The 72,089-nt window shown below is 44.3% G+C and overlaps 2 protein-coding genes across 3 annotated transcripts; one reads left to right on the top strand and one right to left on the bottom strand.

Annotated features, from left to right (window-relative positions):
• Window positions 1–1,111: 1,111 nt before the first annotated feature.
• On the top strand, window positions 1,112–2,059 carry LOC137522022 (olfactory receptor 5AR1-like). The gene has a single exon (XM_068242041.1). It carries the CDS (start codon window positions 1,112–1,114, stop codon window positions 2,057–2,059), a length of 948 nt encoding a protein of 315 aa, XP_068098142.1.
• Window positions 2,060–23,351: 21,292 nt separating this feature from the next.
• On the bottom strand, window positions 23,352–47,695 carry ZBTB45 (zinc finger and BTB domain containing 45). 2 transcript variants are annotated; one of them, XR_011022271.1, is made up of 4 exons: window positions 47,625–47,695; window positions 38,024–39,631; window positions 24,977–25,646; window positions 23,352–24,146 (listed from the first exon to the last, which is right to left on the bottom strand). XR_011022271.1 is itself a non-coding variant. In XM_068242393.1 (3 exons), exons 2-3 carry the CDS (start codon window positions 39,609–39,611, stop codon window positions 25,393–25,395), a joined length of 1,842 nt encoding a protein of 613 aa, XP_068098494.1. In that variant the 5' UTR covers window positions 39,612–39,631; window positions 47,625–47,695; the 3' UTR covers window positions 23,352–25,392. The 2 variants fall into 2 exon arrangements, 1 of the variants encoding a protein (XP_068098494.1); XM_068242393.1 differs by having other exon boundaries at window positions 23,352–25,646.
• Between the last annotated feature and the right edge of the window lie 24,394 nt (window positions 47,696–72,089).

Genomic DNA, 72,089 nt, shown 5'->3' with positions numbered 1-72,089 from the left:
AATAAGAGTTTACAGTTTTTTTTATCTATCCCACCTGGTCTGCAGATCCTTTTGCTTGTACATGTGGACCGGTTTGGCTGACCAGACAGAGGCGTAGCTATGGGTGGGCGAGGGGGAACACATGTCCCCAGGCGCAGCACTGTAAGGGGGCTCAGAGCAAGGCCACCACACCCTAAGTGAGTGAGAGGCAGCTTGCTGGCTGCGCGAAATGCCCCCTACTTCTCTCCCTCCCTCTGCAGGAGTGCAGAAGTGTTAACAGCAGCAGAACAAGGTGGGCACATCTGGCTATCTAAGGGTGGGGGGGGGGGGGGACATCTGCCTATCTAAACAGCATTTGTACATTTGGCTTCACCCGTGACCACACCCAATTTGTCTAGAGGGGGGGCACAAAAACTGTCTTTGTCCCCAGGTGCTGAAAAGCCTAGCTACGCCTCTGTGACCAAATCCTGCAACGGTGGGTGAGAACTGATGGGGGTTTCAGAGCGTTTTGGAATTTCTTTAACTACTTTGGACCGAGCTAATTGAAATCTACGCCCATTTTGGTGGGCTCCTGGCCGGCAGGGCGTAGATTTCAATTAGCCGTCGCTTCCCGCCAATCGCGCCGCTCAAACCCGACGGCTCTGCCTGTCTCTAAGATGGCAGAGCCCTGTGAGCGGATCAGGAGCCGATTTCAATGGCTCCTGGCCCTGTCTTTCAATGTAAGCCACTTACGTTGAAAGACACAGTCGTTAAGTTTGCATCCTTCACAATAAACCTTGTGTCCCTTTGGCGCTACTGCACGTGTGTCACGCGAGCAGCCGTTGGGACAGAAGGACAGGGCCAGAGGGGCGGGTGTGTGCATACGCGCTGACATGTGGTGGCGGCAGTGACAGGGGCGGTAGGTGAGGGGGGTTGTGAGGGAGGCGTAGAGCGGGCTTAGGCCTACTAGTTTTAAATAAAATGCCAGCAGAAAAGAAAAAAATGACTCCCAATTATTGACAATTAAAGTACAGCACCTTAGTATACGTTACATGCACTAAACTGACATTTTCTGAAATAGTAAACCACTTTTCCTAGTCCTTTGAAGTTTACTAAAATGAGATTCTACTGTATATCTATTTTAGCAGCTGAGATGATTAAAGAGAATGGGACATCTGATGAAGATTTTATTCTGCTGAGTTTTTCTTATCTTCCAAACCAAAGGATCTTATTTTTCTTAGTGTTTTTGGTTCTGTACATTCTTACAATCTTGGGTAATGCTACAACCATCTTGATCATTTGTTTGGATCTTCAACTTCACACCCCCATGTACTGGTTTCTCTGTGGCCTCTCCTTCTTGGACATCTGCAACACCTGTGTAACCATCCCTAAACTTCTTGTTAACTTGATAACCAGAGATGGATCCATTTCCTACCTCGGGTGTGTGGCCCAGGTGTTTATTTTTGACTCTCTGGCAGGCACTGAATGTGGGCTTTTAGCTGTCATGGCCTATGACCGATATTTGGCAATCTGTAACCCTCTACATTACATGAAAATTATGACAAACAGAGTCTGTTCCACTTTGATAGCTTTGCCATGGTTGTCGGGGTTCCTGCAATCTTCCATAAACACCCCCTTGACGTTTCAGCTCTCCTTCTGCCAATCCAAAATACTCAACAGCTTCTTTTGCGAGGTTCCATACCTGCTGAAGATCTCGTGTTCAGCGATTTACCTTAACCAGATTGTTCTTTTTGGTATTGGTGGTCTGTTGAGTCTAAGCCCCTTTATTCTGACATTTGTATCTTACAGCCTGATTATCAAGTCCATTCTGAAGATCCCATCTGCGAAGAGCAGAAGTAAGGCCTTCTCCACCTGCAGCTCTCATCTCACAGTTGTCAGCATGTTCTACGGTGCCGCCATGTTTGTCTATTTCCGCTCCGCATCCAGTTACTCTATGCCTTTTGACAGAATGATGTCTTTATTTTACACTCTGCTCACGCCTCTGCTCAATCCCATCATTTATACCTTGAAAAATAACAATGTGAAAAAAGCAATGCTGAAATTATTTCACAGAAAAGAAACACTTAAATATGATTTCTAAGACTACCCAGCAAAAAAAAAATAAAAAATTGTGATCGCTGAAATTTTGCCGCAGTTTTAATGTAAGTCAATAAAGACGTTATTTAACCACTACTGGACCAGTATAGTATAAAAACGTCCAGTTTTTCCGTTAATGGACGTTTTAAACCGTCCAATGCTTAAAATCGATTTTCTCAAAAACTATAAGGTCTTTTTGAAAAAAATGTTTTGCCCCCTTGTTCTCACGGTTCTACTTAACATATGCGGAAAATGTGGTGTTTATGTCATGTAAGGGGGGCTTTGCTATTAACTGCTAAAGTTGGCGTTTTGGGTGGTTTTTAATCCCGAATAATTTTATCATTTGAGATTTTAAAATCGATTTTCTCAAAAACTATAATGCTGGGAATGCACGGGTCGATCCAGCGGTTGATTAGCCGCCAGATCGGCCCCAGCCGCTTCCCTGCTCGTCTGAGCGGATCGATTACAGCTCGTCCCCGCCGGCGTTTCCTTATCAGCGCTCGATTCCCTGCCATTGTCCGCTGGCGGGGATCGAGCGGGCAGGGGTCGAGCGGCTTGATCGGGCCAGCTGAATATTATCAGCTGGCCGATACACGGTACAGAAACGTACCGTGTATCCCCAGCATAAGATCTTTTTGAAAAAAATGTTTCAACCCCTTGTTCTCACTGTTCTACTTAACATATGCTGAAAATTTGGTGTTTATATCATGTAAGGGAACTTTGCTATTAACCGCTAAGTTTGGCGGTTTTTAATCAGGAATACTTTTATCATGAGATTTTAAAATTGAATCCATTTAAGCACATCTGGGACATCATGTCTCGCTCCATCCACCACAGATGTCCAGGAGTTGGTGGATGCTTTAGTCCAGGTCTGGGAGGAGATCCCTCAGAAGACCATCTGCAACCTATTCAGGAGCATGCCCAGGCATTGTAGGGAGGTCACACAGGCACATTTTAAAGGACATTACATCAAAGTTGGATCAGCTTGTATTGTTTTTTTTCTTACTTTGATTTTGAGTGCGACTCAAAATCCAGACCACTGTGGGTTGATTTCCATTGATAATTTTTAAATGATTTTGTTGTCAGCACATTCAACTGAAATAGTATTTCCTTCATTCAGATCTAGGTAGTCTTTTTTTGTGTTCCCTTTATTTTCTTGAGCAGTGTATTACTTAAAGAGACTAACAAAATGTTCATTCTTATTTCTTCTGTCCTATAAGTTCCTATACCTGTTCTAATGTGCTCTGCCTAACTGCAGCCTTTCCTAGTTGCACAGTGGCTGTATTATCTCTGTTACATGATCTAATCTCTTCTTTCTGGCTCAGGCAGTCAGGCTGGAATGTGCTGTGCTGCTTGCGATTGGATAGAAGCTATACACACCCTCTCCAGGCCCCCTGCACACTCTGTATAACTCACACACTGAGCTACTCTCAGCCCATCACCTGCTATGTCTTTTGTTTATAAACACTGCATAAAAATGGCAATTACAAGCCAGGATTGCAGCAGGGAGTGGCAGAAACAGCACAGAGGGGCCCAGGAGAACATAATGAATAAAATGGTATGCTTTTTATTGTAAGACTTTTAGAGTACAGATTCTCTTTAAATACCCAACTTCAGTCCTTTTGTTTCTTTTCTTGCTTTTAACTGTCCAAAAACATAATTCACAAATAATTCAAGTTCACACATCCTATTTAAAGAAATCAAAGATTCCTTTTAGTCAGACTATACTAATCTAGGTTTATGCAAACTGTCACAAGCATCCAATTCCTTTACCTATTTTTTTTCAAACAGACAAGCATTTCAAACAAAATTAAATTTTATATGTGGCAGGTTTGGGAATTTTTAGTTTTATAAACGTTTATTATCAGGAAAGTGATGTAACCTGTGAGCATGACATATGGCCCCCAGTTTCAAATAGCAGATAGTTTGATTATGAGAAAATAGTTTTTATTAGGAAAAGTGCTATAATTACGATGTTTCCCGCCTATTTTCCACGCAACCTTTATGCATAAACATGGCTACACACACAACATAATAAAAAGGTTACATTTTACCAGTTTCTTAATCAAAATGGTTGTATAAAATAAAAATATAATTTTTTTATGCAGAAATGTGATCAAATTTCGCATTTTTTTTCCATATTTTTTAATCAGCTGGGATGGAAAATTCTGATCAATTTTTCACAAAACTGAAGGGATAGTTAATTTGTTGATTCATAGCCCAAAACAACTATTTTTTCAGGATTTTTTTTTCCATAATGGGGGAAAACTGAACTCATGATATGTTGATCTTAACTTTAAAATATCTAAACAAGCAAAAAAAAAAAAAAGTTTGAAATTCTCCATTTGAAATAAACAAATTCTATCTTGTCTTCACAGAGATGGTCAATGAGATAATAATAACTTTAGCATGTATGCCATTTTATTCCATATTTTATGCAGCTTGTATTGTCCACCAAAACCTGAAAGGAAGAGCATTTGATTGGGCGAATTCCAAACTGCATATCATTTTATAAAACTCATATATAATTTTATAATAAATTTAAAGGCAAGCTGGTATTATTAGCGTCTTATGGATCAGCTCTAGTTGATTGAATTTACTGTAATTGGTGTTACTGGACAATATAAAGAAAAACACACAAACTTTTAAGCAGACATTTTTATTCTGCCAACTTTTTTTTATTTTTAGTACAAATCATTTTACATGCAACACACACCAACGTTACTTTCAGGAAATGCTACATTATTTTTTTGTGTAAATAATTAAGTGCTTAAAGGTAACAAAGTGTTGTGAATACTGACTCAGATGTGTGAAATGCTATAGTCACCCTAAAAACATCCCATGTATACAGCTTAATAAAACAAGAATTTTCACCGCTGTGCCCATTGTACGATTTTGTATCAAAGCAAATTAATACTTTAAAATCTCCACAAAATAAAACCACCTTCGCATGCACGAATCAGCAGCAAGAAAGCCTGTCCACATTCAGTATGGTCAATTTACTCATGGGGATGGTCAAATTAACATATTTGCATCAGCTCAGAGTGTTCAATCCTCTACTGGGTCATAGTGGAATATAGCTAGGATTGCTGGAAGGTTAGCGAGAAGCAGTGTTTTATTATAGTCACATAGTAACAATCACAGCCAGTGGTTATAAAAATAAAAATCAAAGACAGACCGGTGCTCCCTGTAAGCACATGAATAAGTGTATAGCTAGTTTACTAACTTTCATAAACCCAGTATGTTCTAATATGACCCAAGGAGGGCAGCAAATTGGTTCTGTTCCCCACTTTTCTCCAAACTCAGTAACCCAACTTCATGGTCTTGCGCCCCAACCTGACAATGTGCCAACTACAGAAGTATAGCAAAATGTACTTGTTACTTACAATCATAACAAGTCCAATAGCTCTTGAATTCTGTCTACCTTAACGATTTATTACACAAGCCCCTCCATTCTGTAGACACAAAGTGGGATGAGAGGCGACCAGAGGGGTGTGACACAAAGTGGGATGAGAGGCAACCAGAGGGGTGTGACACAAAGGGGGATGAGAGGCGACCAGAGGGGTGTGACACAAAGTGGGATGAGAGGCGACCATTGGGGTGTGACACAAAGGGGGATAAGAGGCATACAGATGAAATCACCGCCGGGAGACTTGGGCACAGGATACAGCCGGTATTGCTTATCCTGCTCCTGTACAAGTCCCGGCGGCGGTAATTACTATCCTCCCCTCCAGGTCCATGTGGATAGTGGGGAATTATGTTATTAGGCATCCAGCTATTGCTGGCGGCTGAATTAGTGTTTTAAAAGTAACTTCAGCTCCGTCTTCTGACGGCGCCAAAGTTACTCACTGTGTGCCGCTAAAGCCGTAATTCTTATTACGGTCTATGGTGGCGCCGGCTGCGCCCAAGTCTTCTGCTCTCTAATCGACGTGTATGGATAAGAGGCGCACAGATGATAAAACTGCATTAAAAACAGTTAAAATAGAAGAGGTGAGGAGGCTTACCTCACTGACGACAAAGAACTTTAATATGCACTTGCCAAGTGCATATTAAAGTTCTTTGTCATTATCCGACCTTGTCGACATTGAGGCAAGCCACCTCACCCATTCTATTTTAACGGTTTTTAATGCAGTTTTATCATCATCATCTGGGCACCTCTGATCCCCTCTGTGTCACATGCCCCCTTCGGGAGGGGTAGTCTTTTTGGTTAGGGCTTTCTACCCCTACAACCATCTAGAGCTATTTTGTAACGAGAGAGCAGCCACGTCCAGTTGGACTAGATACCCGAGTGGAGTCGGGTTTGTGCATCTCCACCTGCCCCAAGTGGTTGGTTGCCCACTGTAAACACCCTTTGTGAGTACCCATTCTTCTCCCCAATTTGCTTTAATTGTTTGACATACTACACTATTGGGGCTCCCGGTGTCTGTTTTTTTTTTTGTTTTCACTCCAGGGTGCTCTCAGATCACCCTACCTACCCGCTCCCTTTAGTAGGGCTAAGACAAATACCTTACATATAATGGAAACCACAGGGAGTCACAAGAAGTCTCTGGTTGTTCCCCAAGGATAAGCAGGCTCTCACATGGAAAATACACATGATCGCCAAATCTCTCCGGCCCCCCCTCTCTTTCCCCAACAAACTTGCACGACCTCGCCCACAACCTGACTGGGAGATCTGGTGAGCAGCAACTAGAAGAGTGCAACCTTGGCTGTGTTTGGAACTGAAGACTGCACAAAGCAACAGTATTCCTATGACCACCATAGAGTTCCTAAAAATGTTAAACTATTGACACTGAATTTTATGTGACTGTAGAAAAGGGAATGGGGGGACGGGAGGAGTGAGTGAGCACTCTATGAAAGTGGACAGAGGCTTTAATTTTGCATCCAAAATGCTATCTAGATGCATGTCCAACTTTAATCTAACATGTACAGCAGGGTTTACAGTACGGAACAATTATAAGTTAACAGCCGACCTGCACTAACCAATCAAAAGTGTGAGAGAGCTGCAGAGAGGGAAATGGTGTGGTCATACAGCTGTGTAAGCGGACTGTGCCTTTAATGCAGGTAAAATTAAAAAAAAAAAAAAACAGAATATCGGGCAAAAGTCCATTTATTTTAGTAATTAAACTTAACCACTTCACAACTGAGGGGTTTTACCCCTTCAGCATCCGAGCAATTTTCTCCTTTCAGCGCTCCATCCATTCATTCGCCTATAACTTTATCTGTACTTATCACAATAAAATGAACTATATCTTGTTTTTTTCACCACCAATTAGGCTTTCTTTAGGTGGGACACTATGCCAAGAATTATTTTATTCTAAATGTGTTTTAATGGGAAAATAGGAAAACATTTGGAAAAAAAAAACTTTTCAGTTTTCCACCATTATATTTTTTAAATAATGCATGCTACTATAATTAAAATCCATGTAACTTATATGCCCATTTGTCCCAGTTATTACACCCTATCACAATATTTGGCGCCAATATTTTATTTGCAAATAAAGGTGCATTTTTTTCAGTTTTGTGTCTATCCCTAATTACAAGCCCATAATTTATAAAGTAACAGTGTTATACCCTCTTGATATAAATATTTAAAGATTCCAGTCCCTAAGGTAACTATTTAAGTTTTTTTTTTTTTTTTACTGTAATTTTTTTTATTTATTTTTATATTTCAAAAAAAAAAAAATATTGGTAACAATTGGGGAGTGTGGGAGTAAATTAGTTAAAATGAATAGTGAAAATAATGTATTTGTATATGAAAAAAATGTTTGGGTGTAGTATTACTTTTTGGCCACAAGATGGCCACATTTTTTTTTTTAGGCGTCCTGCAAGCGTCGGAAGGACGCTTGCAGGAAGGGAGGCTGGGAAACTGAGTTTTCTCACAATGATCGCGCTGCTTCTCGTAGAAGCATGCCGATCATTGCGGGGGCAGAGATCAACGAACGGGAATGGATTTTCCCGTTCATTGATCTCTGGGCGAGCGGGCAGCGGCGTGCACGATCGTGGGAGAGAGTGCACGTGCGAGCGGGAGCGCGGACAGCGGCGGTGGGTGCGTATATCTACTCTCTGGCGGGGAACTGAAGTCCAAATGAGCGTAGATATACTGTACCCGGGCGGCGAAGTGGTTAAAAGGTGAGACTAATATATGAAATAGGAGGTGTTTGGATGAATTAGCTGACTCTAGTCTGACACTTGGAGCCTCAAAGATTGAACATTGTCACAATATTTGAATAGTCGGAGATTGTTAATTTGGGGTTCTAAGCCAAAATCATCAACATTATAACAAAGGCTTAAAATATCTCGTTTTGCATGTAATGGGTCTATTTCATATATTAGTTTCACCTTTTAGGTTAAATCACCGAAATAAACAGACTTTTTGCGATATTTAAATTTTTGGGAAGTCTTTGCATTGTGTATTGTAATGATCTGCTCAGCTGTCTGCACGGCCAGACAGCTGTTTGACCATTCTTTAGGTCTGAATGCTACAGGTCTCTGGAAAAGAGACCTGTCTTTGCTTTGCAAGTTTCAGAGTTGCTCTGCTGAAGAATTTGCATACACTTGTCATGCAAATTGTCTAGCTGCCTCCTTTGATGGCTTGCAGTATAAATACCTTTTGCTCCCAGAATCCCTTGCTGGTCATGATGGTTTGTTCCTGCTAAACTCTCCTGGAGTGTCAGCCTTGCTATGGTTTGCTAAGATTATCTTAGAGTAATTCCTTGGGACTGCACTAGGCATCCCTTCTAGTGCAGTCAGGTTGTATTATCTGTATTGCCTTGTTCCGTCTCTGTCTTGTCACCAGCGGTGGTCGACAGGAAATCGTTCTGTCTGGGAGTGTAGGCCAGAGCTGCGGTTGCTACTGGCTGCTCCATCTATCTGGATTGCATTAGCCCTAGTGGTAGTGGGAGTGCTTGCTTCTGTATTCTGCCTTAGGGGTGCTAACCAGAGCAGCGGTTGCTACTGGTAGCCCGATCTGTCTGTCTTGTCCGCTTGCTGTAGGCTCGGTGAGGTAACCGTTTAGCAAGCGTTTGCGTTCTCTATTTCCAGTGTGTGTTTCATTGGTTAGGTAGGGTGACACGCTTATCACTGGGCGCCTAACGCGCGGTGATCGTGTTGTAAACGCGTTCGCTGTTGCGAATGAGTGCGGTGTTCGCGTTTAGTTAGCGTTTGTTATTTTCCTTGATGTTCTGATTGTTGTTGCTTGCTGTGCCTTTCTTGTTACACTCGTGCTCTGTCCTGCTCGGTCTTGTGTCACTGTTGGCAATCGCCTTTCTGGCGATTGCGTTCCCACTTAGTTTCCATTGTTGTGTATTCACAGTCGCTGGGTGGCGACTAGATTGGTGGACACACATACAGTCTGTCTCTGTGCTCTTTCTCTACACTTGTGCTCTGTCTATTCGGTCTTGTATCACTTTTGGCAATCGCCACTCTTGCAAATGCGTTCCTACTTCGGTTCTGTTGTTGTGTGTAAACCGTCGCAGGATGGCGACTAGATTGGTGGACACACATACATTCTGCCTCTATGATCTTTGATTCGGTCTTGTGTCACTTTTGGCAATCGCCACTCTTGCGATTGCGTTCCCACTTCGGTTCTGTTGTGTGTTCACCGTTGCTGGGTGGCGACTAGATTGGTGGACACACATACATTCTGTCCCTGTGTTCTCTCTCTTTAAGGGCTATCTTGCCCTGCATTGCTTCAACTCGTACAATTCCCATCTAACATCTGTGGCCGTGCAGAGGCTGTGCTCGTCTGCACTCCACAGCTCCATCTGCCGGTGGGAATCTCCCTCTACAGGTGCTTAGCACCTTAGCTGGGTTCTCTCAAATTACATGCTTGTGGAGGATTTCCGCAGGGTCAGCGCGCGTCCTGTGCGCTGACCACGGAAATAATTCGACAATCGTTACATGTATTTTGTGATTTTGGGCTTTTCATAAACTGTAAGCTATAATTATCAAAATTACAACAAAGGCTTAAAATATCTCGCTTTGCATGTATGGAGCATTTTATAAATCTGTTTCATCTTTTAAGTTGCGTTACAGAAATAAATGGACTTTAGCACGATATTCACATTTTTTGCATTTTTCCTGCATACCTGTATCATAACTTTACATTTAGCCATCTGCCTGCAGTTAAATTCACACAAGCTGACTACAAACGCATCCATTGCGTTACTGCTTACCATATAAGGACATACTTTTTTTTGTATGTGGGAAACCCCTCTATCAACTGGCCGAAGTTGTTTATACATATATGCACAACGTACACAGATGTAGATGAAAACCCCCAGAAATAATTTGCATATTGGCAGGGCCGTAGTAAACTAGGTAAAGCACCAATTTATAGCTCGTGTTTAACAATATAAGCCCTTATAATGGACTGCGATAATGGATGGCCAATATCGATCATATGACCACCGTACAAAATAGTGCAAGTTAAGCGGAAAGATATCCTTTAAAGACACAATGGTTACGGGGGTTTCACCCATCATCTATACATACGCTATGTGGTCAAACTCCTACCCCCTCCTCCAATTAGTAACATGGCAGGGTTCAGCTATGGTACTTGATACATTTACAGCGGACCTGAACTCTGAACTTCCTCTCTGCTCAAAAAGATAAGCAACATCAGAATAACCTTTAAAGAAGATTTCTTTGTTACAGTGGATACAAATCCTATAATAAATCCGCAGACTGTCTACTTCCTGCTGTCATGGAAGCAGACAAATGGTTAACATCCTGTGTTTACAAATGAGCTCTATGCCGTGGCAGAGGAGATTCCTGAGCTGACACGGCTGAGAGATCAAATTACAGTGGTGATCAGTCACATATAAGGGGGAATTAGACAGGTTAAACCCTCTAGAGACACACAGGGTCCATTTCTCTCTGTTTTCCTTTTGTCCTGTGCAAGAGTTCAGGTCCCCTTTAAGCTGTATCTGAATACTTTGATCCTTGTCTGTAAGCAGAAAGCCATCTCCTGGAAAGTACTCGTTTTTTGGCACTAGGAGACTCCAGTGGTGAGCTGGAGAGTACTAAAACTACCCAAAGAAGAGATAGTCGATAGGCAGCTTGCATGAATATTTAAAGCAAACTTTATTCAGCTTGAACTTTGGCCAATGAAATGCGCTTCCACATTTGGAACGGACCAATTTTAAGGTGCAGAGAATTTGCCTGCAAGACAATCAATACAGAAGCCTCCTATTCAGCTGTAGGTTTAGAAATTGAGTTTTGGTGCAATGTTTAGTTTGTTGAAAAAGCCGTATGGAAGGGTAAACTATACAGAGACATAAAACAGACATAATGGTTTATAGAAAGATCCTTAAAAAAAAATGTGTACATAAAAAAGCCATTGCCACGTGTAATGCATACTGCACTAGTTTTTTTTTCACTTCCACCAGATGGCAGCACAGTCTCCTATGTAGATAACAACATGCTCTATGGTCAATTGTACTTGACCTGGCAAATGACTAAGGCAATTATGTGTCAAGCTGCGGACAAGGGGACATGGGCAGACAACTAGGAAGTGACATCACCAATACTGCAAAGGGCCTGTGGAGAAGGGTACATGCTGGAGCCTAATGTATTGGCTTTTACCTGTATGTGCCCTGCCTTCCATTACAGGCAGGTATTATAAAGTCCGGGCCGGGCTATGTCTTCCAGATCTCAAACTTACTATTAAAGGACACCCGCGGTGAAAATAAACGAATGAAACAATTGTATCTATCCTCCGCCTCCTAAAAATAACTTCTTTAAATATAAAACTGTGGAATAAATATACTTTTTTCTTTTTTTAACGGTTGTATTGTTTTTGCTCAATGACATTTATTTAAGTGTGCCAGAGCTAAAATCTATGGACTACAGACCCTTTTTATCTCTTTCCTGCTCACAGAAGCCATTTTCTGCTAGGAAAGCATTTTATAGTTGTAATCAGGGAGGGTCACACTGTAGTCTGACCCAGTCCTGACTCTGACAGGAACTGCCACTTACATACCTGATGTTTAACTCTTTCAGGCAGAGAGAGAAAAAAAGGAACACAGCCTAGTTATTTGTGTGCTAGGCACTGTACATACACGTCTATCTCATGTCACGTCACCTCGGGTATCATTTAAAGAGAAGCCAAGCAAAGTTTCGGGTAAAAAAAAAAAAAACAGTTAGCGAAGAAGAGTAACGCCTCTGGTTACTGAAGAGGCTTCCTGTGTCCTACTCACCCTCCTCAAGATCCAGGCTGCACTTCTCTTCGTGCACGAGTGCAATCATGCTGCACCCACGTGAGCACAGCTGTGGGCACAATACGGCTGCACTCGTTCCTGAAGAGAAGCACGACCCTGATCTTCAATCTGACAAGCCCTTGTCAGAGGTCTTCAGTTGGTCAACGCTTGGCAACGCAGAGCGGAGGACCGCATGGGAAGCCTCTACAGGATGCAGAAGCTTCCTTCTTAGAAAAGTTTGTGTTTCTTAACTTTAATTTATTTACAAGTAGGGATGGTCAATGAAATAATAATTCTAAATTTTGTAAAGTTTGGAAATAAACCTAGCTGCTACATCCGGTTCCAAGCTGCATAAATGTTCATCAACTCAAAATTATGAACATCTCTTTTGACGAAACCCATTCCCAACTTGTAGATCAAAATAAACAAATTTCTATCCATTATGCCAGAGGCTGTTGGCCATGAATCGCCTTTGTGGAGGGGTTTTTGTCAACCATGACTAAGCACCGTTTTACTATGCCATTCCGTATCACAACCAACCGATGTATGGTCGATGCTGTGCCAACAAATCCATTAAGGGACAATGCGGTGAAGGTACACACCTGCTTAGAGTTTCAACCAAACAGGAATCGATCAACAGGCCTCAATAACCCAAGTGATACTTGTACAGCTGATGGAAATTTTCCAAGATGACTGGTGGATATACTTTTGATTCTACACTCAGCGCTGATCACTTCTGTTCAAAGAAATTCAAAAATGTAGAAATAATTTGGACTGCTCCATCAAATGGAAAATTGACTCCATATGGCCAACTTCAGTCAAGCTATGGCGCCAACTCTAGGCAGTTAATTGAAAATGTGATTAGATACGACCTTTAAAGTCATGGCAAAATAAATAAATAAATCTGAAAATGGCCAATATACTGGTTTTCACAAAGTTTTCTACTTACGGTGTTTTAGATCTATTTGTCAGTTGTTTCTGAAATCTAATGAAGTTTAATTACAAACATTTCATAAGTTTCACAGGCTTTTACTGACAAAGAAATCACTTTTACGCAGAGCCAATATTTGCAATGTTGGCCCTTCTTTTTCAAGACCTCTGCAATTCACCGTGGCATGCGGTCAATCAACTTCTGTGCCACAACCCTGATTGACTGATGGTGACCCATTCTTTCATAATCAATGCCTGGAGCTTGTCAGAATTTGAGGAATGACCACAAGTTCCCAACTAAATTAAGGTCTGTGGAGTTTCCTCACCATGGATCCAAAATGTAAATGTTTTGTTCCCCGAGCCACTTAGTTATCACTATAGCCTTATGGTACAGTGTTCCATCATGCTGGAAAAGGCATTGTTCTTCACCAAACTGTTCATGGATGGTTGGAAGTAATTGCTGTCGGAGAAAGTTCTGGTACCATTCTTTATTCATGGCTGTGTTCTTAGGCAACATTGTGAATAAGCCCACTCCCTTGGATGAGAGGCAGCCCCATACAAATTGTCTCAGGATGCTTTACTGTTGGTATGAGATATGACTGATGAGATTCTCCGAACAATCATTTTGCCACATTTTCCAAATATCCGGAAATAGGCTTCTTAAGAGAAAAGAACGTTACCCCAGTCCTCAGCAGTCCAATCCCTGTACTTTTTGCAGAATATTAGCCTGTCCCTGGTGCTTTTCTTGGAGAGAAGTGGATTCTTTGCTGCCCTTCTTGACACTAAGCCATCCAAAAGTCTTCACACCTCACTGTGCATGGAGATGCACTCACACCTGTCTGCTGCCATTCCTGAGCAAGCTCTTCGCTGGTGGAACCTCAATCTAAATCATCTTTAGGAGATGGTCATGGTGCTTCTTGGACTTTATTGAGCGCCTTGAAGTCTTCTTCATAGTTGAACCTCTCTTGAAGTTCTTGATGAGCCAATAAATGGCTGATTTAGGTGCAATCTTAGTATCAGCAACATCCTTGCCTGTGAAGGCCTTTTTATGTAACACAATGATGACTGCACGTGTTTCCTTGCAGGTAACCATGGTTAACAGAGGAACAACAATTATTTCAAGCATCCCTCTCATTTTAAGCATCCAGCCTGCTGTTCTAACTCAATCAGCATGACAGAATGATCTCCAGCCTTGTGCCAGTCAACACTGTCACCTGTGTTAATGAGAAGATTACTGAAATATCTCTGCAAGTCCTTTTGTGGCAAGGGAATTTTTTTTTGGTGGGGGATAAAGTTCATTTTCATAGCAAGATAGTACTTTGCAATTTGCCTGATCGCTCTTCATCACATTCTGGAGTTTATGCAAATTGCCATCATAAAAACAGAGGTGCCTGGCTCTTCTACTGACCACATATGCTATTGCTCTGTTGTTATTGCCTGATGAAGCGGGATCAAACCTGCGAAACGCGTTGCATATTTGGAGTTCATAACTAAAATATATTGACTGTCTTTACAGTCGTGTGTCTACTTGGAGGGGGTAGGTCTACCACTACCTCCTCTATTTACCAAGAATTTGTTTGTTTAAGCTCATTTAGCTTTCTTTTATCCTTTTGGCGCCTCTGTTCTCCTGCATAATATTGAGTCCCCCCTGGGTGGAGGGTTGAACCCTCTTTTTCTCATCTACAGAGAGCGACTTCCAATTCCTGAGTGGGGTCAGGAAAATCTCCCCACCTGCCTTTACAGTGGTTGCCTAATGGTAACCCTGGTTTGTGAGTATTAATATTTACTCTATCTAGTAACCATTTACCAGTACATGTTACACTATTGGGGCTCTTGGTGTGCCTTGTTTTTATCATAAAAACAGAAGCAGCAAACTAAGCAAACCAGTATTTGTACAACTCTCAACAATTTTGGCCATGACTGCAGATCGATTCTTCTGTGACTAGAATACTAATAGCACAAAAAAGAAAATATCTCCTATTCTTTGCTGAGCCCATAGTGTCCTGCACTATGCCTGTAGGCTGACTACATGTCTGTACAGCCAAGGCCCAGCAATGTGGATCGACGGATCGGGTTCCATTCAATGTTGGGCAACATCAATCTTGCGTATGAACGGGCTTTCACAGTCTACAAGTCTCTCTGCTCTGAGATAAACTTAACAGTAAAGCCGTCATAAAAAAAAAAAAAACACTGTAAAGCCACCTCCTCCAGTAAATACAGGTGTGTAACTCAGAGCAGGGACAAGGTCCTCCAGCACCCAAGGCTGAGACACCAAAGTGCGCCCCTCCATCCCTCCCACCCCAGCCGTCACACACTGATTGCTATTACACTAAGAGGCCCCTCCCCATCCATCCCACCCCAGCCGTCACACACTGATTGCTATTAGACTAAGAGGGCCACAGGGCCCACAACCTCCCCAACACCTTAATCTCCAGTTATCTGGCTTGCAGTCACTGCCATGTATCCCCTTTTCTTATTTCTTTCTGCTTCATACACAATTAGGAATGACAACTGAATGAATTGTGCGCCCCCTCCTACACTGCGCCCTGAGGCTGGAGCCTCTCCAGCCTATGCCTCGGCCCGGCCCTGGTGTAACTTTAACACTAGTACTAATAGCAGCTAGGCAACAACCAATATGGTTGCTATGGTCACATGACAGACTGTTACAAAGGGGATTTCACTGGAACAGCTGCATCAAGTAAGACCATTGTGTGCGGAATGGCATAGCTCCCTGTTTAGCTTTACTAACAATGAAAAACCCGAGGGGAGGGGGGACTCGGACTGTCCAAAATTATTTTACCCAAACCATCAGAAGTATTGCCAGGCAACTAGCGGTTTTTGGGAAGAGGTTAGTATATTTCTGGTATACTTTAGGATTGTTTTGCAGTACCATGCAACGACGGTCAGACACAATGACAAATGCACATGAATAGCAGTTTTTTAGTTTGAAATCTTAGAAGTGTCAGTATAGAAAATGCAGGGATTTTTTTTTAATTTTTTTTTTTAGTATTACTTGATACATAAACAGATAACGGTTTAAATTAAAAAAAAAAAAAAACCTTTCACACAACAGCACACTAAAAACATGCGTATATGGGACCAGAACTCTGACCTTGTGCCTATAAATACATATAAATGCCACTTAGTGACAGGATTATAAACAACAGGTAACAAGTTTATAACGCACTGCTGACGACAAGTTACACACAGTTTCATAAATACAAACATATTAGATATGATGGTTAAATAGGATATTTACAAACTGTAGGAGATTTAGCAAACACAAACAGCTAGTAAATAAAACAGATCACTGGTTGCCAATACTGCGGGGGGAGCGGCAGGCTGGACTACCACCAGTTCCCTCCATAAAACATAAGCCCGCCTAAGAGAGAAGGTTAAAGGACCAGCATCGAAAAAAAACTGAAAATACACGAAAAACACACAAAAGTGATTTTCTCCCAGAGTAAAATGAGCTATAAATTACTTTCCTCTATATTGCGGTCACTTTCAGTAGGTAGGAGAAATCTGACAAGTTGTGGACTAGACCATCTCCTCATGGGGGATCCTCAGGGTTTTCTATATTTTCAATAAGCACTTAGTGAACGTCATTTGCTCAGTTCAACTACCAGAATAGTGTGCAAACAGATAGCGGGGATGGCCTCCATCTATAAATGCTTTCCAGGGAGCACTTCCTTTGTAAAGAATAAAATTAAATACTGAGAATCCCCCATGGTGAGATGGACTAGTCAAAATCCTGTCAGATTTCTACTAACTACTGTAAGTGACGGTAACATAGGAGAAAAGTAATTTACAGCTCATTTTACTCTGGAAGAAGCAACTTTTTAACTGTGTGTGTCTACGTGTATTTTATATTTTTTGCGATACTGGTCCTTTAAGGAAAAATGGCAGGGCTAGTGCCGACTCAACGCTCTGCTTGTCTCAGCTGCCAGAGAGGTCATTATCCACAGTGTGGTGGATGGGCGGCCACCTCCCCTCCTCCAGACGCCCATCACTACAGATCTCTGAAAGCAGCTTATTTCACATTATGTATGCTACCACCACCTAGCGTTAGAATCAGGCGGGGAGCTCCAACTGGTCAGACGTGAAGGAGGAGCCACCAACAGACAAATGGGATTCATGGAGGGAGGAGTCTCTGGCAGGTATGACATGCAGAGCAGTGCAAAGCTCCACGCCACTAGCCCTGCTTTTTATCTTTTATGTTTAGCTTTCCATTAGGCTTTTAAAAACACAGGACCTCCAGCCAATTACTTCTTTAAGTGATACTAAGGCCAGCTAAAAAGAAAAAAAAAGTTACACTCACCTATGGAGAAGGAAGTTTCTGGATACTATAGAACCTTTCCTGGCCCTCTTTCCGTGTTTCGCGCTGCCACCCCCATTGAAGTTATTCAACCAACTGCCCAAATTAGCCCTTTCGGAAGATCTTGGGTCCCAAAGGGCTTCCAAAGACGGGCAGCTCCGTACTGCGCATGCACGCTTGCTTACTGCCGCCCATCTCTGTCGGTATTCTGAGACACAAGTGCTTGAGAAGCCTTCCGAGGACTCTTGGAGGCGGAAAATGTGAGCGTGGGACAGCGGGGGAACGAGGACACACAGAGAGGACAGGGAAGGTTCCATGAAACCCAGACGCGAGTATCATTTTTTTTTTTTGGGGGGGGGGGGGGGGGGGTGTTAGCTGGCTTCAGACTTGCTTTAAAGCAGAACTAAAGGTTTGTTTTTTCCCACAAGAGGTGAGAGCTGCAAATGGGCACTTTCTGCACAGTGCAAAATCCTTGATAAAATATTCCTGCTCGAAGGCCTGTTTACACTGGAAACAGAGCCGCAAGATCTTCAGTTTGTGTGAACAGGGCATGTGCGTCTAGTTGCTGCTAGGTGGACATTTTTTTTTTTTAAGGCACTGGATCACACTTTACCATAGCACCTCGATTCTAATGCAGACGTCCAACCTAGCTATTATTTGTTGAGAAAGAATACTGGCAGAAAGTCGTGTGAGGGTCAGATCAGAGCAGCGCCGGGGAAGCCATTTCCCTGGAGAGTTTGAAGTGCAGAAGTTGGGGGAAGATGACCTTAGAGACAGGCCAACTGGCAGCAAGGCGTCTTTGCTTTATGCCCATATTTGGACATTTATGGAAAGCAACCCCAACTGGATACCTTTTATAAAAATCTTGTAAGTTTTTTATTTTTGTTATATTTCATGACTTTAGTTCACAGGTGGCGACACACGATGCAAGATCCCATTTTACAGCAATTCAATAAAAACGATTGATTTCCTCCAAAAGATCGAAAGCTTTTTTTTTTTTTTTTTTTTTTTTAATTTGAGCTAGAAATCCGATCGAATTTCCCTTTTTTTTTTTTTCAATATAAAAGTTTAAAATCGGTAGTGGTGGATTTTTCTGATCAATTTTTATGAAAATTAAATGGTGTGTGGAAGATTGTCGATTTCTTAATATGTACACCCAAGCAATTTTCTCAGTTTTCAATCTTTATCGTAACTGGGGAAAAATTTAAAGTGTGTGTGGTTCATTGTTCAGATTTTTATAAAGGTTACCATCAATCCGAAAAATTGATTGTAATCCTTGAATTGAAAAGAAATGTAAAAAAAATTGTATAGTGTATGGCTACCTTTAAAGTTTCTGACAGATTGGGGAGGGCGATAACCTCAGGTGGGATTTTTCTTGCCATTTGTGACTTTTCTCCTTCACAATAATACAGGAAGTAAAACATTCTGACCGATGTGCCAACTCTTCCCTTAAAGTGGATCCGAGATAAACTTTTAGTCATTGCATAATTGTAATCCTTTCATATAGTGTATAGGGCATTCCTCGAGCCAAATACTTTTTTTTTTAATTCCCAATAAACTAAACAAGCCTCGCCCACAGCTTCTCCAATGCCTTGGGACTTTGAGACAGATGTAGCAAGGGTTTATGGGAGCTCAGTCTGGGCAGGAGGAGGTTACTAGCCAGAGATTTCAGAGGCAGAGGGGAGGAGTGAAGTTTTCACAGGCCGAGGGCTGGAGATGCTATTAGCTTGCCTGTGTGTAATGTGACAAACAGAACATGGCTGCCCTCAATGTATCACAGGAAGGAATAATCATAAACTGTTGAAGCTATCTTTAGATAAGATATATAGACAAGTTTCTTGTTATAGTTAGTTTTTCATCTCAGATCCGCTTTAAGGTAGCCACACACCATACAGTTTTTGTGATTTAGATTCGATTCGAGCATTGCAATCCAATTTTCCAATTGTTCAGAAGTTTCGATCAGAGTCTTTAAGGTACCACATATGTATTTTTAAGATTGCCGCAATTTCAGGATAAAAGATTGTAAACTCTGAAAAAATTGGTTAGAAAAAAAAAAAAAAAAAAAAAAAAAAGTGAATAAATAAGGATTGGTATCTACTGAATAGTTATATACATTTTTTTCTGGTTGAATACAATTTCACAGTCACACACACCATACAATTATTGATTAAATTGGTTTGAATTTTCCAACGTTTCCAATCTCAACAAAAAAAAAAAATTAAATAAAAAACAGGAAATTTCATCAGGTTTCTCGATTGACAACAAATAAAAGCTTTCGATTTTTCTGGACAACAGATCGTATTTATCAAATTGGTGTAAAAGTGGATATTTTTATTGTATGGTGTGTGGCCACCTTTACTCTGCCCAGAAGCAGAAATAACATTGCGGCTGGAGTCAGAAATTGAATGAACCCCGGCAGAAGATTTCCATGGAAATTGAAGTGGCGTAATAAAGTGAACCTGTCACCTGGGATGTCAGAATACAGTGCACACATTGCTCTATGACCTTGTCAATAGCTCCCCATTTACACTAAGGGCTCTCATTACAGATAGTCAATGAGTTGCTAATAATACGCCAATTTAATGTATGGTTACTGGCGATTGTGACTGGTCCAGTTCCAAGTTAAATACAATTTGCATTCAATTGACATGCAAACCACAATTATTAGCATCTAACTGACCAACTGTAGTCCTCAAGTCTGGTGACCCCCCAACAAAGACATGAAGTGGACCTGTCGCATGAGCCCATACGGTAAGGCAGAATTGTTAGGCAACCCCAACATCATCTGGGGGCCATTACTATCTAAATCCTGGTTCTAACAATACTCAGCGATTTCCTTACATCTGTTTTGCTCCGCCCCTCCTAGGTCATACTCTTTAGGTTAGGAGCAGATTTCATTGATTCCTGACCCTGTGATTACTGTGAGCCAATGCGATTGGCTCACAATGATCACAGGGTCAAGAGCCAATTAAATTTGCTCCAAACCGGCTCACAGAACTCTCCTGTCTTAGCGACAGCAGAGCGAATGGGCTGCAGCGGCAAGAGAGTGGCGAGATTGGCGGCAGCATGCAGTTTTGTAATTGAAATCTACGCCCTGGCAGTGACAACAGGCCCCAAATAGGGCATAGATTTCAATTACTGTGGTCCTGAAGCAGTTACTGTACTGTGCAGCATGATAAGTTGGGGCTATATAAAGGATGAAACTACCAACGTTTATTCTGACCTACCTACACCTGCTGGGCACTAATCTACTTTAGGGGACCCAGTAAGAAACCTCATAGGTAAATTCCACTAACATGATTGGGTGGATGGCACTCTCTCAAGCTTTTAGGTTTCAAATAGTTTATAGTAAACTACACCCACATGGTGCTGTGATTGAGGAACTGTTCCCTATGATGTTTCCTGCTCGGTCCCCTAAACTAGACTAGCGCTGACTGCTGTGTGCTTGGCTGGTTGTTGCTGGATATCGCAAATAGTACCAAATTACTTTTTTCCCACTTGATCAAATAAACTACTTCCTTGCAAGTTCAAGACACCCTTTTAACATAATCGCATAGAAAAAAAACATTTACATGATCTTGCCACCAGGGCAGTGGAGTCGGAGTTGGATAAATTTTGGGTACTTGGACTCGGAGTCTGAGTCGGTGGTTTCATAAACTGAGGAGTCAGAGTCTGAAGATTTTTGTACCAAATCCAAAGCCCTGGTAAGTATTAAAGTCAGAGTCTGTAGTCAGAGTTGGTAGTTTTATAAACTGAGGAGTCGGATGATTTTTCTACTGACTCCACAGCCCTGCTTGTCACTAATATAAAACAAGCATAAAAATACACCAGGAAGTGCCTACATTATATGGCCATGCTGCATCTACCCTGTGGAACTCCTCACCACACGTAATCAGGACAGCTCCATCCTTGGAAGTGTTTGAGTATAGGCTGAAAGGTTACCTGCAAGATGGTTTACATCACAGAGGGGAAAAAAAAAAAAAAAAAAGCTACATTTTCATAAATACCCGATTAAACAGGTGGACCTTTTATGGTTGGTTCACACTGCAAGAGCTATTTAAGTGCTTGTGATGTGAAAAGCTCTTGCTAATGTAATGCTATGTGTGTGTTCTCACTTAAGCAATGTTATTTTATAAAAATCACCCATCGCATTACATTAGCAAGAGCTTTTCACATCACAAGCGCTTAAAAAGCTTTCTCAGGCCTCTTGCACACTACATGCAATTTCGATTTTTTACATGATCCAATTTTTGAATCCAATTAAAAAAACGTAGCAGCATGCAATACTTTTTTTTTTTAATCTGAATCAAAAATTGGATCGTAAAACAACAACAACAAAAAAAAGATGGAATCGCATGTAGTGTGCAAGAGGCCTAAAGCTACGTACACACATGCGACAACGATCGTTCGTTATCAACGACGAACAAACTTTTAATTGACGAAAGAACGATCTAAGTAAAGTTACTTTTAAAAGGTGTGTAACGATCTGATCGTTAGAACGAACGTTACATCACGTAAAGCAACTATTGCGCCTGCGCATAAAAATGAAAAGTTCCATGGAGAAATAGTGAAATGCGCATGTCAAGCCTAGTACGAACGACCGTTTCCAACGATGTACTACTTTTGCAAACAATCGTCGTTGGGAAAAATCCGCCAAGCTAGATCGTTCGTTTTTAACGATCTAGCTCGTCCATCGTTAGACTTCATGGTCGTTGGCTGCTTTTTTTTTAAATGATCGTCGTTTGAAATGGTCAGGCAACGATCGTTTCAAACGACTATACTACTGTGTGTACGCACCTTTAGTGTGAACCAGGAATTAAACTGGATTTATACGCTACCAGGGATGTAGCGGTCTTGGTGGAGTGTGGTAAGGAATTCCATGTGAATTAGGCCAAGTAAAAAAAACAAACAGTACAAGTAGTACCCAGTTAAAGAGACTCTGAAGTGTTAAAAAATATCTCTTTTTCAGAATCCTGTTCAGCAGTGTCAGCAAAGATGGTCTATATCCCCCCCCCCCCCCCCCCCAAATCCCGGGGCAAAATTCAACAACTTTCAAAGTCATAGATTTTGCTGCCCAGGGGAGGCAGAGCTTTGTGCTGTAGCTCTGCCTCCAGTACATTTAATCACTGCTGATCGCCGCCTCTCCCCGCCCCTCTTAGTGAAAGAAGACTGAGAGGGGCGGGGAGAGGCGGCGATCAGCATTGATTGAATGGACTGGAGGCAGAGCTACATCGCAAAGCTCTGCCTCCTCCAGGAACTACTGGAGGATTTAGCCCCGGGCAACTCGGAGGGGATAAAGACCTCGGACGGCCGCAGGGATGCGGCGAATAATCTTTACTGATACTGCTGAACAGGCTTCTAAAATAAAAAGGAGGTATTTTTTAACACTTCAGACTCTCTTTAACCTCCTTGGCGGTAATGACGAGCTCAGCTCATCCACTACTGCCGGAGGGCGCTGCTCATCCCCTTTCATAATTTTTTTTTAAAAACACGCAGCTAGCACTTTGCTAGCTGCGTGTCTAACCTGATCGCCGCCGCCGATGCGCCGTGTTAGAGGGCCCCCCGAGACCCCGTGCGCAGCCTGGCCAATCAGTGGCAGGCAGCGTTGAGGGGTGGATGGGGACTCCCGATGAAGTCATCACGATCGCTGCCATGCCGACGGGGGAAGCCCTAAAGGAAATCCCGTTCAGAACAGGATTTCCTGATGGGAATACGCGCCGGCGGCGATCGGAAGGGTGGGAGGGATGCGGAACGGAGGGGGGGAATCATGTAGCTAGCGCTAGGCTAACTACATGATAGAAAAAAAATTATAATTCAAAAAAAAAATAAAAAAAAAAAATAGTGCTGCGCATCCACCCTGGCGCATTTAATAGAACGCCAGGGTGGTTAATGAACAAGATAGGGACTATAGGTTACTTCTTAACTTAAAACTGTCCACAAGTTGAAACTGTGCCATCTCTGTCCCCTGCACCTCCTCTATGCCCCCCTATGTCTCCAGTGTCCTTCTCTGTGTCACCTTTGTTCCCTCGTGCCTTCAGTGTCCCATCTGTCCCCTTGTGTCCTCAGTGTACCCCAATAAAAAAAATGGATTCTCAAAAACTGCAATGCAGTCAATAAATCACTGTATTGTCTATCAATTTGAATGACCTTATTAAAAAACAAACAAAACAAATAAAAACCTGTTTGCTAAAAACTGCACGGCTGACGGGCACATTTAGGCAAAGGGAATGTGCAACAGTTAAGATTTTTCTAAAAATAATTAAAAATTTTTTTTTAAATGAATACAGCAATTGTGTGATTTTCATCGAGGCGTGGCCTAGGCATTGACAACAGCTAGATCAACATCGGTGACAGGTTCACTTTAAAAACACCAAGTTAAATGACTAAGAAACAGAGCACAAGCTGAACTTTGAAGCCTCTTTTACACTGGACCTTATTGTAGTTATTTTTCCAACCAGAGTCTCCCAGCTCACTGCGGGAGAATGAGAGGAAGAATCTTATTCGCTGTTATGAATTAATGAATTATACGGTTTCAGAAACCTTGAAAAACAAAAGCACGATTCTTAAAAAAAATCTTACCATTAGTTTAACCAGGAGAAAATGTACCACTGGATTTTCTTGTACTTACAGGGTGCGTAACTTTTCTAAAAAAAAAAAAAAAAATGTAAGCGGAAGGGCTGATACAAGCCTGTAGTGCAAATACGATCCAAGTCTCAGACGTTATCCTGCTGGACCAATGTCCAATTGCGCACTTCAATGCCCTCGAACTCCGGATCCTCAGCCCGGGTATCGGTGATTTCCCACCGGCATCTGTGGGCGTGGCATTTATCTCAGGCAGAAGGCCCAGATCCAACCACAACTTAGTTACAGACAACGCGGAAGAAGGTTTAGAGCTTGATTTGGTTTTTCTGCTGCTGGTTGTGCCCATTCAGGAGACATCTCCACACTTCTAATTCTCACTAGAACTGGAGTGAGTCTCCCAAACAGGAAGAGACAGCAAACAAAAGAAACAAAACAACTTCACCGTCAAATGGGGAGGAGCTAAAAAACCTCTGTCAGGGAATTCTAACTGTCGGCCATGTCCTTTTAACACAGGCATCACAACAGAACTCAGATGTCAGCAAGACAAGAAGTGAAAATTTCACCCAACGTGAAAAAAAAGACAGCAGTAACAACCTGACCCTGAGGCCCAAACCCTTCCCCACTAGCATAACAGTTCTGGTTGGAGCTGGGCTTGAAGGATGAGACTCAACGTCAACAAACACAGCTTTAACAGTGGCTCAAGACGCTTAATTGAGCCACCTGCACAGACAATGTACTCCTCCCAATGCCATTTCAGCCAGTGGAACATTGATATAAATAAAAGAAGATGGAACTCTGGGTCCCCATCGGACATTAAAAGACAAAAAAAACAAAACAAAAAACAGAAACACGAATCTGTTCCACCAGGGAACACAATCTTTGCTCTGCTTACTTATCGTAGATAAGTAGATTTCTTAAACACTGGTCTCTAGAACAGTGTGGATCCAACCACCAAAGAGGAGCCTCTGGACTGGACAAAGTCAAACACAATCTGTCCTGGTGCATGCATGGTTATAGTGCTAGCACGCCAAGTGCCCAAGGTACTTGGCCTTAAGTGCAAAAAGAATGAAGTCACAGATTCTAGGTCTTCTCATATCTCTTTCCATTCTTGATCATATCGCCTTTGGGATTTCAATGAATAAGTGCTCAATAACAAACGCGTTGAGAAGCTCAACACTAGAAGTCTCGAGGGCCAAACACGACAACAACAAAAACGCAGAAAGTTGCAGCTGTCTAAATATCACTGGAAGTCCAGCATAAAAAGTTGGCCCGTGCACAATTGGTGTTCAAGATCTCCCAAGAACGTATTTAGGCAGTGTGCGTAGCAATATGTCTCTCCAGAAGAGTGCGGTGAGAAAAGTACTTATTGCAGAAGCAGCATTGGAAGCGTTCTGGTCGGTGGGTGCGCATGTGGACGTTCAGAGAGCTCTTCTGGGTGAAGCGTTTGCAGCAGATGGAGCACTGGAAAGCGCGGACGCCAGTGTGGGTCACCATGTGCTTGAGAAGATAATCCCGCAATGAGAACGAGCGCCAGCAGATGCTACACTGGTGTGGTTTCTCACCTGGGGAAAAAAAAAATCAAAAACATCATTACATTATTGACAAACACTAAGGGATTGCACCAAATTTTTTTTTACATTTTTTTTAGATTTTATAGTTAACGTGAAGATAGCGTCTGCTTTTGTGAACTAGGAAGTGGAAACATATTAAAGAGGATCTGTATCTAAAAAATAAAAAAAAAATAAAAAAAAAAATGTCCCTCGACGGTACTCACCTCGGTAGGGGGGAAGCCTCCGGATCCTATTGAGGCTTCCCCCGTCCTCCTCAGTCCCACGGCGGCAGAGAAAGCTCCCCGAACAGCGGGGGTGGAAATATTTACCTTCCCGGCTCCAGCGCAGGTGCAGTATCCGCTCTTCCCACGGAGATAGGCGGAAATAGGCAATCTCTGCCAGGCCGCTCTACTGCACAGGCGCAAGTCTCCTGCGCCTGCGCAGTAGAGCGGACCTGACTGGGATCGGCTATTTCCACCTATTTCCGAGCCGAGAGCCGCAATAGCACCCCCGCTGGAACAGGGAAAGGTTGTGCATTCAGGGGGCTGCAGCGAGACCGCCGTGGGACACAGGAGGATGGGGGAAGCCTCAATAGGGTCCAGAAGCTTCCCCCAACAGAGGTGAGTACCACCCAGGGGAACTTTTTCAATACAGATTCTCTTTAAGGTGGCCACTAACAGTCCAATTTCTAGTAAAAAAACATTCAAGGGATCAGATGATTCTGATTGGATTGGTTGTAAATAATCTCTGTTGATGGGCACAATCGATTACAAACGATTATAAAACTAGTTGTCTAACTGAGTTTTCATCTAACCAAAATTAGAATTTTCTTGTTGGTTGTGATAGATAGGAAGTGAAGATTAACTCATTGTTGGTGTAGTGATTGATTTATTCCAATATTTCACTTCCGATCAGAATTATCTGATTGCTCAAACAATTTTTTGCTAGAAATTGGCTTGTTAGTGGCCACCTTTAGTCATCCAAGCCAGTCACTACCAACATTATCCCGCTATTGTGGCCGGGAACGCGAAGAATCACTCGCGTTCCCGGCCTGTCGGCTCCTGTCACCGAAACCAGAAGTGGCTGCCGGCGGGGCTTGGGGCTGCTGGAAGCCCCGGGTGAGTAAAACTCATTTTTTCCCACAGACTTAAAAAGACTCTGAAGCGAGAATAAATCTCGCTTCAGAGCTCATAGATAGCAGGGGCATGTGTGCCCCTGCTAAACCGCCGCTATCCCGCGGCTAAACGGGGGTCCCTTCACCCCCAAACCCCCCCCCTGCAAAATCAACGACCAGCTTGGTTGTAAATTTTGCTCTTCCTGGAGGCAGGGCTAACGGCTGCAGCCCTGCCTCTCAGCGCGTCTATCAGACGTGCATCGCCGGCTCTCCCCCTCCCCTCTCAGTGAAGGAAGACAGAGGGGCGGGGAAGAGGCGGGGGTACGCATCTGATAGACGCGCAGGAGGCAGGGCTGCGGCGTTTAGCCCTGCCCCAATGCGGAAGCGCTCCCCCGTTGCATGGTGGGGATTTGGGGGTGAAGGGACCCCCGGTAAGCCGCGGGATAGCGGCGTTTTAGCAGGTGCACACATGCTATCTATGAGGTCTGAAGCGAGATTTATTCTCGCTTCAGACTCTCTTTAAGTGTCCCTTTAAAATATTAGAGGCAGAGGACTAGCAGGACAGCTAGGCAACTGGTATTGCTTAAAAAGGAAATAAATATGGCAGCCTCCATATACCTCTCAATTCAGTTATCCTTTAAAGCAGGTATGTTAAACCGGTCCTACGAGGGCCGAGATCCTCACACATTTTTGATACAGCTCAAATGAATTGATGGGTCTGAATCAGGAAAGGTGCGGTCCATCAGGTAGAACACATTCCTTTTTCTCAGGTAATCCTAAACACTGGCCTGGATCTGGCCCTCCAGGCCTGGAGTTCGACACATGTGCTTTAAAAGGGATCTAAGACTGCATGCTGTCCTCCATTTCCCTGTTCTGCGGCCCAGGATGCCACAATGCATGCTGGGACATGTAGCCAGTCTATGTGACTATATCTCCCAGCATGCATTATAATACATACATAGCAAACAGGTGCTTACAATACACACACTACAGCATTTACACGACATACATTGAAGCCTAGTGTTTACTATACATACATTGCCACCAATTGTTTACTATACCTACATTGCAGTCAGGTGTTTACAATATATATATACAGTATAAAGGTGCTTATTCTGATCATCCATTTGTTTACTGTCCCTTTAAAATATTAGAGGCAGAGGACTAGCAGGACAGCTAGGCAACTGGTATTGCTTAAAAAGGAAATAAATATGGCAGCCTCCATATACCTCTCAATTCAGTTATCCTTTAAAGCAGGTATGTTAAACCGGTCCTACGAGGGCCGAGATCCTCACACATTTTTGATACAGCTCAAATGAATTGATGGGTCTGAATCAGGAAAGGTGCGGTCCATCAGGTAGAACACATTCCTTTTTCTCAGGTAATCCTAAACACTGGCCTGGATCTGGCCCTCCAGGCCTGGAGTTCGACACATGTGCTTTAAAAGGGATCTAAGACTGCATGCTGTCCTCCATTTCCCTGTTCTGCGGCCCAGGATGCCACAATGCATGCTGGGACATGTAGCCAGTCTATGTGACTATATCTCCCAGCATGCATTATAATACATACATAGCAAACAGGTGCTTACAATACACACACTACAGCATTTACACGACATACATTGAAGCCTAGTGTTTACTATACATACATTGCCACCAATTGTTTACTATACCTACATTGCAGTCAGGTGTTTACAATATATATATACAGTATAAAGGTGCTTATTCTGATCATCCATTTGTTTACTGAAAACAGATGTAGTGAAGTTACACCAGGTAATCTCCTGCATTACTTATGCTGGGTACACACTGAGATTTCCGAGCATATTCCAATTGATTTCCGTTCACATTTAATAGGAAGTCGATCTGAAAATGCTCTGAAATCGATCTGACAGTAAATTGGCCAGAAAATCTCAGTGTGTACCCAGCATAAAATGACTCCTATACTTCCTGATCCTAATGTTATAATTCTGCTCTGAAGATTGAGTCCATTGGGTAATCACCTACAGCCTACGTTTCTCTGCTCACTCAAGCCCGCTGCTTCTGCTCACACACATCATCCAAAAAAATCATTCAAAAACATTATCACTCTGCAGAAAGTGCTTTACTGTGAAACTAGCGATTTGATCTCCCTTTCTGTCCTTTGGCACTGAGATAAACAGTGAATGTGTGAAATTCTCCTCACTGGATGCTCAAAGTGGCAATAAAGCCCTGTCTTTGTTCTATCCAAAACACAGACAAAAAAAAAAGTTTTTAAAGGGCAACTGAAGTGAGAGGGATATGGTGTCTGCCATGTTTATTTCCCTTTAAATAATACCAGTTGCCTGGCAGCCCTGCTGGTCTAATTTTTGCCTGCGGTAGTGTCTGAATCACACCAGAAACAAACATGCAGCTAATCTTGTCAGATCTGACAATAATGTCAGAAACATTTGATCTGCTGCATGCTTGTTCAGGGTCTATGGCTAAATGTATTACAGGCAGAGGATCAGCAGGATAGCCAGGGAACTGGTATTGCTTAAAGAACAAGCAACACCCATGCTAACCTAGAAATAAAAAACACATAAGTAGAAGTAGTATCTATCTACTTACATAACAGATGTATTGTGCTATTCACGTAATGATTCCTGAGAATTCTATAAATGAAAAGCAGAAAATCCTATTTTAGGCAGTGGCCATTTTGCCAAGCTAATGCTGACATCATATCCTCCCTGACTCTTGTTTTCCCCCCTCCCTTCTCTTGCTCATTGTGTATTCATTAGCTGCCCTCCTCCCAGAGTCTTCAGACACTCCCACCGAGGTGTATACTAGGAACTGCACTGTCTTTTTATTTACACATCCAATCACTGAGTCACCTCAGCCTTGCTTGTAAACACAAGTGAGCAGATGTGTCTCAGATAAGAAAGCTAGGCAGGGAAATAAAAAGAACCCCCAGCATTCAACTGTTTGGCACTGACTACTAAAGGGCCAGTGCTCCTAAAGTATGTGATAACTCCAAAGCATAACAGCAGAAAAAGTTTTGCAAGTTTTTAATGCAGGATTAGCATCTTTATCACTTAATACACTCAAATCAGATGCTGTTGAAATTTGATTTTTATGGTGAAAATACCGCTTTAAAAGGAAAAAAATATGGCAGCCTCCATACCCCTCTCACTTCAGTTGTCCTTTAATTAAGCTATAGAGTCCATACATCCTTGTGTTCTGAATCTCTGCTGCAGAACAGCTTCCAACAGCCACCTCACTGCTTTCCAGACCTCCCCGTTCACCATAGACTGGGCTGGTTTATAAAACAATGCAGAAGTTTATTTAAACTGTTGAGGGGCCTGTTTTTTCCTCCCAAACAGATTGAGCAAGACAGAGACAAGCCAGCTTCATTACACAGAACAGGCTACGGTGTGTTCTTTGCAGGATGAGACTGTGATGCTTAGGAATAAAAACACACATCCTGCCCATTTATAACAGAAAAACAAATCCACTACATCTATATTCAGGCTAGGGCCCACTAGAAATCACAATCACCAGCTGGTGATTTTAAAAACGCTGTTGAATTTTAATGCTTGCAATTTGTACTGGCACTGAAATTCCTTTTTATTTTTTTCAGGTAGTCAAATAACTGCAAAATTTGATACATATAAGACGCAGGGACTATTTTTTCCCCATTTTTGGAGAGAAAAAGTGCGTCTTCTATGCCAAAAAATACGGTACAGGTAGTCCCCGGTTAATGATCGAGATAGGGACTGTAGTTTCGTTCTTAACCTGAATCTGTTCTTAAGTCGGGAACATTGTGCCATCTCTGTCCCCTGTACCTCCTCTGTGCCCTCAGTGTCACCTCTGCCCTCTGTACCTCCTCTGTGCCTCCAGTGTCCCCCTCTGTGTCACCTCTGCCCTCTGTACCTGCTTATACAAGTTTAACCTCCCTGGTGGTAAGCCCGTGCTGAGCACGGCCTATGCCGCCGGGAGGCACTGCTCAGGCCCCGCTGGGCCGATTTGCATATTTTTTTTCTGCTGCACGCAGCTAGCACTTTGCTAGCCGCGTGCAGTGCACGATCGCCGCCACTACCCGCCGATCCGCCGCTATACGCGTCGCCGCAGCCGCCCCCCCCAGACCCCGTGCGCTGCCTGGCCAATCAGTGCCAGGCAGCGCTGTGGGGTGGATCGGAGTCCCCTTTGACGTCACGACGTCGATGACATCGGTGACGTCATCCCGCCCCGTCGCCATGGCGACGGGGGAAGCCCTCCAGGAGATCCCGTTCTTTGAACGGAGGGGCTGGGGGGATGCCGCTGAGCAGCAGCTATCATGTAGCGAGACCTCGTCTCGCTACATGAAGAACATTTTTTTTTAAAAAGAAAACGTATTTGCTGCCCCCTGGCGGATTTTGACAAACCGCCAGGAGGGTTAAGAGACATTTTTTCTTTGATTTTTTTTAAAAATCGATTTTCTCAAAAACTACAAGTCCAATTTGAAAAAAAAACATTTCACTTGTTCCCATGGAAATACAGAATCCATGTCATTCGTATCGGCGGGTCGTTCGTGAGTCAGGCGTTCGTAAGTTGGGGACTACCTGTACTTGCCTAGGAAGAAGGGAGCCTCTGGATCCTAGAGGCTGCCCATGCTGTCCTCTGGACCACCATTGCCACTCATGGACCCCCAAAAGAAATCCGACACAAGTTTGTCCGATTTCTGATTGCAACCGCAGGCCACTTCATGCATACCGTATTTTTCGGACTATAAGACGCACCGGACTATAAGACGCACCTAGGTTTAGAGGACAAAAATTAAGGGAAAAAAATTATATTGAACCTGGTGCATCCATAGTGCCGTTGTGTCTTATATACCTTCCCTCCCACAATGATTGTTCCTCTTGTGCCTTTTTGATACCTCTTGTGTCCCCCTGTGTCCTCCTTTATTCTCTGTCCTGTGTCCTTTGTCCCCCTGTGTCCTTTGTCCTCCTGTGTGCTCTATGCCCATGTGTCCTCATGTCCTCTTTGCCTCTATGTAGCCCTGTGTCCTCTGTCCCCATGTCTCTTATCCTCCTGTGTCCTCTATAACCCTGTGTCATCCTGCCCTCCAGTATCCCTGTGTCTTGTGGAGTGCCTGTCCCCCTGTTCCCTCTAGTGTCAGCTGTGCCACCTCAGTCTTCTGCAGTGTTGATACCCCTGCACCCTCAGCCCTCTCCAATGTCGCTGTTCCCGCCCCTCTAGAGAGTGGCCACCATCCTGTCCCCTCCGGCGTCCATTACATGCCTGAGATGACGGCTGCAAACGGTTTCTTCAGGCTACGTCCCCTCCGGTGTCCATTAAATATCGGAAGTAAAAGCTGCCAAAGTATTCTTCAGGATATGTCCCCTCCAGCCATTACATACGGACATGACCGCTGCCCGGTTACCGAGAAGTGGTTACGGAACTAGCAGCCTCACAACTTTGAAAAAGATCGGCGAATCAGGCGGAGGGGCGCTGCCCCAGACCGCCAATCACAGCTCTCGCTGCTCTCTCCTCCTTGCTGATAGGAGCCGCGGTCTTTCGGGCGGGACAAGTCTCGTCATTGGGGCCAATCACTGCACTCCGTGCACGGAGTGCAGTGATTGGCCCCAATGACAGACTTGTCCCGCCCGAAAGACCGCGGCTCCTATCAGCAAAGAGGAGAGAGCAGCGAGAGCTGTAATTGGCGGTCTGGGGCAGCGCCCCTCCGCCTGATTCGCCGATCTTTTTTAAAGTTGTGAGGCTGCTAGTTCCGTAACCACTTCTCGGTAACCGGGCAGCGGTCATGTCCGTATGTAATGGCTGGAGGGGACATATCCTGAAGAATACTTTGGCAGCTTTCACCTCCGATATTTAATGGACGCCGGAGGAGACGTAGCCTGAAGAAAACTCTTGCAGCCGTCATCTCAGGCATGTAATGGACGCCGGAGGGGACAGGATGGTGGCCACTCTCTAGAGGGGCGGGGAACAGCGACATTGGAGAGGGCTGAGGGTGCGGGGGTATCAACACTGCAGAGGACTAAATAGATGGCACAGCGGACAGCAGAGAGAACAGGGGGGGCCAAAGGACGGGACATACACGGGACAAGGGAAGTAAAAAAAAAAAAAAAGTAGTATTCGGAGTATAAGACGCACCAACTTTTTCACCCCACTTTTGGGGGAGAAAAAGTGCGTCTTATAGTCCGAAAAATACGGTAAGTGCGTCCATACTGTGCACCTCAGTGTTCTCCCCAGGCTCTTTTAGCTGGGTGCTCCACCCGGCTAGTTTTGGTGAGCACCCGGCTGTCATCGGCTCACCTCCTCCTATGCTGTAAGCAGAGTTGTGCACAGAACCATCGGCCCTGCATGCTCTCATCTCGTTCCACCCTGCTACTATTTCATGCGGCCCGGCTGGAAACAGATTCTGGGGAGAACACTGCACCTACGCAGCAAGCCAGAGCCACTCGCGCCCAGATCTTCCAGAGGGTCTCGGGCAGCGGCTCTGGTCAGGAGGTCGACGTGGGAAGCTTCTGAAGGATCGAGAGACTTCTTTCTTCCTAGATAAGTATCTGTTCTTTGACCTGAAGTTCAGCTCAGGTTCACTATAAAGTGGTCACCTCTTGTAAAGCTGGTAATTAAAACAGGTCTTGAATGATTTAGTGAGCTAGGTTTGGCAGTAATGGAATGCAGAGAACACCTTCGTATGATTCTTGGACTATATCCTTTTTGTCTTCTGTTTAGCTTTAACCCCTTTTTTAGAGAGTTTAGAAAAGAAAGTTGGTTGCATCTGATTTGATATAGTGTTTTGAAAGCTACAAATTTCCACCAGGCTGCAGATATTTAATTTGTTAGCACTGGCTCTCTGTATAGTTATACTAGGCTTAGGTAGAACACACTGTACAGTTCTGAGGCTTCTTTCACATCTGAAAACGTCGTCGAGATGTTGTAGTGCGATGCAATCAGCGACGGTAGTTATTCATTAACCCGATGGGAGAACGCCAGCTCCAGACGATTAAACGCTCCCGGGTGCATCGAACCGAAACGCACCGAAACGCAGCGTCGGGTGTAAAAGGTAAAATGAAAGTCTATGGACTTTCATTTTACCTTGGTTAACGCAAAGTATTGACTTTGCGTTCTAACGCAGAAAACAGGCTCAGATGTGAAAGAGCCCTGAGTGGAATATGTATGTTATGGAGGCATCTAAACCATGTTTCTCTGAAGGACAATATATTTTCCTAGAAGTCATGGCTTAGAGGTTGAACTTGGTAGACGTGTGTGTTTGTTCTCTACCTAGATAGCTATGTAACTAAGTCAACATGAACACATACTTTCTTATCCACAAAAGTTCACAACAAACAGATACCTGTCTGTAAATGTTTTTAGATAAAACCACAGATTACTTTTACTTGCAAATTATATCACAACTATAGATTCTATAAACAGCAAGAAGAAATTACATCCAAGACACCGAGCCCTGCAGTTCCTTCTCTCATGAGCTGGACTAGGTGAATGGAGTGGGGGTCGAATTCAAGGAGTCGGAGCAATTTTTGGGTACCTGGAGTCGGAGGTTTCATAAACTGAGGAGTCGGATGATTTTTGCACCAACTCAACAGCCCTGGACGGCTAATCCGGTCACCAATTATCACATAACTAGAGATGCCGTCATTGGCCAATGGGTGTGAAGCTAGCAGACATGGAGCAATCATACCCTCACCAGAGGGATGCAGAGCCTGAGGACAGGAAGGTGAATGGCTGCCAGCGTCTGGATCACGGGGGAGGAGAGTTAGAAATGCCCGCTGTGCATAGCACTCTGCACAGACCTTTCCGGTGGCTACTGCTCCTGGCTGCTTTTTTTCACCCAGAGCCTGACTCGGGGATACAGCCAGGAAGGTTAACATAGGATGCATTTACTCTCTATTTTGGCATTGAATTGCATTCCAGTAACCACAGAATTTTTCTCTTTAGTGTGGATGGGCCTTTAGAAATGTTGTGACGTCCCAACTCTTTCCATCATGCATGGAAACAGGCTTAAGGTGGCACAGATAATTAAATAAAAAAAAAACAAAAAAAAAAACACTTCTACACAAAAATACTTTTTTACTGGAGGCAAAAAAAACCAAACAAACTCATGAACAAATCTAATAGGACACATCTTTCTAAATAGCCAGACGCATCAGCTTACGCAGCAACTGGAAACGTGCGCACACTCCACCGCCAGATTTATTTTGAGTAATAGCCAAGCTGTCGTACCCCTCCCATCCCCTGACACAACGGCACACAGTCTCTGGAGTAAAGTGCTCGTGGAACAACTTAAGGCCAGTAATAGTACCCCTTGCTGTCACTCTATAACTGGCCAACAGGCTTTTCAGCTATTTTGGGTTCAACACGGAATTTAAATCATCCTCTAAACAAGGAGGCCTAAAACAGAGTTAAAGTCAGACGAGCCCAGCCGTCAAAGTTGTGAGTTAGCAGTATAAAACGACTGTCAGTCTGAGCAGATCCTGCAGCACAAAAAACAGGAAGTGGTGCAAAACATGGTTAGGAAAGTGACAGGAAATGCTGGCTGCCTCTTTCAGAGGTCACCTCATTTTATTTACTTCAGATTCTTCTCAACGAAGCCTTGAAGTGAGCGAAACATGGAGGGTTACCATGAGTGGTTACCATGGAGGTTACCACCAAGTGAGAGCAATATGGAGGCTGCCATCTTTATTCTCTAATAATGAATGCTAGTTGCCTGACTTCTGTGCTGATGTTCTGCCTCTAATACTATAAAGCTGGACATACACTTATAGATTGCCACCACTCTGAAAAGGATAGATTCAGGAAGGAACAACAGAATAACCAAGCAACTCAGCTTGGTTACTCTGTTGTAGTGGTCCAAGCCCTATTCCATAGAGCCATATCAATCCCTGCCATGTACTGATGAGGACCAAAAGTCTGAAACAGGCTGTCTGCATGTGGGGTTGATGTGGCTGTGTAAAATTTAAAGCTATAAGCTTGCTACACACCAGCGGTTCTGGATGCTAGCCTGGCTTCAGAGGCATAAAGAGTTAATTTGCATGTTCAGTAGAGGTGCACTGTGGGTGTTACTTTAAAGCGGATCCGAGATGAAAAAAATAACTAAAGCAAGAAACTTGTCTATATATCTTATCTAAAGTTTAGATGGTTTTCACAGTAAATCCAGCTGCAAACAGCTTCAACAGTAAATTAATATTTCTTCCTGTGATACAATGAGTGCAGCCATGTTTTGCTTGTCATCACACACACACACACAGGCAAAGCTGCTCTGTATCTCCACCCCTCAGCCTGTGAACTCCACTCCCCTCTCCACCTCCTTGCTTCTGAAATCACTGTAGCATAGCTAGCATAGGTGCCCCCCAGTATAGATTGTTTAGTTGGCCCCATTCAGTATAGCGAGTATAGTTGCCCTCCAGTATCGATAGTATAGCTGGCCCCAGTATAGTATCCGTAGTCGGTATAACTAGTATAGTTTCCCCGGTAAAGCTACAATAGTTGTCCCCCGTGTCTTTCACCAACCCCCCCCCCCCCCCCCAGTGGGCCGCCAATCGTCTCATTTTCGGCGGTTGCTTTCCCTGTAACTGTCTCCCTCTTCCTCCCCCGCTACTCAGACCGCATGTCAGAGCGACCAGCTGCGCCGCTATGACAGGACAGCGGGTCACCTATCAGCGCGCATACAGGCAGTCTTCCTGTACACTCCCTGATTGGCAACCCGCTGTCCTGTCATAGCGGCGCAGCAGGTCGCTCTGACATGCAATCTGAGTAGCGGCGGAGGAAGAGGGAGACAGTTACCGGGGAATCGGCCGCCCGCCTAGCTGCCAGTGAACGCTGCCCATGGCCCCCCTCTCTCGCAGACAGAGGCTTCCTGCCTCCGCTCCAGCCCCACTGTGCACCTCCACCAATCAGTGCGCAATGGGGCAGGCAAATTAAAATAAGACGTGCCTCCTCATCAGGCTCAGCACCCATGATTATTGCAGCATGGGACTGAGCACCGAGGCGTTGGAGGAATTGGGGGCGGAGCTCCTATAGTTTATTATTAAACAATTATTATATTAAAATAAGCATGGGGGGGGGGAAGAATGCCCCAGAAACAATATGTAAAGGGCACAAAAATGAAACCGGCAAATGTTTGTCTTGCATCCACTTTAAGCTGAATTATTGCAGGAAGGAATTGATTCCTACCACACAATTATTTTCAATAGATTGCAGAAGGAAATCTACAGGGAAAAAAAAAAAAAAAAAAAAAAACACCAATCGAACCGCAGCGTTGCTTTGTTCGATGCAGTGCACGGCTCCTACCCAGCCCGTATCAATTTTTTGGGTCAATATTGTCCAAAAGGCAAATTGGACATTTTGGGGAATACATTCCATTCAAATCAATCGAATCTGCTGGGAACAAACAAGAAAATCGATAAGTGTATGGACCCCTTAAAGAGACTCTGAAGCCTAATAAAATCCAAGTTTTTACCTTCTAGTTATGTTTAGCAATATAAGGAGTCCTGAAACGCTGCATTCCCGCGGCTGAACGAGGGCTTTATACCCCCTAAATCCCGGGGGAAACATCCACGACTTTCAAAGTCGTTGATTTTGCTGCCCGGGGAGGTAGAGCTGAATGCTGTAGCTCTGCCTCTACAGTAGTCAATCTACGCGGATCTCCGCCTCTCCCCTGCCCCCTCAGTGAAAGAAGATGATGATGAGAGGGGCGGGGAGAGGCGGCGATCAGCGCAAATTAACTCTAGTAGAGGCAGAGCTACAGCACAAAGCTCTGCCTCTACCAGGAAGCGCTCCCCCATTTTTGCCCCGGGGATTTCGGGGTATGAAGCCCTCTTTCAGCCGCGGGAATACAGCGTTTCAGGACTCTTAATATTGCTAAACATAACTAGAAGGTAAAAACGTGGATTTTATTACACTTCAGTCTCTCTTTAAGTCACTCGCCCAGACTAAGCATGCAGATCAGATGCTGTGACTCAGATGTGGCTCCAATGGCTGCATGCTTGATGCAGGTGTCTGACTCAAATGCAACTAAAGCCTAAAGCTCAGCATCACAGCCAGGCAACGGCATTGTTTATAAGGGAATGAAGATGGCAGCCTCCGTATTCCTCTCACTTCAGGTTCCTTTTAAAGCTTATATCGATTATATTTTTTTTAGTAATTGGTTAGCCAACAGAGCTAGAATTAACATACACGGCTTTGTCTATAAAAGGTCCTAAATATCAGACATTGGTCCTAACAAGGTGTCTCATATACGTCAACTTTAGGTTCAGCTGGACACCATACAACAATAATCAGCATGCAAGCCTTACCCGAATGGATGAACATGTGTTTGGTGTAGTTCTTCCTGGAACTAAAGGTTTTCTGACAGTGACTGCATACGTAGGACGGTTCGGGGTTACGTGAAGGCCCAGGCCGCTGCGTCTGGTCATTCTGCAAATTTCCCGGGACAATGTTGGAATTCATTTGTACAACGTTGCTGCCTCCTTCTTGCTGGACACTGAAAAAGCCCTGCGTGACTCCAGGTTGGTTTTGGCTTGGGTGCGTCAAATGGAACTGGAAGATGCTAGAAGAACTGGTGGCCACAGCGGCTGTAACGGAGTTCTTCAGATCCCGGGGAAGGACCGAAGCCACGAAGGGCAGTGCTCTGGATTCTCCAACTCTGGAGTTAAACGGTGGGCTTGCCTTAAAGTCCGAGCTGGCCACCACAGCCAAGTTTCTAAGGCTCGAGTTCTCTAAACTGCAGTCTGGTCTGAATTTGTCTGCGTTCTCCATCGAGCTGTCCCTGTTGGCTTCTGACAGGTTCTCTTCATTTTGCCAAGGAGGTATAAACGTCTCTGAAAACACATCCTGGTTGGAAAAGAAGTCCTGCCCATCCGTGGAAAATTCCATCTGGCCAGTGGTGGAGTCTTTCCGCCCATTGCCCGCATTCCGGACTTTGTCGTCCGGACTTCTAACCTTCTCACTTTCACTGCAGCTCGTGAAACCTCCACTACACTCAGTGAACACAGCCCCCTTGTCATCTTCAATGTCTTCTTTCCCATTCCCATCATCATTGTTGTCATCTTCCTCCTCCTCATCTTTAATTATTACGGGTACAGAATCCGAAACTTGCAAGCGCACCGGTTGACGTTGTTTTCGGCTGTGGCAGCTCTGTGGAGCTTCTGTTTGTGCCAAGAAGGCCGTTGACAGGCCATCGGCATCAGGAACATGCTCGACGTCGGAGACAGCAATATCCCGGACCTCAGACAGCTGTCTTTGCTGTGAGGACAGCATGTCCCTCAATTTATAGCGTACTTCTGAGGCACAAAGTAACTTTGGCGCTTCACTAACGGTCCCCATCTGTGACATGATTTCCATGTCGTTGGAACGTAAGGAAGGTGGCAAAGAGCAACTGGTGTCTCGAAGGGCCATGGCTGCCGAACAGTCAGGATCTTTGACGGTCTGCTCTTGGATTTTGTTCATGGAAGACCTGCTCTGAGACCCACAGGGTGCCATGGCCGCTGCAATGGCCACAGGCTTGTTTGCCCTGCTCTGGGATATGATTTGTGTGCACTCATCGATGACGGTTTTAATCTGAAGGATGCTGGCTGCTGTCAAGATCTGCAGTGCCTCCGACTGGGCCACGACCAGAGACCCGCTATACATGAACTCTACTAACTGCTGTACCACCTGAGTGGGTACTACTGGTGGAACCTCGATCTCCGAGTAACCCAGGAGTAGCTTGTCATGAAAGAAGGGGCTCCCAGCAGCTAAGACGCAGCGATGAGCCCGCAGGGTGGCATCGTGGATGTGCACCGTCACATCACAGAAGTGCCCGCCCAGGCGCTGAGCATTCAGGGTCTCCAGAAGACTCTTGCTGAAGTTCTGCAGGTGGATGTAGTGAACAGCATCAGCCATCTTTGAAGACAAGTAGTTTGCTGAAAAAGAAGAATACATGATCAGCTATGTCGATAACACATGAAAAAGCCTAAAACCCCAGTTTAGTTGGTCCTTTTATAATCATCATTGTTCTCCCCAGAAATGTTTTTCAGCCGGTGGTGTGAAAAAGTAGCCAGGTGGGGCGCGAGGGGGAAATGCCGGGCCGGCGCAGCTCTGCTTAAAGCATAGGAGGAGGATGAGGAGATAAGCCGACGTCAGCTAGGTGCTTACCAAAATTACACACACAATATTACAGCGCTATCAACCACTTTCAACCCGAGGTGGTGCGCTCTATATAGTTACCCAAACTATCAATCACTACGCTTACGCTAGTGCCCAGGTAAGGGGGCGGGGAAACCACCACCGTCTATCCACACACTCCCCTCCGCTCCCAATGCTACCCTGCTCACCGTTAGGCTGCAGTATAGAAGAGTATAAACGTTCCTGCCAATCGTGTAAAATCTCACTTTAATCTTCATAAAAACTATAAGTATTGCGTGTACATGTAAAAAAACACCATAAAAGCATGTCACAAGTTTATACCGATCCCCTGGTCACGGGCCACGGCATTCCTCGTCTCCCGCCGTCAACTGCGTTCAGCGTCCTCCTTGCTTGTTCCTTGGCCACGCCCTACCGGTTTCGTCACTATTGAGATTTTACACATGAGAGGCATTTGTGCTTGTATTTGAGGTAACGTTACAGCCGGCCTGAGGGGCCCTTACGCAAGTGGTAACGCCAGAGCAAGCTCGAAGGAGCTAATGGGTGCAGGAAACTGTGTATAAGAGGAAATGACACTACAGTGATTGGCAGGAACGTTTATACTCTTCTATACTGCAGCCTGATGGTGGGTAGGGTAGCTTCGGGAGCGGAGGGGAGTGTGTGGATAGACGGTGGTGGTTTCACTGCCCCCTTACCTGGGCACTAGCGTAAGCCTGTGCATGCTTACCAAAATTAGCCCGGTGGAGTACCCGGCTAAAAGAGCCTGGGGAGAACACTGATGAAATTTCATAAAAAGTATAAAAATCCAAAAAATTGTGATTTCATAATCTAATGTTCAAGCTGCATTTTGTCAGTGGTAGTCTGGTCTGTACTGCCGACTGTCTGCTACTCCCTCATACTTGCCCTCTCCCGTTTCCTGCAGTTGGTTGGCTCACCTGCCTGCCACTGGCAGGCTTCAACCAGACTCAGCTTTTTAAACAGAAGAAATATATAAAAAAAAACAAAAAAAAAACAACAGTATTTACAGGAGGGACTTTGCGGTGTTAGAAGAGATCTAAGTAACAAGTGTAAATAGCGTGCATCAGTGGGCAATATAAAAGCTTGGTGAATAAGCTTTTTTACCTAGACTTGTGCAAAGGACTAAGGGACAGGATCTGAGCATGGAGGAAAAAAAAGTTTTAGCCATTTATTTAGGAAAGGGTTCTTTACAATAAGAGTGATTAAAATGTGGAATATATCACTACAGGAAGTAGTTATGGCAAATTCTACATCTGCGTTTAAGGGGGGGCTTACGATGCTCTCCTTGCATTGAAAGATATCCAATGTCGGCGAGCGGCGGATAATCGGCGCGGAGCGGCGGCGATCGAAATGCACATGCAGCTAGCAAAGTGCTGGTTGCGTGTAGCAAAAAAAAAAAAGTGGATGCAAATCGGCCCAGCAGGGCCTTAGAAAGCCTCCTGTGCGGCGTAGACCGAGCTCAGCTGGGGCTTACCGCCAGGAAGGTTAAATTGGAACGGTCGCTAAAATCTTAAAATTTAAAACAAACATAAGTACATTTCTCCCAGAGTAAAATGAGCCATAAATTACTTTTCTCCTATGTTGCTGTCACTTGCAGTAGGTAGTAGAAATTTGAAATTACCGACAGGTTTTGGACTAGTCCATCTTCTTATAGGGGGAGGGTTCTCAGGGTTTTCTTTATTTTTAAAAGCACTTAGTGAATGGCAGTTTCTCCGTCCAACTGCCAAAATAGTGTGCAGCGAGCAGGGAGGCTGGCCGGTATCTTTGTATTAATCATTGTCAGGGAATGTCTTTATAAAGAATAAAGGCCATGCTGAGAATCCCCTATAGCAGTGTTCCCCAACCCTGTCCTCAAGGCCCACCAACAGTGCATGTTTTGTGGAAATCCACAGAGGTAGTTAATCAGCTCTGCTGAGATGCTAATTACCTCACCTGTGCATGTTTGTGGTTTTCTGCAAAACATGTACTGTTGGTGGGCCTTGAGGACAGGGTTGGGGAACTCTGCCCTATAGTGAGATGAACTAGCCCAAAATCTGTCGATAATATCAGATTTCTACTACCTACTGTGACAGCAACATAGGAGTAAAGTAGTTAATGGCTCATTTTACTCTGGGAGAAATGTTCTTATTTGTATGCGGTTTAAATTTTAAGATTTTTGCGACCATTCCGCTTTAACCATTTCAGCCCGTGGCGATTTTTCACCTTATGCATCAGAGCAATTTTTACCTCCAATTCATTTGCTAATAACTTTATCACTACTTATCACAATGTATTGATCTATATTTTGTTTTTTCCGCCACTAATTAGGCTTTCTTTGGGTGGTACATTTTGCTAAGAATTATTTTTTTATAAATGCATTTTAACAGGATTAATAAGAAAAAAAAATGGAAAAAATTATTTCTCAGTTTTCTGCCATTATAGCTTTAAAATAATACATGCTACCATAATTAAAACCTATGTATTTTATTTGCCCGTTTGTCTCGGTTATTACACCATTTAAATATTTTATTTGGAAATAAAGGTGCAATTTTTCCTGTTTTGCGTCCATCACTATTTACAAGCTTATAATTTAAAAAATGTTAGTAGTATACCCCCTTCAAATGCATATTTAAAAAGTTCAGACCCTTAGGTAACTATGTATATTTTTTTTATTGTAATTTTTTTTTTTATACCATTAAAAATTTTATTTGGGTAATATGTTGGTGTGGGAAATAAACAGTTAATTTTAATGTTGTTATATGTGTAAATTGTAATGTAAAAAAATATGTAGATGTAGTTTTACTATTTGGCCACAAGATGGCCACCTTGAGGGGTTTTTTTTCCGCCTTGCGCTTCTCGCTAAGCGGAAGCACAAGGGGGATGCAGAAAATTTTACGTGCAGAAAGACTGAAGCCTCTTGTAAGAGCGCTTTGTTTTTTCTGCTGGGAACACGGATCGGTCATCGGGAACCATGTTCCCGTTCACTGATCCCAGGGCTACCGGGGGAAAGCCAGGGGGGCGCGCCGAAGCGCGGCACCGCAGCAGAGCAGCCGCCCGGACGTGAGCTTCACGTCCGGGCGGCAGAAATGGTGGTTGAATACGCCTTTCGCGACAGTTCCTCTTTAAATACACGCAATGAGGTTGACAGTGCTGGAAATCTGATACTTACCAATGGACAGGGTGTCTCATTCAGATCTAAAGCATTCCCTATCCATAGGTAAGTGTCAGATTCTTCCTTTATCCTCACTTCAGTTTTACTTTAATGCTACTTACACACCAGGACGTTGCGTTTAGGGGACGTTATTGGGCGTAACGTGTCCCTAATGCAACGCCTGGTGGTGTTGGAGCAGGACGCTGCCAAAAGCCGCGTTACAAGCAGCTCTTGGTGTGCCTGCTCTGTCGGAGGCGCTGCGGAGACCACGTGAGCGGAGCTCTCCGCATCACGTGGTCCCGCCAGCCAATCCGCGGCCGCTCCAGGATGTAAACACTGCAAGTGCAGCGAATAATAAGTAGCCATGTGCCTGGCTACGTAGCGGCCTCTCCCCGCCTCCTCTCCGCCCATAAAATGAAAAAAACAAAACAAAAAACACCCTACTTAGCATGTACAAACTGTCTAACACAGCTTAGCCGCATGCAGTACGTTATGTAGACGTGCTGCGTTACACTGTAACGCAACGTGGGCACTGTGAACAGCCCATTGCTTTTACATTACTGTGCGGTGGGCTGCGTTACAGGCTGCTCTAACCTGCGCCTGTAACGTCCCACTGTGAAAGCAGCCTAAAGGACAACTGAGGTGAGAAGAATATAAAGGCTGCCATATTTATTTCCTTTTAAAGGGAGTCAGAAGCCTAAAAAAAAAAAAAAAAAAACACAACCCTTAAAATCAGATACTCGCCTAGGGCGCTTGCGCAGTATGGAGCAGCGCAACTTCGGGTGCACTGCGGCTCCCAAAGACCGCCAAAGCCTTCCGCAGTAGGAGGGAGCAGTCTCTGACATATCGGTCGGAGACTGCTAATGGGGGAGCCAGCACTCCAATGGGGACCGTGAGAGCAACGGGAAGGCTCTATAGGACCCAGAGCCCTCCCTCTCCACTTCAAAATAAAAGTGGAAAAGGAAATAAAATATGGCAGCCTCCACATAACTCTCATCTCGGGTTTACTTTAAGGCCCGTACACACTCTTGACTCAAGGTCAGCTGAGACAACAGATAATGACCGCCTCAGCCGATCATTAGGCATGTGTACGGAGGCGTCCGATTCTCAACGCACGATTGATTTGCCCGGTGGATCAACTCTACCCCAGCGACAGCCAACGTCATTGTTCACACCCCCCCCCCCCCCATGACGCCGTGCACACGCCGCTCCGTCTTCCCTCTGCCAAACACACACACACACAGCAATACAGCATGTCGTAGAGCCGAGCCCAGCAATGTCGCCCAAGGAATTGAGTTCTGATACCGGCGACATCAGTAGTTTGGTGTGTACGCACCTAAAGGTGGCCATACACTCGTCAGATTAGCAGCAGATAGATCATCAGATAGATTTCTTATCTATCTGATGTGTTTGGGAACATTTTTTACTAGGATTATAATTCCAATAGATTTCAGTTTAAAATATATTGAAAATCGATCTGATAGCATTTTTTTGCCATCAGATTTCCATTAGGGCCAATGCAAAATAAGCAACCTCAACAGATCGACCTAGATTTTCCACCCTGCCAGATCGATTGAAATCAATCGAAATCGGCCGCCAATCGGTCAACCGATTTGCAATCGACCAATCGATCTTGATCGATTGGACAGAAAATCGGTTGAGTGTATGGGCCCCTTTACAGCTGCACCGAACTTTTTCCAACAGACAATAAGCTCTTTTAGCTACTGTGTGGGGGGAGGGGGGGGGGGGGGGGGGGGGGAGGGAGAGATAGCAGCAGATCCAGCTAAATGAAGATCCTTGTCCCCCTTGTCCCACGTTCCCTTTAAGAGCTTACAGGGTGGTCATGTAAGATATTGACGGAGGTGTTGGTAAAGCCCCATCTACACGATGAGATTATTTGTACGATTTGATTACGATTTTATTTACGATTCGATTAAATCCAACATGTCCGATCATGATTCTATTTGATTCAATTCAATTTGCCATTGCAAAACAATGGCAAATCGAATTGTGTCTAATTGAATCCCGATCGGACATGTCGGATTTAATCGGATCGTAAATAGAATCGTAATCGAATTGCACAAAGAATCGTATCGTGTAGATGGGGCTTAAGATGTAAACCAGACAGAACAGTGCGATTCCTGCATGGGATTTGGAAGCAGAAATAGTAAGGGTCCATACTTACGCCGATCGCAGGGACACTCTAGAATCACAGTGGGCCATTATCCTCAGTGCAATGCATATTGCCTGCTTCACTTGTTCAGCAATTCTGATCCCACCAAATATCATACAGAAAACGTTGATTCTCAGTGAAAACTAGCCCAAACTAAAATGCCTAATAACAGGGGACTTGGCAAGGTGGGGGCAAAAAAGATTGGCATGATGATCTTTTCGGTTTTAACCACTTTACCTCCCGCGGTACGAATCCGTACCTTCCGCGCTACCGCCGCTGCGCGCGCTCCCGCACGCCGCCACCCGCTCGCCTGGAGATCAATGAACAGGAAAATCCATTCCCGTTCGTTGATCTAAGCCCCCGCAATGATCTGCTGCTTCTTTGAGAAACAGCGCTATCATTGTGATTTTCCCAGCCTCGTACTGCTTCTTGTAAGCGTCCTTCCGGACGCTTACAGGTCGCATGTAAACAAACTCACTATAGTAAAACTACACCCTAAAGCATTTTACATATACAAATACATTCGTTTTACACAATAAATTAACTCATTACCTCCCACACTCCCCAATTTATTTAAAAAAAAACAAAAACAAAAACAAAAAAAAAACACATAAATAAATAGTTACCTTAGGGACTGAACTTTTTTAAATATTTATGTCAAGAGGGTATAACACTGTTACTTTATAAACTACGGGCTTGTAACTAGGGATGGATGCAAAACTGAAAAAAATGCACCTTTTATTTCCAAATAAAATATTGGCGACAAACATTGTGATAGGGTCATCATTTAAACGGTTTTATAACCGGGAGTTTTAATTACAGTAGCATGCATTATTTAAAAACTATAATGGCCGAAAACTGAAAAATAATTTTTTCCCACATTTTTTCCTATTTTCCCATTAAAACACATTTAGAATAAAAGAATTCTTGGCATAATGTCCCACCTAAAGAAAGCCTAATTGGTGGCGGAAAAAACAAGATATAGTTCATTTCATTATGATAAGTAATGATAAAGTTATAGACTAATAATTGGAAGGAGCGCTGAAATGTGAAAATTGCTCTGGTGTTCAAGGGGTAAAACCCCTCAGTGGTGAAGTGGTTAAAGACTAAAAATGCCTGGAGAAGAGGACAGCTTTACATGCGAAGGGTAAAATACACTAACTGTATTTGCCAAACCTCATGAAATGGCTTGCAGGCAATGTGCTGGGAGCAAAGGTTCGTACACTCGTGTTGTCAGCCAAGGCCTGATCTGCCAAAATCCAGCATGTTGCGTCACCAAATAAAATTTGGAGTTCTGGATCGACAACGATACATACATAAACATATGACTATAGTAGGGACTAGATTGTGAGCTCCTCCTTAGTGACAAGACAATATACTCTGTACAGCGCTGCGGAAGATGTCGGCGCTATATAAATACTAAATAACAATAATAATAATAGTCTCTGCCAAGTGCACTGCTCCCGTCCATCAGAAGCTGCTATGTCTACATTGTGCCATCGTCACTCCACTATAGCAACAGGATGCATCGGGAGGCTGTAGCCTGGCAACGGAGTCTGTACAGCTTGCTGTAGTCTGGTGACGGCGTACGTACGTATGCGAGTTGGGTGCTGATACAAAATAAACGTTTTATACATACCTGGGGCCAGCAATATGGAAGACTGAGGACAGCCGCATGGGAGCGATCTGTGCGCATGGGGCTGGAGGAAGCCCCAGGTATGTGTAAAAAAAAAACTTTTCTAATATGGTCTCTGGTACACTTTAAGCCATCCTGTCATGGCTATTAAGGTCCCCAGCTCAAATGTGCTTCATTTAAATAAAAAAAAAAAAAACAGAGAAAAAGCCATAAAATATTTATAATACAATAATAATGTGTAATTATTATTATTAATGTATAAAGCGCCAACATATTCCGTGTTGATGTACAAAGTAACAAACATGGGGTACAAAATAATACAGACAATAATCTATTCTACACTAATACACAAAATACAGAATGGATACAAAACAGAATCAGTACAAAGTGCAGAATCAGTAATAACAGTGACAGATTTATTATGAATAAATATGTGAATACATAATCCAACACACAAAAGGTTGAGAGAGCCCTGCCCTTGTGAGCTTACAATCTAATGGATGAGCCCGCCTGGGATTCCCAATATACCCCAATATCCCACAACAACAACCACCTCCCATGATAAGGTTCTACTTTAGCAGTGCTAAAGGTATTTGGGGTCCTGGATTGGATGATGGGGGGGGGGGGTGATGGCCAAAGGGGGGGGGGGGGGTATCTGAAAGGTGGGCAGAAGGTGATGACTCGGGGGGGTGATTGTTAGAAATGGGGGGCATGGCTGGCATCCACATGATGACACTGGTGAGAATACACAAATATATAGTCACACATATTTTACACACTCCCCCTCCCCACATAGGAACCCCCCCTCAGACTCACCAGCTCTTCCAGGGGCGCGCACACGCGCGCTCCCGCCGCCAGGCGCAATCACGGCGTTCGCGTTCCCGCTCCGGTCCCCACCGACGTTCGGTGGCCGGATGGAGGGAGCCCAAGCCGCAGCCGCCAGTCTCTCCCGTGTAGCCGCCGGACGGAGAAAGCCAGACCCGGCCAGACCAGACAGACAGCAGCGGAGACAAGTCTGGGCTGCCGCGCATGCGCTCTGTCCTCAGCACTCTGCACTGCGCAGGCGCCGCCGCCGAGCCAGCCAGACACAGAATAACTTTATTGACAAGGGCAGACGGGGGCAGCTGAGGCTCCGCGTCTGTAATGCTGAGGAGGGGGGATGGGGAAGGCTGGTGCTGCTGCTGGGCACACTGCCTGGGCACAGTATGGCGGCTGCTGCTGAGTGTCACAGCTGCCTGGTGGTGACACAAAGCTATACAGATAGCTGTTATCTCTGCCTATAGCCCCTCCCACCTCCCCCTGTGTGTCCTTATCACACACAGCAGCCTGCTCCATACACTGCACAGTGCTGGGAGGACACCCTGGAGGCCAAACTGTCACCTCCACTAGCCAAATATCCAATGCTGGGTATAAAGTGTAAGCTCACATGGGCAGGGCTCTCTCACCCTTTTGTGTCTTGGAATGTTATTCATGTGATAGCTTGCTCTCTGTTATACATTTTATTCATCATGTTACATCTGCTATTCTAATCACCAGTTCTGTATTTGGTACCAGTTTCCATATTTTATTATGATTATTTAGTATTTATATAGCGCTGACATCTTCCACAGCGCTGTACAGACTATATCATCTTGTCACTGACTGTCCCTCAGAGGGGCTCACAATCTACTCCCTATCCTAGTCATATGTCTATGTATGTATTGTGTAGTGTAGGGATGATCGGAAAGTGCAATTTCAGATTCCGCAGAATTCCGTCAGCGCTATATTCCGTAACTGTTGCATTCCGTCGGAATTTTGCGGAATTCCGACGGTATAACAAAAGCCACGGGACCTAGCGGTGGTTCCACGGCGGTCAATATAAGTTTGGTTTGGAGCAGCAGGAGTTGTCTCGTAGGCTATGGGACCTAGAGGTGGTTCCACGGCGGTCATTATAAGTTTGGTTTGGAGCAGCAGGAGTTGTCGCGTAAGCCATGGGACCTAGAGGTGGTTCCACGGCGGTCATTATAAGTTTAGTTTGGAGCAGCAGGAGTTGTCACGTAAGCCATGGGACCTAGAGGTGGTTCCACAGCGGTCATTATAAGTTTGGTTTGGAACAGCAGGAGTTGTCGCGTAAGCCATGGGACCTAGCGGTGGTTCCACGGCGGTCATTATAAGTTTGGTTTGGAGCAGCAGGAGTTGTCGCGTAAGCCATGGGACCTAGAGGTGGTTCCATGGCGGTCATTATAAGTTTGGTTTGGAGCAGCAGGAGTTGTTGCGTAAGCCATGGGACCTAGAGGTGCTTCCACGGCGGTCATTATAAGTTTGGTTTGGAACAGCAGGAGTTGTCGCGTAGGCTATGGGACCTAGAGGTGGTTCCACGGCGGTCATTATAAGTTTGGTTTGGAGCAGCAGGAGTTGTCGCGTAAGCCATGGGACCTAGAGGTGGTTCCACGGCGGTCATTATAAGTTTGGTTTGGAGCAGCAGGAGTTGTCACGTAAGCCATGGGACCTAGAGGTGGTTCCACGGCGGTCATTATAAGTTTGGTTTGGAACAGCAGGAGTTGTCGCGTAAGCCATGGGACCTAGCGGTGGTTCCACGGCGGTCATTATAAGTTTGGTTTGGAGCAGCAGGAGTTGTCGCGTAAGCCATGGGACCTAGAGGTGGTTCCATGGCGGTCATTATAAGTTTGGTTTGGAGCAGCAGGAGTTGTCACGTAAGCCATGGGACCTAGAGGTAGTTCCATGGCGGTCATTATAAGTTTGGTTTGGAGCAGCAGGAGTTGTCACGTAAGCCATGGGACCTAGAGGTGGTTCCATGTCGGTCATTATAAGTTTGGTTTGGAGCAGCAGGAGTTGTCGCGTAAGCCATGGGACCTAGAGGTGGTTCCACGGCGGTCATTATAAGTTTGGTTTGGAGCAGCAGGAGTTGTCGCGTAAGCCATGGGACCTAGAGGTGGTTCCACGGCGGTCATTATAAGTTTGGTTTGGAGCAGCAGGAGTTGTCACGTAAGCCATGGGACCTAGCGGTGGTTCCACGGCAGTCATTATACGTTTGGTTTGGAGCAGCAGGAGTTGTCGCGTAAGCCATGGGACCTAGAGGTGGTTCCACGGCGGTCATTATAAGTTTGGTTTGGAGCAGCAGGAGTTGTCGCGTAGGCCATGGGACCTGGAGGTGGTTCCACGGCGGTCATTATAAGTTTGGTTTGGAGCAGCAGGAGTTGTCGCGTAAGCCATGGGACCTAGAGGTGGTTCCACGGCAGTCATTATACGTTTGGTTTGGAGCAGCAGGAGTTGTCGCGTAAGCCATGGGACCTAGAGGTGGTTCCACGGCGGTCATTATAAGTTTGGTTTGGAGCAGCAGGAGTTGTCACGTAAGCCATGGGACCTAGAGGTGGTTCCATGTCGGTCATTATACGTTTGGTTTGGAGCAGCAAGAGTTGTCACGTAAGCCATGGGACCTAGAGGTGGTTCCACGGCGGTCATTATAAGTTTGGTTTGGAGCAGCAGGAGTTGTCACGTAGGCTATGGGACCTAGAGGTGGTTCCACGGCGGTCATTATAATTTCGGTTTGGAGCAGCAGGAGTTGTCGCGTAGGCCATGGGACCTAGAGGTGGTTCCACGGCGGTCATTATAATTTCGGTTTGGAGCAGCAGGAGTTGTCGCGTAGGTTATGGGACCTAGAGGTGGTTCCACGGCGGTCATTATAAGTTTGGTTTGCAGCAGCAGGAGTTGTCGCGTAGGCCATGGGACCTAGTGGTGGTTCCACGGCGGTCATTACAATTACAATTGGTGCTGAAATAATTCCGATTTTCATGCAGAAATCCTGTTGGTTGGTTTTTGTTAAGCCTCTAATTGGTGCTGAAATTCCGATTTTCATGCAGAAATCTTGTTATTTTCACTTTTGTGATTGGCTTCAAAAAATCCGCATTCCGACAGAATTACGCATAGGAATTCCGGAAGTCCGTCGGAGCGCTATAGCAATTCCGTTCCGATGCGACGGAACGGAATCGCCAATTCCCGACCGGAAAACGGAATTCCGCGGAATGCGGTAAGCATTCCTAGTGTAATGTATGTATTGTAGTCTAGGGCCAATTTTTCGGGGGAAGTCAATTATCTTATCTGTATGTTTTTGGAACGTGGGAGGAAACCGGAGTGCCCGGAGGAAACCCACGCAGACATGGGGGAACAGGAACAAATAAACTCCTTGCAGATGTTGACTGGCTGGGACCCAGTGCTGGGTACAATCCGGCGGGAAGTTGTAATGTGTATACATGTCCAAACTGCTCACGATCGATTATGGGATCAGGTTTCCCATGATACCTTTGCAAGATTGATGCTGTTACCAAATGGGACCACATCGGACATGATGAAAATAATCATCTGGTTCCCGTTAATTGGACAGGAAATTGCATTGTGTATAGTTAGCATTAAGGTGCCCATTAACCAGGGCTGTGGAGTCGGAGTCAGGGCAATTTTTGGGTGCCTGGAGTCGGGAGAAAATACTTCGACTCCTAATGAATTTAAACTGTAATTAAAATAGAAAATATGATAAAAGGTTCTATTTCTCAGATAATAGTCATCATAAATAATGTATATATATACAGTAATAGCTGTGCTTAGTCCACAAAAATGAAATAAACCAATCAAAAAATAGTTACTTGTGCTGCTTCAATAAAGCAGTCCCTGTATTTTAACCATTTCCGCCCACAGGGACTTTTCACCTTATGTATCAGAGCAATTTTCACCTCCCATTCATTTGCTAATAACTTTATCACTACTTATCAGAATTTATTGATCTATATCTTGTTTTTTCCGCCACTAATTAGGCTTTCTTTGGGTGGTACATTTTGCTAAAAATAGCGTCAGCCTCCGCGTCCCAGCCGGCGGTTCCCGTAACTCACACGGAGCCGCCGGCGCAGAGCAGGACAGGCGCCGCCGCGGCTGACAGGGTGGCGGCGGGTTCCGCTGCTCAGCCGGCGGCCTTCCGTGTGCGGGCGGACATGGAGCAAGGACCTGGCCTCTCAAGGAGGCCGAGCGTCCTGCGCACGCACGCGAGACGGCAGAAGCTTTATTCCTTAAGGAGGCAGGTCAGCTGATCCGACGACCAGCTGACCTATGCAGCCAATCACTTGCTAACCTTAGCTCCAGCCCCCTGGGCGGGCTGGCAGAGCTGGGCTACAGCATTTAAGCCCACAGTGTTTTATTATTCACTGTCTGCTGTCGTGAATACACTTGTTGTGTTAGCGCTCAGACCTTAGTTCAGTGCCCTGGTGTTGATACTAAGGATTTCACACCTTAGCTTAGGAATTATTGTATATTGATCTGTGTTTTGACTCTGGCTATCCCTGACTACTCTATCTCTTGCTGATCTTGTACCTTTGCCTATCTGATCCTTGTTGCCGACCTCTGCCTGTCTAACGATTACTCTTCTGTCTTCCGCTCCTGTACTGCCGCCGTTATCTCTGTTGCCGAACCTCTGCCTGTCTGACCTTTCTCCCTTCAGTGGAACGTCTCCCACTGGAGGGTTATCTCTGAGGCTTGCCTCTCTGAGACGCCTGCCCCAAGCAGACGATTACTGCCAGGGGTCGAGATTCCTCACTCTGCCTGGTTAGAGGATCTCACTCACGGGATTCCCATTCAGAGGTAACCACACCTCTGAGGAATTACCGTGAGGTGGATATTTCCACACATCTGTGATATATTACTGTCTTTACTGTACTTCTTGTGCTGGGTGTCCAGAGATTAGCAATATATCTGTATTATCGGTGATTCTGCAGATCATCAATAATCAGGTATATATCTGCATTCTTGGTGATACTGCAGATCGCCAATAATCAGATTCTCTCTGCGTGCTGACACCGATCATGACAAATTCATTATTTCTCAGTTTTCGGCCATTATAGCTTAAAAATAATCCACGCTACCATAATTAAAACCTACTGTATGTATTTTATTTGCCCATTTGTCTCGGTTATGACACCATTTACATTATGTCCCTATCACAATGTATGGCGCCAATATTTTATTTGGAAATAAAGGTGCATTGTTTCCGTTTTGCGTCCATCACTATTTACAAGCTTATAATTTAAAAAAATGTTTGTAGTATACCCCCTTCAAATGCATATTTAAAAAGTTCAGACCCCCTTAGGTAACTATTTATGTCTTTTTTTTTTTTAATTGTAATTTTATTTTTTTTTCCATTAAAAATTTTATTTGGGTAATATTTTGGTGTGGGACATAAACAGTTAATTTTTTATGTTGTTATATGTGTAAATTGTAATGTAAAAAATATGTAGATGTAGTTTTACTATTTGGCCATAAGATGGCCACCTTCATTCTTGTTTTCCCTCCTTGTGCTTCTCGCTAAGCGGACGTACAAGGGGCAGAGGCGTATCTAGAGGGGTGCAGGCATGGCTCGTGCCACGGGCGCCACAGCACCAAGGACGCCATGCATGCCCCTGTGCTGCACCGCCATGCTTGCCCCTGTGCTGCACTGCCATGCCCCCCATCACTCAGACCTCAGATTAGATGAATTCTGTTATCTGGAGAACATGGCTACTTAACTTAGGTATGTAGGGTGCACTAGGCCTAGTGTTAGAAACGAGTACAGAGAGGGAACAAGAGATAGTTCCAAAGAAGTAACTTCAGCAATATCCCCAGCCAGAAAACACAGACAACCATAACACATGCCTGCGAGAAAGGATGCTGTTTTTTCAGAGGGAAAGGGGGCTCTGATGGGGGGGGGGGGGGGTGGCGGGGGCACAGTTTCAGTGTTTGCCATAGGCTCTATATTACCCAGATACGCCCCTGACAAGGGGGATGTGAAATTTTTCCGGGCAGAAGAACTGAAGCCTCTTGTGAGAGCGCTTCGGTTTTTCTGCGGGGGACAGGGAACGGTGATCGGGAACCATGTTCCTGTTCACTGATCCCAGGGCTAACGGGGGACACCCCGGGGGCACGCGTGCGGGAGCACAGCAGAGCAGCCGGGCGGCAGAAATGGTTAAAAGTCAGATATATATATATCTGATTGTGACTGTACAGTATAAATGATGTATACACAGGAATCTTTTATATATATTCAGGCTAATCCAGTTGCTGTCCTCCTCCACCACCTGGATCTTCTGCTATGAGTCCCGGTAATTCAACCAGTCAGCGCAGTCCGACGGAGTGTGTGCATGCGCACTACGCCAGACTGGCTCAAGTACCTGGATTCATAGCAGAAGATCGAGGTGGTGGAGGAGGACAGCGAGGGACTGATTAGCCTGAAGGGGGCTGGAGGAAGCCCCAGGTATGTATAAAACTTTAATTTCATCTGTCTCAGGTTCACTTTGTTACACAGTAGTACTATACTCCACATATGCACTCCCCACAGAGCTGCTGGGAATCCACTGAGAATGTTGTGCACATTGAACACAGAGGTGTTGTCTATCACCCATAAACCTGGTTCAGATTGTGCATGAAGAATGTGTAATAGAGGAATAATCGCCACATTCTCCTGCAGAGTACCTGCACATCACTCTTACATGTACCCACAGTTACATTGCCTAGGGCCTGATAGATGTTCAGATTTTGCATGAAGAATGTGTAATAGAGGAAGAATCCCCTTATTCCTCTGCAGAGTACCTGCACATCACTCTTACATGTACCCACAGTTACATTGCCTAGGGCCTGATAGATGTTCAGATTGTACATGAAGAATGTGTAATAGAGGAAGAATCTCCTCATTCCCCTGCAGAGTACCTGCACATCACTCTTACATGTACCCACAGTTACATTGCCTAGGGCCTGATAGATGTTCAGATTGTACATGAAGAATGTGTAATAGAGGAAGAATCTCCTCATTCCCCTGCAGAGTACCCGCACATCACTCTTACATGTACCCACAGCTATATTGCCTAGGGCCTGATAGATGTTCAGATTTTGCATGAAGAATGTGTAATAGAGGAAGAATCTCCTTATTCCCCTGCAGAGTACCTGCACATCACTCTTACATGTACCCACAGTCACATTGCCTAGGGCCTGATAGATGTTCTTTGTTCCTGTCTTCTACAAGTACTCTTACCAAGGACTAGAGGCAGATATTAGAGGCAGAAGATCAGTCGGCTAGCCAGGTAACTGGTATTGTTTAAAAGGGAATAAATATGGCAGCCTCTATATCCCTCTCACTTCAGTTGTATTTTAAAATTCCTAAGCGTTGGCAGTTAAGAATTTCATGTTACATACTTTCAATCAACAAAACTGTAATATGCAAATTAGAGGAGTCGGTGGAATCCTAACCTTAGGAGTCGGAGTCGGTGGATTTTTCTACCGACTCCACAGCCCTGCCATTAACGGTACAATTTTTTCACTTTCGATGCAATTTGAATGGTCAAAACTAATCTGAAGGTAATTATCGATTGTTCACATTTACTGAACGATGCTTCCTTCAAATTCGAAATCCAACTCGATTTTATCTTATTAAGCAATCGACCAAATAATCATTTCTTATCGATTGCCTTCATAAACAACATAGCTCCCAACTGTCCCTCTGTCTGTCTATCCTTCTCATTTGTCCCTCTTTCAGGACCCCCCCCCCCCAACTTTTACCTGAAAAACCAGGAAACCATGATTGACCCCCATATAAGCCGGGGGTAGGAAATGCTGGCCGCGTGATCCCCCCCAGTGTGTCCCAGTATAGCTAGTATAGTGCCCAGTATAGCTAGTAAAGTGCCCAGTATGGGTAGGTAGTCCCCCAGTATAGCTAGTAAAGTGCCCAGTATAGCTAGTATAGTGTCCCAGTATAGCTAGTATAGTGCCCAGTATGGCTAGTATAGTGCCCAGTATGGCTAGGATAGTGCCCAGTATGGCTAGGATAGTGCCCAGTATGGCTAGTATAGTGTCCAGTATAGCTAGTATAGTGCCCCAATATAGCTAGCATAGTGCCAAGTATTAGTATAGTGCCCCAGTATAGCTAGCATAGTGCCCAGTATTAGTATAGTCCCAGTATGGGTAGGTGGGTGGGTAGGTAGTTAGTGCCGCTCCCCCCGCGGCCGCCGCTGCTATTACCTTAGGCGGCGGCGCTTCCTCTATCCCCGTCCTGCTCCGGTAACTAATTCACAGCAGCGCGCCCCTCGTCGGCTGCTGCTGAGATGACGGAGGAAACCATAGAGAGCGGCTTCCTGTAGCGGCGATGCCGTTACTATGGGAACCGCTCTCTATGGTTTCCTCCGTCATAGCAGCAGCCGTCGAGGGGCGTGCTGCTGTGAATTAGTTACCGGAGCAGGACGGGGATAGCGGAAGCGGCGCCGCCTAAGGTAATAGCAGCGGCGGCCACGGGGGGAGCGGAGAGGGGCACTACCTACCTACCCACCTACCTACCCATACAACCACATGACTCGCAAGCAAGACGACCCCCCAACTTTTGGGCCACTTTTGGGGGGTGAAAAATTCGGCTTGCTTGCGAGTATATACGGTATATATTTCTCTACTAAAAATGTGTTTGACTCTAAACTTTATTCCCATCCTCTAAATTGATATATTAGTAATTATAAAATGTTACTATGAAGGAAAATGAGCCAGGATATAAAGGACCAGTGTGGTTTGAATGATAAAACAATGCATTTTTCTTATGAAATCTTTATGGCATGCGTGACGAGGGCTTGATCAGGGGCGTGGATTAAAGAGAACCTGTACTGAGTAAAAATATTTAAAACAAACACATGAGGTAACTTCAAATGAACATTTCATAGTTACCTTGCCATCAGTTCCTCTCAGAAGCTCACCATTCTCTTCTGACAATAATCCCTTCCAGTTCTGACAATATTTTGTCAGATCTGAAATATACCAGTTGCTGTCTGTAAAATATCAGTTGCTGTCAGTTATAGCTGAGTGGAAAACTGATGTACCCGGTAATGTCCATGTTTTCCTATGGCTCAAGTGGGTGATGTTACAGTTTTACTGTGTGCTGACCAGAAAGCTGTTATGGGTAATGACCATTTTCAAAATGGAGGACGGAAAATTCCCTTGATCACAGTGAACAAACAGGACACGGATCAGGAGAAAGACACTGAGGAGTAGACTACATGGAAGGTAAGTATGACTTGTGTATGCTTATTTTGACTTTTAATGTTCAGTTCAGGTTTTCTTTAACCACTTCACCACTGAGGGGTTTTACCCCCTGAGCACCAGAGCAATTTTCACCTTTCAGCGCTCCTTCCATTCATTCGTCTATAACTTTATCATTACTTATCACAATGAAATGAACTATATCTTATTTTTTCCGCCACCAATTAGGCTTTCTTTAGGTGGGACATTATGCCAAGAATTATTTTATTCTAAATGTGTTTTAATGGGAAAATAGGAAAAATGTGGGAAAAAAATTAATTATTTTTCAGTTTTCGGCCATTATAGTTTTTAAATAATGCATGCTACTGTAATTAAAACCCATGAAATTTATTTGCCTATTTGTCCCGGTTATAAAACCGTTTAAATTATGTCCCTATCACAATGTTTGGCGCCAATATTTTATTTGGAAATAAAGGTGCATTTTTTTCAGTTTTGCGTCCATCCCTAATTACAAGCCCATAGTTTATAAAGTAACAGTGTTATACCCTCTTGACATAAATATTTAAAAAGTTCAGTCCCTAAGGTAACTAGTTATGTATTTTTTTTTAATTGTAAATTTTTTAATTTTTTTTTAATTACCAAAAAAAAAAAAATGGGGAGTGTGGGAGATAATGAGTTAATTTTTTGTGTAACACTAATTTATTTATATGTAAAAAATGCTTAGGGTGTAGTTTTACTATTTGGCCACAAGATGGCAACAGTAACTTTTTGTTTATTGCGACCTGCGAGCGTCCTTCCGGACGCTCGCAGGAAGTACTAGGAGGCTGTGAGTGTTTTTTTTTTTTTTTCACAATGATCGCGCTGCCCATCGGAGAGCAGCGGATCATTGCGGGGCTTAGATCAACGAACGGCAATGGATTTTCCCGTTCATTGATCTCCGGGCGAGCGGGCGGCGGCGTGTTTACGAGCGGGAGCGCGGACAGCGGCGGGAGCGCGGAAAGTAAGGATTTCTCCGTCCCTGGGGGTTAAAGGATGGAAAAAAGGACGGAGAAATCCATACGGGCGGGGGTAAAGTGGTTAAGTGTCGATTAGGAGGTACTGTGTACATGTTCAAGCAGCTCCCGGTCGACAACAGGATCGGGTTTCCCATGATAACTTCACAGAATTGAACCTGTTATCAAACGGGAGCACATCAGACATGATAAAAATAATCTTTTGGTTCCCTTTAATTGGACAGGAAATTGCATTGTGTGTAGTTAGCATAAAGGTGCCCATTAACAGTACCATTTTTTCACCAAATGCAATCTTTCGATGCGATTTGAATAACCGAAACTAATCTCAAGGTAATTATGCATTGTTCACATTTACTGAATGATGATTCCTTACCGCTCTGAGCTGCAGATTTCAAGCCCGAGCCTACCGCTGAGGAGATTAAGGGCCAGTTTACACGGATGCTTGCACATCAGTTACCACCGGCTGCAGCACTCATCATTTAAAGTGGATCCGAGATGAACTTTTACTCATTGCATAATTGTGTTCCTTTCCTATAGTTTATAGGGCATTCCTCAAGCCAATGTGTATACTAAAGGATAGAGAAAAGGACGGGAAGACACCGGGAGCCCAATCTGGTGTAGTATCTCACGGAGAGATATTGTAATTAGTAGGAAGAGATTATATATACTCACAAAGCTGGGTTGCACACAAGGCAACCAATCTATCTCGCATGTGGGGAAGTACCGTACCCACTCGGCCTTGTGATGTACGGTCGGTGGTCGCAGCTCCTTCAAAACGATACCACCTGCCAAGGTGGTGGCCCCTGATTCCAGGGGAAGTTTGCAGTACGAGAGGGTAGGAGGCGCCCTTAGAGGTACTTAGTGGTCAGGCTTACATTGGGGTGTGCCAATGATTATACTGATTGTTGTGTAAAACCACACCAATACTCGTAGCGATCTATGTATTGTTTCTAAGTGATGTACGTATTGATATAAGACAATTATTGATACAAAAATTGGAATGATCCTACCTTAATAAGTAGTCAAATCCGTTAGTATAAAAATTTTTTGAATTTATTGTAGCACTTAAAATGACAACGCGTTTCGCGGCTAACACCGCTTCATCAGGTCGTATGTTGTGCCTTAAAAAAGAACAGGAGACAAGGCACTAAGACAGAGGAACATTACATAATATACAATCTGCATTAAAAGGTGTACGGAATTCGTAACCAATAAAAACATTCTTTAAAAGTGAATTTATAATGAAATCTTAAAAACATGCATCAATTCAAATGTATGCATCAGTATATCTCACATTGCAGTGTGACATTAACATAATGCATCCATCAGAGTAAGGACATAGGTATTCCGCATATTCCCCCCTGTGTGGTTTTATAAAGTGTGACGGCCAGCATCACACAGTCAGGATGAGTGTAAACACCAATGGTCTAAGTACTCTGGGGAGCATCAAGGCAGGGGGGAGGACAAAGGAAGGAGGGAAAAAAGGAGAGACATATACGAATATGCCCAAATGTGAGTTTTGTAGGGGGAATATCCCATATATACATATTTTACATATTTACATATTTTAGTCCAAGTCTAAAGGTGGAGGAGTGTTTCTAATTGGGAGTGATACAACGAGTACTTGAATAGAACAGAGATTGCTAAAAGAATCGTCCCACTCCTGGTGGGTCTGAGTTTAGGTGTAGGAGCATATATAAGAGAGGCTTACCTTTCTCGAACACACCTCTGAGCTTGGGCGCCTGTGTGCGCCGCCATCCCCGCTCACGCTTTAAGTGAGAGAGCATTTCCGCATCCGTGGACGGGCGGAGGGAGGCGTGGTGAGCCGCGTCATCGCGCCTCTTGCGTACTGAAGGGGGCATGAGGACAATGTATAACCTCGCCTCTAGGAGGGGAGGAGGCGTGGCCAGTGGTGCTCTCTCGCTAACAGTGAGGGCGCGCTGCACGTAATGTTTTAGTGTCTGCCGTGTCCCCTAGGCAACGGGGGGGCACGGCTTTATCCCATAGCTGTGTCGGCCATTTTCTCGAAGCCAGTCGGCTCGGTGGCCATAAGTATATAAAGGAATATTAGATCTATTTGTATGTACACGTATTCCTCTGGATCAGGGTAAGACGGCCCATAAATGGGGAGACCTAGAATTGGTAGATATAATGCGAAATTCCCATAATATTAAATCAACAGATAAAATGTATTACAGATATCACAGACTTTTCATCAATACCCGCAGTATGTCAAAGTTATCACAGACATGTATGTAAACATATGCACATAAGTGGGGAGACCTAGAGTTGGTGAACATCATGAAAAAGTCCCAATAGCATTAGATCAGTGTATTGTATCAAGACTTAGTGTGTTAATCAATACACGCAGTCTATCACAGTTATTGCAGACATATATATAGACATATGCCTAACCCCATATGTGGGGAGACCTGGAGTTGGAAAACATAGTGCAAAGAATCCCAATAGCATTAGATCAGCAGACCTAGTCTATTGCAGATACCACAGACGCTACATAAATACACAGTGTATCATAGCTATCGCAAACATATATGTAACCATATGCACAACCCCATATTGAGATATATTTTAGATGTGCATATGTGGAAGACAGGATTAGTGTCTCACCGTTACCCCGAACAGATATGCATATGCATAATCTCCTATTTAGGTATGTTAGAGAGGTGCATGTGTATAGAAATTCCCATGTTCCTACCCATGGGACTGTCTCATGGTAAAATTAAGCAGTATGTTTGGCTGTTAGACAGCGCGTTCCTATGGCTATATGGATGTCCCTATTTTATTGAAATAAACATATATTGGATCCACCTGTATGTTCTCTTGCCCCTACTGGTGTGGGGCTCTTGGTGACGGAATAGGAAGGATTACATTAACCTCCTTGGCGGTCTGATTCTTTCCAGATTTTAGGGTCTAAAAGCGGTGCAATTTTTTTTCACTCTTTCAGACCCTAAAACCTGAAAAAAATAATTCTGGCAGGGAGATCTGCAGCAAAATAAAAAAAAATTTACCTTCCTGGGCTGCAGTTTTCTCTTTGCCCACAAGATGGCGCTAATATACATATAAACGAACTTCTCTATATTTCTCTAATATAGAGAAGTTCGTTTTCAATGTTAGCCCCGCCCCCGATGACGTCACGCTGCCATCACCGCTCTGCTGCCACCACCACGGCTGCGCTGCTCCAACTGGCTGCCGGGTCCCCGGAAGAATAGCGGGGACATGGGGGATCCCGGCGACCAGGGAAAGACCCCACACTGCCGGGGAGAGAGGCTGGAGTCCCGCTGCGCAGCGAGATCGCGCGCGGGACTCCACAACTACAAGTAAGCTCTGCAATGCCTACCCCGACCTGAGCTCGGGATCACCGCTAATAGCTTCTTTTTTCTACCCCGAGCTCAGGTCGGGAAAACCGGCAAGGAGGTTAAGGAAGCCCACAGAATTCTAGACGACAAAGACTACTATGATATACTCCAAGGGGACCCAACGCGAGATCACTCGGAAGTACTAAAGACTCTACTAAAGTGGGCCCTAGAAGAAGGAATAATCACCAAAGCAGAAAAAGAATATATTCAGATACGAGACCCCGTACAGGCACATTTCTATCACCTTCCTAAAATACACAAGTCAGTATCCAATCCACCAGGACGTCCGATTATAGCAGGCATAGATTCCATCACATCCCACCTTTCAGAACTAATAGACGTACACCTGCAACCACTAGTGAAAAACCTCCCATCTCATCTGAAAGACTCCACACATTTACTCAATCTACTGAAGAACACTGAATGGCGTGAGGGATACCACTGGTTAACCCTAGATGTCTCAGCCCTATACTCAAACATCCACCATCATATAGGACTTAGAGCTGTATGGCATTATCTCGAACAAGAACACAAACTACCCAAGAAACAAAAATATTTTCTAATCCAGGCCATCACATTCGTACTTACCCATAACAGCTTTACATTCCAAGAAACTACCTACCTCCAGAAGCGGGGTACCGCTATGGGGGCGAATTTCGCACCCAGCTATGCCAACCTCACAATGGGACGTCTAGAAGAACTACTACTCTCCCAAGGAAACCCCTTCGAAACAAACATTATCTTTTACAAACGGTATATAGATGATTTAATCCTCATATGGGATGGAGATCGCAAATCCATCGAAGAGTTCCACAAATACATGAACGATAACGACTGGGGAATTTCATTCACACATAATTATGACAAGGAAGAAATAGACTATCTGGATCTCACACTTTACCATGAGGGAAACACCATAAAATCAAAAAACCACTTCAAAACCGTAGATGCTAATTCATACATAGACTTTAAAAGCTCTCACTACAAACCATGGAGAGAAAATATTCCATACGGACAGTTCCTCAGGATTCGAAAAAACTGTAGTGACTTAGGGACGTTCGATACACAATCAAAAGTGCTGATGGGCAAGTTCAAAGAAAGGAGATTCCCTAAGAAGCTAACGACAGAGGCAAGGAAGAAAGCGAGAATGACATCGAGGGATACCCTACTTGAAACTAAAAAACCAAGAGCCAAACCTAAAGATGGAAGCAAAGAGGTCAACTTTATCACTCGTTATTCCAACCAACACAAACAAATAAATGACATCCTGAAGAAACATTGGCCTCTAATACAAAGAGACCCAATGCTTAAAACAAATCTGTCCAGTAAACCAAGATGCATCTTCCGGAGGGCAAGGACCCTCAAAAACAGGCTAGCACCTAGCACCTTACGAGAGGTAGACCAAGGAGCCAGGGAGGGAAACCCCAACAGCCACTAGGGCCAAATTACACGTTGCCAACAGCCAAGGTGCCTTTGCTGCAAATCGATTATTTCAAACACAAGCAACTTCCAATCAAGCACAACAGGAGAAATATATACCATCAGACAAAACATGGACTGTGCAACAAGCCATGTGATATATTTGATCACCTGCCCCTGCGGCATACAGTACGTAGGCCGCACCACTCAACCCTTTCGTACCCGGTGGGGCCAACACAGACGAAACATCACGAATGGATATTTGAAACATGGACTTTCAAGACACTACAAAACATTCCATAACCAACAAGTAGAAGGAACCCAAGTTTGTCCCATCGAACATATCTCAGAATCCATGAAGAATCGCATGAGTAAACTGAAGAGTAGGGAGATGTTCTGGATATACAAACTGAACACCCTACAGCCAGATGGACTGAACATATGTCTGGAGCACAATCTATAATCTCTAATCTATATTCCGAGTGAAAGATACAAGTCCTATGTGCTAACCCTGTCCCCAGGGTACAGATATTTGCCCCCCCTAAACCCCCCCCCCCTCCCCTCCATAGCCCCTTCCTAATCCCCTCCCCCCCCCTTCTCCTCCCTGCCCCATTTCCCCTTCCTTACCCCCCCCCCCCCACGAATAATCTGTTCTAATCTGTAGACAACAGGCCCTCAAGGGGTATCAAGAAAGGTAGACACACAAAAATGTGTAAAAAGTCAACAATACACTGCTAGCTACCACTAGCAGGATATCGGGAGAGTCCCGCCCACCAAAGAAACCCAGCCCCTCCCTGCTAATTTTCCCTGACCCCCCCCACCCACCCTACCCCCAACCACCGTCTCCTCCCCGTCCGCCCCTCCCTTTCCCTCCCCCTTCCCTTCCTTCCGCGGTCCGTATCCCTTCCCCCCCCCCCCCCTCTAAATAAACCTCCCCTCCCTCCAAATCAAACCACCCCGTCCCATCTAGAGAGATACAGGGAAGAAGTAATCCCGTGACATTTAACCTCTTCCCCTTCACTTTATCCTGTGCATTGCCTAATCGGGATAGCACGTCACCAAGAGCCCCACACCAGTAGGGGCAAGAGAACATACAGGTGGATCCAATATATGTTTATTTCAATAAAATGGGGACATCCATATAGCCATAGGAACGCGCTGTCTAACAGCCAAACATACTGCTTAATTTTACCATGAGACAGTCCCATGGGTAGGAACATGGGAATTTCTATACACATGCACCTCTCTAACATACCTAAATAGGAGATTATGCATATGCATATCTGTTCGGGGTAACGGTGAGACACTAATCCTGTCTTCCACATATGCACATCTAAAATATATCTCAATATGGGGTTGTGCATATGGTTACATATATGTTTGCAATAGCTATGATACACTGTGTATTTATGTAACGTCTGTGGTATCTGCAATAGACTAGGTCTGCTGATCTAATGCTATTGGGATTCTTTGCACTATGTTTTCCAACTCCAGGTCTCCCCACATATGGGATTAGGCATATGTCTATATATATGTCTGCAATAACTGTGATAGACTGCGTGTATTGATTAACACACTAAGTCTTGATACAATACACTGATCTAATGCTATTGGGACTTTTTCATGATGTTCACCAACTCTAGGTCTCCCCACTTATGTGCATATGTTTACATACATGTCTGTGATAACTTTGACATACTGCGGGTATTGATGAAAAGTCTGTGATATCTGTAATACATTTTATCTGTTGATTTAATATTATGGGAATTTCGCATTATATCTACCAATTCTAGGTCTCCCCATTTATGGGCCGTCTTACCCTGATCCAGAGGAATACGTGTACATACAAATAGATCTAATATTCCTTTATATACTTATGGCCACCGAGCCGACTGGCTTCGAGAAAATGGCCGACACAGCTATGGGATAAAGCCATGCCCCCCCCGTTGCCTAGGGGACACGGCAGACACTAAAACATTACGTGCAGCGCGCCCTCACTGTTAGCGAGAGAGCACTACTGGCCACGCCTCCTCCCCTCCTAGAGGCGAGGTTATACATTGTCCTCATGCCCCCTTCAGTACGCAAGAGGCGCGATGACGCGGCTCACCACGCCTCCCTCCGCCCGTCCACGGATGCGGAAATGCTCTCTCACTTAAAGCGTGAGCGGGGATGGCGGCGCACACAGGCGCCCAAGCTCAGAGGTGTGTTCGAGAAAGGTAAGCCTCTCTTATATATGCTCCTACACCTAAACTCAGACCCACCAGGAGTGGGACGATTCTTTTAGCAATCTCTGTTCTATTCAAGTACTCGTTGTATCACTCCCAATTAGAAACACTCCTCCACCTTTAGACTTGGACTAAAATATGTAAATATGTAAAATATGTATATATGGGATATTCCCCCTACAAAACTCACATTTGGGCATATTCGTATATGTCTCTCCTCTTTTCCCTCCTTCCTTTGTCCTCCCCCCTGCCTTGATGCTCCCCAGAGTACTTAGACCATTGGTGTTTACACTCATTCTGACTGTGTGATGCTGGCCGTCACACTTTATAAAACCACACAGGGGGGAATATGCGGAATACCTATGTCCTTACTCTGATGGATGCATTATGTTAATGTCACACTGCAATGTGAGATATACTGATGCATACATTTGAATTGATGCATGTTTTTAAGATTTCATTATAAATTCACTTTTAAAGAATGTTTTTATTGGTTACGAATTCCGTACACCTTTTAATGCAGATTGTATATTATGTAATGTTCCTCTGTCTTAGTGCCTTGTCTCCTGTTCTTTTTTAAGGCACAACATACGACCTGATGAAGCGGTGTTAGCCGCGAAACGCGTTGTCATTTTAAGTGCTACAATAAATTCAAAAAAATTTTATACTAACGGATTTGACTACTTATTAAGGTAGGATCATTCCAATTTTTGTATCAATAATTGTCTTATATCAATACGTACATCACTTAGAAACAATACATAGATCGCTACGAGTATTGGTGTGGTTTTACACAACAATCAGTATAATCATTGGCACACCCCAATGTAAGCCTGACCACTAAGTACCTCTAAGGGCGCCTCCTACCTTCTCGTATTCCTCAAGCCAAATACTTTTTTGTTTTTGTTTTAATACTCTAATTCCCTATAAACTAAACAAGCCTCGCCCACAGGTTTTCAGAGAGCCTTGGCACTTTCAGACAGTAGCAAGGGCTCATGGGAGCTCCGTCTGGGCAGGAGGAGGAGGAGGTATCTCTAGCCAGAGATTTCGGAGGGGGGATTAGTTTTTTTTTCCTCAAGAAGCAGATAAGCCTGCCTCTGTGTAATGTTTACAAACAACATGGCTGCTGTCATTGTATCACAGGAATAATCAATCATATTCTATTAAAGCTGTTTGCAGCTAGATTTGCTGTGTAAACTATCTAAACTTTAGGTAACGTATATAGACAAGTTACTTGTTATAGTTAGTTTTTCATCTCGGATCCGCTTTAAGTACTGCCAATTCAAGCACCATTGTTTCCTGCCGTTTACCATTATTTGCTCAAATGCCATATTTTTATCCCTATTTTTCCCGATGTTTGATCCGACCCTGAAATTAACCCCTCCTCCACGTCTCCTTGCGGCCGTGTAAACACCGCTCACGGCTGAAAGCCACCTAAAGCTGTCAAATGCTTTTCTGCACGCTTAACGGAGATGCAGCGGGAAGGCTGTGTGAACTGGTCCTTATGCTTAAATTTTCAGCTAATAATAAAACATGTTCAGGTTAAAAAGAAAAATATTTAATTAAAAAGTTCAGAAAAAAACCCAACAGATCAGCTACAGTTGTTGAATAAATAAAGGATCCTGATTGGTCACACCGCACAGCCACGCCCTCTTTACTCCAGTTGTTCCTGCAGCTGTCTTGACAACTCTGCTCTGTAGGCAGCTTCCATAGTAAAGGGCTGATATAAGTTCAGTTCTAGTCTAATTCCTGTTCTAAATATACAGAGTAAGGCACTGCTGCGATTGTTCTTTTCGGTGCCTTACACGAGAGCGTTCTATTTCTGGGTGTTGAGCTCACATGATTGGTCACGCCTAAATATATCCAGAAAACATGTAATTTGTATTATTCCCAGCGCACTGCAGGGGCCGCAGACTTTATATAGAGTACATAGGACCGTTCTATTTCTGTGTCACTGAGCTCACATGGTGCATCACTCCTAAATATATGTCTAGACAACATATATATATTCCTGGGCACCTCATAGGTCATCGGAGCTTGTTATAGTAGCCATCTGTCACATCTCTGAATGAAGTACTCGACTGCAGTGCAGGGAATAAGTCAGGTGTGTATTAACCCTCCTGGCGGTTTATTAAAATCCGCCAGGGGGCAGCACAGACGGTTTTTTTTTTTTTTTTGTATCATGTAGCGAGACAAGGTCTCGCTACATGATAGCCGCTGCTCAGCGGCATCCCCCAGCCCCAAAGAACGGGATCTCCTGGAGGGCTTCCCCCGCCGCCATGGCGATGGGCGGGATGACGTCACCGACGTCCTCAACGTCGTGACGTCAAAGGGGACTCCGATCCACCCCTCAGTGCTGCCTGGCACTGATTGGCCAGGCAGCGCACGGGGTCTGGGGGGCAGCGCGCGACGGATAGCGGCGGATCGGCGAGGAGCGGCGGCGGATCAGATTGCACATGCAGCTAGCAAAGTGCTAGCTGCGTGTAGCAAAAAAAAAAAAATTATGCAAATCGGCCCAGCGGGGCCTGAGCGGTGCCTTCCGGCGGCATAGCCCGAGCTCAGCTCGGTCTTACCGCCAGGAAGGTTAAAGAGGAACTCCAGTGAAAATAATGTAATAAAAAAAGTGCTTCATTTTTACAATAATTATGTATAAATGATTCTCAGTGTTTGCCCACTGTACAATCTGTACAATCTTTCCTCTCCCTGATTTACATTCGGACATTTATCACATGGTGACATTTTTACTGCTGGAAGGTGATGTAGCTGATGCTTGCTTTTTTGGCAGTTGGAAACAGCTATTTCCCACAATGCAATGAGGTTCACAGACAGGAAACTGCCAGGACCATGGTCCTCACAGTTTCCTGTCAGAGGGTTTTCACCACAATATCAGTCGTACAGCGCCCCCTGATGATCCGTTTGGGAAAAGGAATAGATTTCTCATGGGAAAGGGGGTATCAGCTACTGAGTGGGATGAAGTTCAGTTCTTAGTCACGGTTTCTCTTTAAAGCACACCGGTGGTCTTTCAAAATTTATGTACTGGGCGTACATTAAATAAAGGGGACTAATTACTGCCCATAGTAGAGTATCATCAAAGTTACCTAGAACTCACTCTTCACCACAACCTATTCCTAAAACGAACCTCCTCCTTACCAAACTCTAACACTAACTCCACCCCCCCACTACTTATTTCTACCTATAACACTACCTATAACACTAAAGCTCAACACACACCATACAATCTTGGTTGTACAGATTTACCAAATCTATGTAGTATAAGGGCCAACAGATTGAAAATACCTTGAATGATTGATTGGATAAGCTCTTATACTACATGAAAGTGGTAAGATTGAACAACCAAGATTGTATGGTGTGTGTTAAGCCTAACTCCCCCTACTACCTATGCCTAAACTAAACTCTCCCTTATAGTGTACTGGTTAAGGGCTCTGCCTCTGACACAGGAGACCTGGGTTCAAATCTCAGCTCTTTGTGTTCAGTAATCCAGGACCTATTTAGTGAGGAGACCTTGGGCAAGACTCCCTAACACTGCTACTGCCTAGCAGCCTTCAGCTAGTGGCTGCAGCTCTGGTGCTTTGAGTCTGCCATGAAAAGAGCATAATATAAATGATGTTTGTTTGCACCCCTAACACTTCCCCTACTACCTATTTTGAACACTTACCTATCCCTAACACTAACCCCCCTACTACCTATGCCTAACACTAACCTCCCACTTACCTAACACTAACTCCCCCTGCTACCTATGCCTAACAATGACCTTACCTGTTGGCAGTATCAACAGAATTACTTAAACTGCAGTATAGCAAAGCAGCCACAAGATGTCACCGTGAAACATAAAGTACTGCAATGATCTCTATGGTATCATGTTTTCCTGTATTCTCTGTTCTAAGTAGGCTGCACTCCCTGATGGGGTGTATGTTTTATCTCTGCATATTTCCCTTTAGTAAAGAGTTATAACTTGTTATATTGGGTGCCTATCTGTTTCCCCTCTCCCCACCCACACCTAACAACTCTTTCTACCTACGCCAAGCACAAACCTCATCCCTAACCATCCCTTGTTATTACTACAAGCGAACCACCAGAGCTGAACAGCACTTGGCTATAGCATAGCTCACATTCCCAAAGCACCGCATTAGCTGGGGCCACAGACGCTAGCCAGAGTTCGCTATGCGATAGCCAAACTGTGCTGCACTTCCCAATGGCCATTTGCAGAAGCTTTGGCCAGGAACGTCCTGGGCATGCATGGTTCTCTTGGCCACGGGAGTGCTATTGTTAAGGCACAAGGCTCAGAACAGCGCATGGCTGGGCAGAAGTGTGCGGCCCGGCTGAGTCTCAAACTTTAAACTGACTGACAGCAGTACAGATTGTACTGGGAGGACATGCAGGGAGCTGACAGGATACATGGGGCTGGAAGAAGCCTCAGGTAAAAATCCTCTTGTTCTCCTTTTCTCAAGTTTACTTTAATTTTGGAAACCCTACGGTTTAGGTACGCCTAAAGCTTTCTAAAGATCTACCTTGGCTGAAACAATCATTCTTGATAATATCATCCAGAAACCTAAGGTCTGTACAGGTGTCCCCCTATGTCTTTAAACCAGTAGAACAGAATCCAGGAGCAACTGCACTATATCTTCTTTTAAAACTTACAAACTTTAATCCAATTCCATATTCCATATAAAGAACAACGGCATAAAAACAGCACTCAATATATCCTTATTGGCACATGTGGTGATGAAGGAGGAGCAGAGGATGGGCGACGATCGTTTCGCCGTGTGATGTGGGCTTTGACCGCTTCTTCTGTGACACATCACCTCGCCTGATAATATTTGCTCACTGCAGGAACTACAAAGGAAGAGTCAGAGAAAGCTCAGGTATACCACTGGAAGATGGAATGTGGTGGCAGGAGGAGACAACTTCACCACACTCTGGTACTGCTTTCTCTATTTGGGGGGCACACATGGCTACCTTATACTACTATCTGAGGGGTACACATGACTACCTTCTACTACTATCTGGGGGACATCCATGGCTGCCTTATACTACTATATGGGGGGGCACACATGGCTAACGTTTACTACTATCTGGGGGTCACACATGGCTACCTTTTACTACTATCTGGGGGGCACACATGACTACCTTATACTACTATCTGGGGGGCACACATGACTACCTTATACTACTATCTGGGAGGCACACATGACTACCTTATACTACTATCTGGGGTCACACATGGCTACCTTATACTACTATCTGGGGGGCACACATGACTACCTTTTACTACTATCTGGGAGGCACACATGACTACCTTATACTACTATCTGGGGGGCACACATGACTACCTTTTACTACTATCTAGGGGGCACACATGGCTGCCTTATACTACTATCTGGGGGCACACATGGCTACCTTTTACTACTATCTGGGGGGCACACATGGCTGCCTTATACTACTATCTGGGGTCACACATGGCTACCTTATACTACTATCTGGGGGGCACACATGACTACCTTTTACTACTATCTGGGGGGCACACATGGCTGCCTTATACTACTATCTGGGGGCACACATGGCTACCTTTTACTACTATCTGGGGAGCACACATGACTACCTTTTACTACTATCTGGGGGGCACACATGGCTGCCTTTTACTACTATCTGGGGGGCACACATGACTACCTTTTACTACTATCTGGGGGGCACACATGACTACCTTAAAAACTACTATCAAGGGGGCACACATGACTACCTTTTACTACTATCTGGGGGGCACACATGGCTGCCTTATACTACTATCTGGGGGGCACACAGGGCTGCCTTATATTACTATCTGGGGGCACACATGACTACCTTATACTACTATCTGGGGGCACACATGACTACCTTTTACTACTACTACTTGCTCACATTGTGTTTATTTTGTGCTGAAATGTTGCTCACATTGTGTTTATTTTGTGCTGAAATGTTGATCACATTGCGTATATTTTGTGCTGACATGTTGCTCACATTGTGTTTATTTTGTGCTGAAATGTTGCTCATATTGCGTTTATTTTGTGCTGACATGTTGCTCACATTGCGTTTATTTTGTGCTGAAATGTTGCCCCTTTTGTGTTTACTTTGTGCTGAAATGTTGCCCCATTGCGTTTATCTTGTGCTGAAATGTTGCTCACATTGCGTTTATTTTGTGCTGAAATGTTGCTCACATTGCGTTTATTTTGTGCTGAAATGTTGCCCCCATTGCGTTTATTTTGTGCTGAAATGTTGCTCACATTGCGATTACTTTGTGCTGAAATGTTGCTCACATTGCGTTTATTTTGTGCTGACATGTTGCTCACATTGAGTTTATTTTGTGCTAAAAATGTTGCCCACATTGCGTTTATTTTGTGCTGAAATATTGCTCACATTGTGTTTATTTTGTGCTGAAATGTTGCTCACATTGCGTTTATTTGGTGCTGACATGTTGCTCACATTGCGTTTACTTTGTGCTGAAATGTTGCACACATTGCATTTATTTTGTGCTGAAATGTTGCTCACATCGCGTTTATTTTGTGCTGAAATGTTGCTTGATTTGCGTTTATTTTGTGCTAACATGTTGCTCACATTGCGTTTATTTTGTGCTGAAATGTTGCTCACATTGCGTTTATTTTGCGCTGACATGTTGCTCACATTGCGTTTATTTTGTGCTGAAATGTAGCTCACATTGCTTTATTTTGCGCTGACATGTTGCTCACATTGCGTTTATTTTGTGCTGAAATGTTGCCCTCATTGTGTTTATTTTGTGCTGAAATGTTGCTCACATTGCGTTTACTTTGTGCTGAAATGTTGCTCACATTGCATTTATTTTGTGCTGACATGTTGGCCAAATTGCGTTTACTTTGTGCTGAAATGTTGCCTCCACTGCGTTTATTTTGTGCTGAAATGTTGCTCACATTGCGTTTATATTGTGCTGAAATGTTGCTCACATTGCATTTATATTGTGCTGACATGTTGCACACATTGCGTTTATTTTGTTCTGACATGTTGCACACATTGCATTTATTTTGTGCTGACATGTTGCTCACATTGCGTTTATATTGTGCTGACATGTTGCACACATTGCATTTATTTTGTGCTGACATGTTGCTCACATTGCGTTTATATTGTGCTGACATGTTGCACACATTGCATTTATTTTGTGCTGACATGATGCACACATTGCGTTTATTTTGTGCTGAC

Source organism: Hyperolius riggenbachi, chromosome 6 (genome assembly GCF_040937935.1).
Source record: "Hyperolius riggenbachi isolate aHypRig1 chromosome 6, aHypRig1.pri, whole genome shotgun sequence".
Classification (NCBI taxonomy): domain Eukaryota; kingdom Metazoa; phylum Chordata; class Amphibia; order Anura; family Hyperoliidae; genus Hyperolius; species Hyperolius riggenbachi.
Note: the sequence above shows the minus strand (reverse complement) of the source record. Positions and strands in the feature narration are given on the sequence as shown.

Excerpts from the sequence above, each read along its gene's own strand:
- ZBTB45 (XM_068242393.1), bottom strand. The coding sequence starts at position 39,611 with ATGGCTGATGCTGTTCACTACATCCACCTGCAGAACTTCAGCAAGAGT. Across the intron at positions 25,647-38,023 it reads ACACATGTTCATCCATTCGG|GTGAGAAACCACACCAGTGT; the intron begins GTAAGGCTTGCA and ends TTTTTTCCCCAG.
- LOC137522022 (XM_068242041.1), top strand. The coding sequence starts at position 1,112 with ATGATTAAAGAGAATGGGACATCTGATGAAGATTTTATTCTGCTGAGT.